Below are 72089 nucleotides of genomic sequence, written 5' to 3' on the forward strand. Positions count from 1 at the left end.
AGATGCCCTGAATAGAAATGCATGTATTTTGAAAAAAAGGGTGTGTACTCTCCACTGCTGTTTGGTGCATAAGCACAAACAACAGTCAGGACCCGTCCCTCTACCTGCAGGCGGAGGGAGGCTACCCTCTCATCCACTGGGGTAAACCCCAACGTACAGGCCCCGATCCGGGGGGCAATAGGTATACCTACACCTGCTCAGTGTCTCTCTCTGTGGGTAACTCCAGAGTGGAACAGAGTCCAACCCCTCTCAAGCGGTGCATACAGGCGGGTTCGACTATATATAGTTGGAACTCCTTCCCTGCCAAAGAGGTGACATTCCATGTCCCTAGGGCTAGTTTCTGTAGCCGGGGATCGGATCGCCAAGGTCCCCGCCTTTAGCCATGACCCAGGTCCCATTGCAGCCGACCTCTATGGCCGCTTTCACAGGTGGTGAGCCCATGGGAAGGGGGACCCATGTTACCCTTTTGGGCTGTGCCCACCCGAACCCCATGGGTGCTGGCCCAGCCACCAGGCGTTCGCCTTCGAACCCCACCTCCAGCCCTGGCTCCAGAGTGGGGCCCAGTGACCCGCGAAACCAAGATCCAAGTTTTGTAGTCATCATGGGGGTTTTGGAGTCCTACTTTGTCTGGACCCTCACCGAGGACCTTGTTGGCCATGGGTGACCCTACCCAGGTGCATGATGTCCCAGACAACTTAGCTCCTAGGATCATCAGGACACACAAACCCAAGTGACGGCTCGTGGAGGGGTATTTATTCATTATTATATTCAATAATTATATTAAAGTTGTGAAAATGCTTCCATTCCCTGACCATGATAAATTCATTGAAATCCTTGATGACCAGCTAGCAAGGAATCATCTCAACACTTTTACTGTCATTGACTTCAAGAATAATCAACATTTAATATTTACCATTAGAACCATTTGCATGCTCACCTTTTGGTGATGAAATGTGTCACACATCACGCTCTACTTTGTCATATTTTTTATGTGCTAAAATAAATTGACATTCATTACTTTATGTTGGGCATGTTAACATTACACCGAATTATTTTGTCCTCTACCACAATAACTGTCCCGGAGGCATCGAGAACACACGTGCAGCCTTAGCCTGAAGACATCCATGGCAGAGTACTCAGACCAAAAGTCCCAACTGAGTCACAGCAGCAAGGAGATTATCCTGAAAGGCCAACCAGCCTTTTGACAACCATGGCCGGACCTGGAATATCCATCCATTTTCTAAGCCACTTATCCTAACAATGGTCGTTGGTGTGCTGTATACTCTCCCAGCTGTCAATGGGCAAGAGGCGGGGTACGCCCTGAACTGGTTGCCAGCCAATCGTAGGGGACATACTGTAGAGACAAACAGCCACACTTACAATCACACCTAGGGGCAATTTAGAGTGTCCTGTTAATGTTGCATGTTCTTGGGATGTGGGAGGAAACCAGCTAACTCCATATGAGGAGGGCTGGGATTGAACCCCGGTCGTCAAAACTGTGAGGCCAACACTTTCCAGCTGCTCCACCGTGCTGCTTGGACCTGGAACAATTTTACCAAATGGTCGAATGACAAAAGAACTCCTTTCAAATTTCGTTTTCCTTTCGGCTTGTCTCATTAGGGGTCGCCACAGCGTGTCATCTTTTTCCATCCAACCCTATCTCCTGCATCTTCGTCTCAAACACCAACTGCCCTCATGTCTTTCCCTCACAACATCCATCAACCTTGTCTTTGGTCTTCCTCTCATTCTTTTGTCTTAATGTGATTGCATTGTGTGTGGCATTATGCTGAGAGGTAGTGAACAGACCCTGGCCAAAGCCATCTCAATCTGTCGCATCCTTGAAATGACTGAGGAAAACAGTAAAACACGAGCCACCCAGGTCACTCACGTAGATGCAGTAAAGCCATTTTACCTCAGAAAACAGCAGTCCAGGGCCCAGACACCCCGTCAGACCAGAACCAAATGCAACAATTGCAGGGGGAGCCATACTACTAAAAGAGAAAAATGTCCTGCTTTTGGACAGCAACGTCACAGGTGCAACAAAATGAATCATTACAAAAGCTGTTGCAAATCCAAGGTGTGGGACCAGGGCAAACGGCACAGAAAAGGCCATAAACAGTTAGTGAATGAAGTGTCAGTGGAACAGACATCAGCACAGGAAGATGCCCCGTTCTATTTGGATGGTGTTGATGTTGTCTTGCAAATCAATAGCGTTGATGCTCAGGATGAAGGATTTATTACTGTGCAACTGAATGGAAAATCTGTGGAACTTAATGTGGACACTGGAGCGAAATGTAATGTGCTTTCACAAAAGACTTTCATGTCGGTGTCTACAAGACAGGAACTACAAATGACTGATGCAAACCTCATCGCCTACAGAGGCAACAGGATTGAAGCAATGGTATGCTGTCATGCAGCCTGAAGGAAAAACATTACACATTACCCATTTTCATAATGGATGCGGATGTGCAGCCACTTCTCGGATATCGTGCGTGTGTGGACATGGGAATCTTCACCCCGATGTTCACCAGGTCACTATGGACAGCAACGCGGAGTTCAGAACACAGACTGTCAGACAATACAAGGATGTTTTTGATGATGAACTCTGAAAGCTTCCAGTCACGTACTTGATGACAATGGACCCCAACACACAACCCGTGGTCCCACCAGCTCACTGCATTCCTGTGGCAGTGCAAGAAAGAGTGAAAGCAGTGCTCGATTGCATGCAAAACATGAGAGTTATCACATCTGTCACAGAGCCCACAGACTGGGTTTCCTCTATGGTGGTAGCCCACAAAAAGGACGAGTGACATACAACCGGGCATCAGTCAAAAAGATCTCAGCACAGCACTCAAGAGACCTCATCATCTAATCCGCTCTATTGAGGAGGTGGCTATTCAGATGTCCGGGGTGGCTGTGTTCTCTGTCCTCGACGTCAAGAACTCCTTTTGAGTCTCGACAAGAAATCCTCCATGATGACAACATTCAGTACTCCATTCGGGAGGTACAGATTCTTGTGCATGCCTTTTTGTATCAACTCTGCCAGGGAGGTGTTTCAGCACACAATGGAGCAGTTGTTCACTGGCGACACATGCTCAGTAATCGTTGATGACATCATCATCGGAGGCCGCGACACGGCTGTCCGTGACCGTGTAAGGACAGTCAATCTCAAGCTCCATTGAGAAAAATGCAAGTTCCGTTTGGATCAAGTGTGGTATGTGGGCCACATCTTCACAAGTCAGTGCCTCAAAACCAACCCCGCCAAAACAGCAGCCATCACCAGCATGCCAGTCTCTACAGACATCACATCACTGCAGCGTTTCCTGGGGATGGGAAACTATCTGGCAAAATACATTCCCAACTTCAGTGACATCACAGCCCCTCTGAGGCAGCTGATACACAAGGACACAGAGTGGTGCTGGCTCCAATAGCACCAGCAGGCGTTTGATTGCTTGAAGTCATGCCTTTCAAATTCACCGGTGTTGGCATATTGCGACGTCAAGGCATAATTCACGCTCACTTGCGACGCCTCATGCTATGGACTCGGGGCAGCGTGCATGCAAAATGTCAGACCAGTTGCGTTCGCCTCACGCTCCCTCACTGACACAGAGACACGTTATGCTCAAATAGAATGTGAGCTCTTAGCCGTTGTGTTTTGCTGCACAAAGTTTAAACACTATGTATGACAAGTCTGTTGTCGTGTAAACCGACCGCCAGCCTTTAGTGACAAAACTAAAAAAGCCCCTTCACACTACCCCTGCCCGTCTTCAGTGGATGTTGCTTCGCCTGCAAAGCTATGACATCAGCCTCGTGTACAAAAAAGGGACGAACATGTACATGGCTAACACTCTCTCCAGAGGTCCATGCGCTCAAGCTTCTCACAGCCATCCAGAGGAGGAGGCTTATGAAGACTTGTCTGTGAGTTACATCTCCACAGCCCGCCTGGAAGAGCTCAGACAACACAGCGCAGAGGATGAGGAATTGCAAACCCTCTGTACAGTCATCAAGAGTGGTTGCCCCACCAAAGAGAGTTATCTCAAACCAGCAGTCGTTCCCTTCTTTCCCTTCAGGGACGAACTCAGTGTGGATGATGGTGTTGTTATGAAAGGCCACAAAGCAGTCATCCCTCGCTAATTACGCAAGGAGTATGCCACCATCATGCACAGAGGCCACCCAGGTATTGAAGCAACCAAGCGCAGAGCCAAAGGCATCATATTCTGGCCTGCAATGTCAAAAGACATTTCTGAAGAGGTGTACACCTGCTCGGTGTGTAACAGCACTAAGTCGCACCAACAAAAAGACCCTCTACAACTCCATCCATTTCCAGATCTCCAGTTGTCCACAGTAGCTACAGACATGTTTGAATGGCACGGCAAACACTATCAGGTACTAGTGGATTCATACTCTAGCTGGTTTCAAATTGACCTTCTCCACCAGTAAACATCAGCAGCTGTGATAACTAAACTAAAGAGACAGTTTTCTGTCTATGGTACACCACACGTCCTCATCTCTGATAATGCCAGACAGTTCACCAGTCAGCGCTTCAAAGATATCGCCAAACAATGGGATTTCATCCACATTACCAGCAGTCCTGAATTCCCACAATCCAACGGCCTTGCGGAGAGAGCAGTGGACGGCGCCAAAGCCATGATGGAAAAGTCTCACAAAGATGGATCAGATATCTTCTTCAGCACCTTGAATCTCAGGAACGTCCCTCAAGATCCAATATTGGGTTCACCTGCAGAACGCCTCATGTCGTGTCTAACACCCACAGCCATCCCTGTCTGCACCAAACTGCAAGAACCAACACCTAAATGCAGCCAGCAGGTCAGTGCCCAGCTCCTCAACAAAAGGCTCACTTTTAAACACCACCATGACAATTGAAGTCATCCACTGCAGCTTTTAACAGAACGACAGGTGGTTTGCATTCAAACACTGAGGGGATTTGATCAGCTGGGGGTTGTCAAGGAGAAAAGCAAGGAGCCCCGGTCCTACATCATCCAGTCAAACGGTACAACTTACAGGAGGAACTGCTAACAGTTCATCTTTGTCCTCTTCTGAAAGATCATCTTTTAAGGCAGTGGTTATCAGATCTCTATCTGACTGATTCATGCACAGGAAGAAACTTTCAAAGAGCTTATCATCTGACACATTATTCTCACCAAAAATAAGTGCCACCATGAAAACAGTGGCAATGCGACAAGGAAAGTATCCTTGGTCTTCATATCCTTTCTTTTCTTCTTCCTGCCATCTAGGAGACAGTGATGGAACTCTAATGTCCTCCCCCTCGGTCTGCTGTGTGGTTCATAAATGCTGTCCAAAATGCAGCATAGACATCCCTTGAAACACCATCTGCATCAGCCCCTTTTTCCATCAATGTAGGTGTAGTTCAAATTGGTGTTTGAGCAGTGCTACATCCTTAAACTGGTTAATCATCTTCTCCACAATATGGACTCTGTGAAGTTTTATGGTGATGATACATTGAAGATCGAATGTAGCTACAGAATCACTTGTTTGATCACCTGTGTCTAGAATGTTGAATGTTGCTGTACTTAAAGCGGTAACAGTGACTAATGAGATGGCCAGCTCATCTACTTCAAAATGCTAGATGGGATGATTTATCAAAGTATCTTCTAGTTGGCTTGCCAGATGTTCTCCAAGGAAAGGCCTGATCAACCCTTCAGATGTCTCAGAAGTTTCATCTGCATCTAACTCCTTCAAATTATCTGACTGAGTGACAATGGTTTGAAGATCATCATCATGTGGGTCTCTCACTTGTAGGCTATTTGTATCAGAGCTTTTGCCAACAGACTCCATCAGTCTATGAGTGCAAAGATAAAATCTCAACACTCCCATTCTCAGTACTTTACAAAAGTCTCCAATTGTGATGTCATCATCAAGTACAGCTTCCTCTTGATAGTCCAATATGTCACAACTCAATGCTTCACAGCTTCCAAATCTATTATTTCCATTTGGAAATAAAATGTCTTTTGCATACTGTAATATGTCAGCTTTTTTTGGACTCTTTGGACACATGAAGTGTCCTTGTTCGCCCTCCTTTGCGTTTCCTTATTTGTTCACCTTCATGAATCCACCCCAATTCAACTTTCCTGGTTGGCTTTTTAGCCGATTTGTTGTTTTTCGTGAGCGTTCTTTTCCGCTTTCCAGTTGTGGTCTCTCATGGTCACTTTCATTATTCTCATTCCCAACACTCATCTTTTTCTTTAGCTTTTCAAGCAGTGAATTTATATATGATTCTCTCGTTTTATTTGCATCTTTGTTTTCCAAAACAAAGCGTTTTGCTGCTATCCGATCTCCATATGTTGTAATGTAGTCAGCCAAACTTTTGTCATTCATGAAGTCAATGACTGTGGCATCAATCTATTAACACAGAAACAAATGTGAGCACAATTCATTGACAGTTAAATTATGTAGACTAATACCATTGTATAATGCAATTTTGTTGCAATCTGAAAATGTTACAAGTCAAATTAAACGCTGGGGGACACCTGGAGGGAGGATCAGCAGTTGCCCGACAGTACAATTCTGTGACGATACTAGAGTCACAATTTGATTATTTTGATTTTATATTTTGCCGTATATCATTTCCATTTTAATTTATCTAATTTGTTTTTCTTTACTTAACAGAGGAGTAACAGCAAGTCTATCTGTTAGTATATCATTTGTATATGTACAGATAGATATAGACTTACATGCTTTATATGCTGATATTATATAATAATATGACTGTTTAATTTATATAATACTGTCACATATCTGCTGGGTGTGATTCTGAATTGATTTGCCTCCCACAACTGACTTGTAAGTGGTCCCCCGTTTTTACCCAGAGTCCCACAGTTCCCCAATGTTGTAGTCTGGAATCCTACTTTTACAATATTCAATACTAAGAAAACGCTCGTTTAAAAATAGCCACCGATTACACGTTACATTTTTCAAACATTTCTTTCAAACTGTACTGTTCACATTCCCAAGACACTGTTTAAAATAAGTTTGCATCCCACCTAAAGCATATTTCAATCCACGACCTTCACTAACCAAAAGGTTGAACTGCCTTGTATTTGTTAAGGTTGTAATTTAGAGTGTTAGGATTGGTTTAGAGGGTCTGACAGATGCGCTTCTCGCCCCATACTTACAGTAGAATGTTCTGTCAGTCAGTATACACTTGTGATCAGTACAAAAAAAAATCACAATATAATTCCATTACCACAATACCATCAGTCAGAGCATTTCTGACGCATTCTTTATGTTTTCCAACCTGGGATGCGCATAAAATATGTTACTGTACTGTACAACTATGGTGACTTAACCTTAAACACTCACACCCAGTAAAAAAGGACTTACAGTAAATATTTTGACTAGAAACACTTCTGGTCATAAAAATCAAATTAAAAACAGCAGTGTTATTGTACCACGTCACGATGTAGTGTATTAATTTGCAAACTAATTCATTGAGCGTCGTTTGGCAATGTTGTAAACAGTGGACTCCAGTCGTAAAGTAATTACAGCAAATATTTTGACTAAAAACACTTCTAGTCATAAAAGACAAATGAAAAACAGCAGTGTTATTGTGCCATGTCACGACGTAGTTTATTCATATGCAAATGAATTCACTGAGAATCGTTTGGCACTGCTGTAAAGTTGCAGACTCCATTCATTGTAGCTGACTGCGAGTCCGCGACCCATTTTTGGTTCTTGGCCCACAGTTCGGAAACCATGGCCTCGACTCAAGGACTCTTAATACAGCAGACAACGCATGAATTTGCAAACATACTGCAAATAATTTCTCACTGGAGTTTCCCTGGGCTTACTTGTGCTAACACATGTTGGCTAGTTAGCATAAAAGAGCACAAAGCTATTGGATACCAAGAATAAACTTACATGTCCCTGCTCCATGCGTAAGAGGCAATCTTCGTGTACACCATGACTCCGTAAAAAGCTCACCAAATCCATGTTTGTTGTCACACTCAATGAAAGTCCACTTCCAGCTGTCTTTCTGTTTGCCACCTTGAAGGATGTGAGCGAAATGGAACGTTATAACATAAAATGAATTACATTATTTCTTGAAACGATTCACAATATAACGTGTAATTAAAGGTCAAGTGTCGTCAAACGGATGATTTTTGGTATATTGTTAATGAAAACCCCACAACCGATATGGTCCCATGTGTTTTTTCACCACAAAACATGATTTTGATGTATACATCTTTTTGTAACTCCCGCCATGAAAATCTTCTCAGGGATTTGTTTTCGAGAAGAAGCAGGAAGTGACGTCAAGGACAGCGGCACCCCCTCATGGACTTGTTTGTTTCCATTAGTTTTACCTTCGGGAAGGTAGCTTGTTGTTCCTTCGTGTTAGTCAAAATGCTGGCTCATTGCATTGCTGGACATTGCTTGAACACTCGGGAGAATGGAATTACCCTTCATAAGTTTGAAAGAGACCCTGTTCGTTGTGAAAAATGGACAGGTGCAGAGGACGAGAGCTTTGTGGGTTCCAAATAACAGGTTGGTGTGTAACTAATAGTTTGGGGCAGAACACGTAATCGGTCTCTCTCATAACGTAGCAAAAGATTCGCGTATGAAATGTGTTGATGTGCGCATACAGCTACTAAAAAAAATAATAGTTTGGGGCGGACCACGTAATAGGTCTCTCTCATAACGTAACAAAAGATCCGCGTATGAAATGTGTCGATCTGCGCGTCGCCCAGCCAACAATGTCTCGATAGTGTTCATCGCGTACTGCGGCGAGTTTGTACATACCCCCAAAAGCAACATAGCTCGGCTCCACCTCCTCCTTATATGCCACCACGGGCGCCGAAACTCAGCCACACCGGCTGAGGCGCCGCGTTTGGCGGTCACAGCTTCTGCGAAGGCTGCGCGTCGGGCTTTGCAACGGGGGCGGCTCTGAAGAACCTAGCCGAGAATGCGTTACTCAGTCGTGTGCGAGCATAAAGTGCCCCGGCTCGACTGCGAGCACCCCCCTAAAGCAGCACCGCTCGGCTCTGTCATAAGCCACACCGGCCGGCTGCAATGAGTCGCGATGGCTCATCTCCACCGCGGGAGTGGATCGGACGGGATGCGGTTTGGCCGTGATCGGATATTATCTGAATATGGCTCAAAACAATAGTGTAATATTGCCCTGACAGCTCGAAACAATAGTGTAATATTGCCCCACTCGGTTGCGTGGTGTTGTCCTTTTCGAAAAGACCTTCGGTGTCAGAAGGCGCATCGGAAAAATGCGAATATCTCTGTTGTTCTGTTTCCATAGTGGCAGGCACTGCATGTTTTCAACGGCGTAAGTGTCGATGACGTCAAGGACAGAGGACGCAACTAATATGGCGACCACTTGGATGTCGAGGGACACTCAATTGCGCAACTTTGTGCATGGATGAAACGCTCTCCCCTCACTTTTTTTTTCGTATAGACATTGAAGTGAATACTGATATATGTATTTTTTATTACAATATCTATTTTAGAATGTTTATAGGAATGTCAGTCCCACTTTAACAACATTATAAATGTAAAACATATGATGTTATAATGTGGTACCGACTTTTTTTCTTTTGGTGTGGCAGCAATACTCTTTCGTTGAAGTCAATATCAAATAAGTGACTAAGTGAAACACTGGAAAAAATCTGACTTTTGGTGTTAAAATGTATTTGTGATCCTAAATAAAATACAGTCAGGCTGACTCCATTTGCTTGTACATCAAATCCATTTTCACCATTACAAATTAAATGTATTTCAGAATTAGCTTTATTGGCCAAGTGTGTAGCAACACACAAGGAATTTGTCTCTGGTAGTCAGTGCCGCCCTGGTATGACATTCAGAACATTGAACAAACAAATTCACAAGAACAATGAACAAGAGACATTCAGTTACATATGTGCAAGATGCAGTCTCCTTCATGTAGTGTTAAGATTGGAGTTAACAGTTAAGAGTGCGTCAATGCCCCACATTATGTTAAGCTAATACAGAGTGCCCTTATCTGATCGGTGTTCCCGATATAGACCAGTGCAATGACAAGTGTGCAAAGGGAGTAGTTTAAAATGACGAGTTGTCGGATAGTCTACAGAATATATTACTAATACAGATTGGCGGCAACGAGGCTCAGATGGTAAAGCGTTGGTACTCCTGTTTCCACCCACATCCCCAAAACATGCAACATTAATTTGACACTCTAAATTGCCCATAGGTGTGATTGTGAGTGCAGCTGTTTGTCTCGATGTGCCCTGCGGTTGGCTGGCAACCAGTTCAGGGTGTTCCCCGCCTCCTACCTGTTGACAGCTGGGATAGGCTCCAGCACTCCCCGTGACCCTCGTGGGGATAAGTGGCAATAGAAAATGGATGGATGGATAAAACTGATTCACCAGCAGGATATGAGAGTGTGTCTCAACAACAGCACAACGCAGAAAACAGTAGTTCGCTGATCAATAATTTAAAGGGCTCCTGTCATGAAATGGATGACTTTTAGTATGTTATTAATGAAAAAACGTCAGCCAATATGGGCCCATGCGTTTTTTCACCACAAAACATGATTTTGACGTATACAGCTTTTTGTAACTCCCGCCATGAAAATCCTCTCAAGGGATTTCTTTTCGAGAATAAGCAGGAAGTGACATAAAGGACAGCGGCGCCCCCAAGTGGACTCGTTTGTTTCCATTAGTTTTACCTCCGGGAAGGTAGCTCATTGTTCCTTCGTGTTTGCCAAAAGGCTGCCCTCATTGCATTGATGGACATTGCTTGAACACTCGGGAGAATGGATTCAGCCTTCATAAGTTTGCAAGAGACCATGTTCATTGTGAAAAATGGATTGCACGGATGCAGAGGACCAGAGCTTTATGGGTTCCAAATAACAGGCAGTAATGCGCTCCGGGTCGACGGTGTTCAACAAGTACTGCGGCGGCTGTGAACATCCCCCTAAAAGCAGCACTGCTCGGCTCCATTATATGCCACCCTGGCGCCGAAAATCAGCCCCACCAGCTGAGGCGCTGCGTTCGGCGCTCACTACTTCTGCAAAGGCTGCGCGTCAGGCTTTGCGGACGGCGGTTGCTCTGAAGAACCCAGCCGAGAATGCCTCACTCAGCCGCATGCGCGCATAAAGCGCCCCAGCTTGACTGTGTTGCTCAGTTCTCCGGCGTCTGTGAACACCCCCCCTAAAGCAGGACGCCTCTGCTCTGTCATAAGCCACATCTGCTGGCTCATCTCCGGCGCGGAAGTGGATCGGACGGGGATACGGTTTGGCCGTGATCGGATATTATCTGAATATGGCTCGAAACAATAGTGTAATATTGCCCAGAGAGCTTGAAACAATTGTGTAATATTGCCCAAAGGGCTTGAAACAATATTGCCCCGGTAACTTCACTTGGTTGTGTGGTGTTTTCCTTTTCCAGAGCTTCCGTGTCAGAAGGGGCGCGTTTGTCTCCCATAGTTAGGGGGCACCGCATGTCTTCATTGGCGTATGTCCGGGTGATGTCACGGACGGAGGATGCAGCCAATATGGCGACCACTTGGATATCGTAGAATGACACTTTTGCAACTTTGCACATGGATGACGCGCTCTCTGCTCACATGTATTTTTTCGTATAGACATTGAAGTGATAATGTTAGATGTATTTTTCATGACAATATCTATTTTAGAATGTTTATAGGGTTGACACTTGGGCTTTAGTGACCTAATTGCCAGAAGGAAAAAAATAGTTTGAATGCCTGCTAGTTTTGACTTGCATTGATCGATCGCGCCTACCCGAAGGAAGGAGCTGGAAGAGCAGGTGGCCAGGATGTGGAGGGTTTGAAATGTTTGATGTTCATCTCCCACTTCAGGTCCTGTGAGACTGTAATTCCCAAGAACTTGAAGGCCTCGGTGGTTGACACACGACAGTTGGACAGCATCAGGGGCAGATGTGGTCAAGGATGTCTCCTGAAGTCTACAATCATTTCTACAGTCTTTAGAGCATTCAATGTCAGGTTGTGGTGGCCACACCAACGCTCCAGTCTCGCAACTTCCTGTCGATACGCAGACTCGTTGCCTCTTTGATGAGGCCGATGACTGTGGTGTCATTTGCAAACGTCAGGAGTATGACAGTTGGGTGCCACGAGGTGCAGTCGTTCGTGTAGAGCGAGAAAAGCAGAGGGGAGAGCAGGTCAGGGATGATGGTGTTAAACGCAGTGCTAAAGTCCATGAACAAGAAAGGTTCCCTTGCTTTCGAGATGTTTAAAGTGACACTGACACCAAAATAAACATTTTAAAATAGGTATTCTTTAATCAAAATGACACATAATATTAATCACTTTGATGAGAATAAGAGTCAGCAAAAGCTAGCTGGGAGCGTTTTATAAAAGTGCAAAGTTGCAAAAGTATGATTCGACACAATGCAGTGGCAGCCATATTTGTCTGTGACCATCATGTGCAGATATCACACTGGGGCAGTCACCATTGACTGTAAGAACTGGAGACTGTCGCCAAGATTTTGCAATGCAATGGTAGATGAACAAGAGCGTTGTCGGAATTTTCTGACACCCCTTTTGAGACTCAAGTGGTTTTTGAGGAAGAGAACATCTCAGAAGCGAGTGAAGTGACCGGGACCATTTTACCCTATTGTTTTGAGCCATATTTAGATGATATGCGTTCACTGACACCAGACTCCTCATCAAACAAGGAGGAAGACGAGGGACCCGATGAACCCTTCCCAAATTGCAGAACAAAGAATGGTACATTTAATCACTTTGGAGGGATGAGAAAAGCAAGTGAAAACCGAATATGTGAAAAAAAATCAAGATTAAGACCGATTCATTATAGAGTTTATAATATAGACGCTATTCTAGCAAAGCATTCAGAATTAAGTCAATACCGATGCAGAAAATAATCTATAGGATATTATTTATGACTTTAAGACAAACAACGCTGATGGAATTTAGCTGTTGGTTCATTGTATCATTCATTTAATCGTTCATTCATCCCCCCCCAACAATTCATTGCCATTTATTAGACATGCTTTCAAGTTTGGTGGTAGAAAGAATAAGATATAACCTCATACTTGATCTCTGCTTAACAAAGTATTGATCACAAAACGTCTCTTTATTAGCAGGCTAAACTCGGCCGAGAAGCTTCAAAGGGCACGAGACGCCCCCAAACGGCATGAAGACAGCACGAATGTTGTTTTAATGCACTCAAGTAGTTTCAGTGCAAATTCAGGAAGATTTGCTAAAGCACAATCATCCCTTCTCCAACATGGCCAGAGGGAAATATGTATTATCCATGATCCTTTACGGCAGAAATATTTAAACCGACAACATTCGCAAACGGGCTGGAGTAAGAGAGAAAAAAACCTGGGTCAACCCCCAGCATAGTGGTTACGCCATTCCCTGGAGGCTGAAGATTAGCTTTTATTTTGAAGGGACAAACGGTTTGATATCAGATGGCTCAAGTAGGTCATCTTTCGCTTTTAATGTTTCTGACGCAAGGGATAATAAGTTTTCCTTATCACCATATGGTACAAGGCTCGATCGGCTTGCGTAAATTTTCCTGAATTTGGGCCGAATGTTGTGAATCTTCGATGCGGAACCCCTCTGGTCACTACTTTGGATTACGTGGATTAAAACATCATTCGTACTGTCTTCGTGTCCGGTTAGTCGTCTCTTCCACGTTGAAGCTTCTCGGTCTATCTTAGCCTTGCTAACAAAGAGACACGTTTGCGATCAATACTTCAATCAGCAGAAAACAAGGCTGAAGTATAGTCTTTTTCTAGTATTACTAAGGTTTGAAAAAACTGACACTTAAGTGTGTTTCAAAAAAAAAAACTGACACACCAAAGACTAAATTCTGTAGGCTTTTTCCGCGGGTAAAATATTCTCGGTCATCATTTTGTTGTTATTATCATCGTAATCTGGTTTCTGAATCTGGCATCGCGGTGGACGACTAGTTAGCACGTCTGCCGCACAATTCTGAGGACTGGGGTTCAAATCCCTGTTCCGCTGGTGTCGCATTTGCACGTTCTCTTCATGGCTGTGTAGGTTTTTTCCCAAAAACTTGGCTTATCAAAATCGGAATTTTTGGGGCCGATTAGCAAGATAAAAACAAAAACGCATCCGATTACGAGATGAAACAGTGAAGATATGTAAATAACCTGTTCATTTATGACACATTTTACACTTTGGACTTAATGAATCAAAAAATACATATTTACAATAAATAATACATCTTTGTTCATATATTTATGTCAGCGAGGTTACCGACGGAACTAATTCACGGTCTCATATTTGATTGCAGTAAATTAATACAGCAATTAATGGAATTACTTTTTATGATGTTCTTGTGGGCACACGGTGGGTCAGCTGGTAAAGCGTAGGCCTCACAGTTCTGAAGACCTGGGTTCGATCCCGGCCCCACCTGTGTGGAGTTTGCATGTTCTCCCTGTGCCTGCGTGGGTTTTCACAGAGCACTAGCGATTTCCTCCCACATCCCAAAAACATCCAACATGAATTGGACACTCTAAATTGCAGAGGTGTTATTGTGAGTGTGGCTGTTTGTCTCCATGTGACCTGTGTTTGGCTGAAAACTTGTTCAGGGTGTACCCCGCCTGAAAACATTTCTCGGATATTAAACAGGTAATGTTTCAGTAGCTAACAATAACAAGTATGTGATTGTGATTTACTTTGACTTGATCTAAGTTTTAATGTTAGACTAGTCTGTCCATATATCTCAATGCGAACGGTCATTTTCTCCCATGGTACCATGTTATCTTGAAGTTGAAAAATTTTCCCTTCTAGATGCCAGTGCAATCTGTAGGCCGGTCCCAAGCCCGGATAAATGCAGAGGGTTGCGTCAGGAAGGGCATCCGGCATAAAAACTGTGCCAAACAAATATGAGCGTTCATCTAAAGAATCCCATACCGGATCGGTCATGGCCCGGGTTAACAACGCCCGTCCCCGACACTGCTAAGCTGCAGGGCGTCGGTGGAAATTCAACTACTGTGGGTCGAAGACAAAGAAGAGGAGGAAACCGGATCCATCGTCAGAAGAAAAAGAGGAATGCACAGAGCTTACAACTGAGTGTAGGGACTTTGAATCCTTTGACATGATGATTAGGAGAAAGGTTGATATTCTGTGCATCCAAGAGAGCAGGTGGAAAGGTAGTAAGGTTTGGGAGCGTGGTTTAAATTATTCTACCATGGAGTAGATGGGAAGAGAAATGGAGTAGGGGTTATTTTAAAGGAAGAGCTGGCTAAGAATGTCTTGGAGGTTAAAAGAGTATCAGATCGAGTGATGAGACTAAAATTTGAAATTGAGGGTGTTATGTATAATGTGGTTAGCGGCTATGCCCCACAGATAGGATGTGACCTAGAGTTGAAAGAGAAATTCTGGAAGGAACTAGATGAAGCAGTTCTGAGCATCCCAGACAGCGAGAGAGTTGTGATTGGTGCAGATTGTAATGGACATATTGGTAAAGGAAACAGGGGCGATGAAGAAGTGATGGGTAAGTACGGCATCCAGGAAAGGAACTTTGAGGGACAGATGGTGGTGGACTTTGCAAAAAGGATGGAGATGGCTGTAGTGAACACTTATTTCCAGAAGAGGGAGGAACATATAGTGACCTACAAGAGCGGAGGAAGAAAAACGCAGGTGGATTATATTTTGTGCAGACGTAATCTAAAGGAGGTTACTGACTGTAAAGTAGTGGTAGGGGAGAGTGTAGCTCGACAGCATAGGATGGTGGTGTGTACAATGACTGGTGGTGGGTAGGAAGATTAAGAAGACAAAGGTAGAGCAGAGAACCATGTGGTGGAAGCTGAGAAAGGAAGAATGTTGTGCGGCCTTTCGGAAAGAGATGAGACAGGCTCTCGATGGACACCAGAAACTACCGGAAGACTGGACTACGACAGCCAAGCTAATCAGAGAGACAGACAGGCAGGTAGGAGAGAACTTGGTGTGTCTTTTGGTAGGAAAGGGGAGAAGGAGACTTGGTGGTGGAACCCCAAAATACAGGGAGTCATACAAGGAAAGAGATTAGCGAAGAAGTGGGACACTGAGTGGACTGAGGAGAGGCGAAAGGAGTACATCGAGATCCGACGTAGGGCAAAGGTAGAGGTGGCAAAGGCTAAACAAGAGGCATATGAAGATATGTACACCAGGTTGGACACGAAAGAAGGAGAAAAGGATCTCTACAGGTTGGTCAGACAGAGGGATAGAGATGGGTAATTAAGGATAGAGATGGAAATGTGTTGACTGGTGCAAGTAGTATGCTAAATAGATGGAAAGAATACTTTGAGAATTTTATGAATGAAGAAAATGAGAGAGAAGGAAGAGTTGAAGAGGCAAGTGTGAAGGACCAGGAAGTGGCAATGATTAGTAAGGGGGGAGTCAAAAAGGCACTACAAAGGATGAAAAATGGAAAGGCAGTTGGTCCTGATGACATACCGGTAGAGGTATGGAAGCAATTTGGAGAGATGGCTGTGGAGTTTTTGGCCAACTTATTCAACAGAATACTAGCGGACGAAAAGATGCCTGAAGAATGGAAGAAAAGTGTTGTAGTTCCCATTTTTAAGAACAAAGGGGATGTTCAGAGCTGTGTGAATTATAGAGGAATAAAGTTGATGAGCCACACAATGAAGTTATGGTAAAGAGTAGTGGAGGCTGGACTCAGGACAGAAGTAAGTATCTAAAAGCAACAGTATGGTTTCATGCCAAGAAAGAGTACCACGGATGCATTATTTGCCTTGAGGATGCTCGTGGAAAAGTACAGAGAAGGTCAGAAGGAGCTACATTGTGTCTTTGTGGATCTAGAGAAAGCCTATGACAAAGTACCAAGAGAGGAACTGTGGTACTGCATGCGTAAGTCTGGTGTGGCAGAGAAGTATGTTAAAATAGAACGGGACATGTATGATGGCAGCAGAACAATGGTGAGGTGTGCCTTAGGTGTGACAGAAGAATTTAAGGTGGAGGTGGGACTGCATCAGGGTTCAGCTCTGAGCCCCTTCCTGTTTGCAGTGGTAATGGATAGGCTGACAGATGAGGTTAGACTGGAATCCCCTTGGACCATGATGTTCGCAGATGATATTGGGATATGCAGTGAAAGCAGGGAGAATGCAGAGGAACAATTAGAAAGATGGAGACATGCACTGGAAAGGAGAGGAATGAAGATTAGCCGGAGTAAAACAGAATATATGTGCGTAAATGAGAAAGGTGGAGGGGGAAGAGTGAAGCTACAGGGAGAAGTGATAGCGAGGGTGGAGGACTTCAAATATTTTGGGACAACAATCCAGAACAATGGTGAGTGTGGTAAGGAAGTGAAGAAACGGGTCCAAGCAGGTTGGAACACCAGGCGAAAGGTGTCTGGTGTGTTATGGGACAGAAGTGTATCTTCTAGGATGAAGGCCAAAGTTTACAAAACAGTGGTGAGGCCGGCCATGATGTACAGATTAGAGACGGTGGCACTGAAGAAACAACAGGAAGCAGAACTGGCGGTGGCAGAAATGAAGATGTTGAGGTTCTCGCTCGGAGTGAGCAGGTTGAATAGCATTAGAAATTAGCTCATTAGAGCGACAGCCAAAGTTGGATGTTTTGGAGACAAGATTCGAGAGAGCAGACTTCGATGGTTTGGACATGTTCAGAGGCGAGAGAGTGAGTATATTGGTAGAAGGGTGCTGAAGATGGAGCTGCCAGGCATAAGAGCGAGAGGAAGACCAAAGAGAAGGTTTATGGATGTGGTGAGGGAAGACATGAGGGGAGTTGGGGTTAGAAAGGAAGATGCAGGAGATAGGCTAAGATGGAAAAAGATGACACGATGTGGTGACCCCTAACGGGACAAGCCGAAAGGAAAAGAAGACATGCTTTAGGAAGATACAGTTAAAAAAATGAGTATTTGAACACCCTGCTATATTGCAGGTTCTTGGAAATCCTGGAGCGGTCTGAAATTTTCATCGTTGGTGCATGTCCACTGTGAAAGAGATAATCTAAAAAGAAACATCCAGAAATCACAATGTATGATTTTTTATAACGATTTATTTGTGTGATACAGCTGCAAATAAGTATTTGGACATCTGTCTATCAGCCAGAATTCTGACCCTCAAAGACCTGTTAGTCTGCCTTTAAACTCCACATCTACTCCATGTATTAGCCTGAATAAGATGCCCCTGTGTGAGGTCGTTAGCTGCATAAAGCCACCTGTCCACCCTATACAATCAGTAAGACTCAAACTTGTAACATGGCCAAGACCAAAGAGCTGTCCAAAGTCACCAGAGACAAAATTGGAAAACTCCACACGGCTAGAAAGGGCTACTGAGAAATTACCAAGCAGCTTGGTTAAAAAAAAGTCCACTATTGGAGCAATCATTAGAAAATGGAAGAAGCAAAACTTCTTTTCCTTTCGGCTTGTCCCGTTTAGGGGTCGCCACAGCGTGTCATCTTTTGCCATCTTAGCCTCTCTCCTGCATCTTCCTCTCTAACCCCAACTGCCCTCATGTCTTCCCTCACCACATCCATAAACCTTCTCTTTGGTCTTCCTCTCGCTCTTTTGCCTGGGAGCGCCATCCTCAGCATCCTTCTACCAATATACTCACTCTCTCGCCTCTGAACATGTCCAAACCATCGAAGTCTGCTCTCTCGAATCTTGTCTCCAAAACATCCAGCTTTGGCCGTCCCTCGAATGAGCTCATTTCTAATCCTATCCAACCTGGTCACTCCGAGCGAGAACCTCAACATCTTCATTTCTGCCACCTCCAGTTCAGCTTCCTGTTGTTTCTTCAGTGCCACCGTCTCTAATCCGTACATCATGGCCGGCCTCACCACTGTTTTGTAAACTTTGCCCTTCATCCTAGCAGACACTCTTCTGTCACATAACACACCAGACACCTTTCGCCAGCTGTTCCAACCTGCTTGGACCCGTTTCTTCACTTCCTGACCACACTCTCCATTGCTCTGTATTGTTGACCCCAAGTATTTGAAGTCGTCCACCCTCGCTATCTCTTCTCCCTGTAGCCTCACTCTTCCCCCTCTACTTTTCTCATTTACGCACATATATTCTGTTTTACTTCGGCTAATCTTCAGACAGTCAATCTCAATCGGAGTGGAGCCCTATGCAAGATATCACCTCGTGGGGTCTCAATGATACTTAGAAAGGTGAGGAATCAGCCCAGGACTACATGACTGGACTTGGTCAATGACCTGAAAAGAGCTGGGACCAGACAGAGAGCTGTTGTGTCTCACTTGTCGCTCCAAGCACCGGTCCACTCTACATCACCCCACGGGTTCCTGATGTGGACCAGCTTGGTCGTGTTTCTGCAGAAGACCATCTAAGGGACACGGTCGATCGTGGTCAGATCGACCATGGAGACACACTGCCATTGCCAGCGTGAAGCTCTCTCACCTCATCCAAGCCTGTGACAGACTGGGCATGGCCCTACACCAGCCAGACGTCCGTGTACTTGTGAACAAACAGTTATGGGCCAGTAAATTAGAATATTTCATCGAGTCCCTCGTCCCCCTCCTGTGCCCACTGATCTGTGTGTGTAGGGGAGTCTTGTGTCAGTGGACACATATTCTCTAAATATGGTTCTAAACGATTGTGCCAAATGCCCCCGGTCGGTTCACTCGCTTCTGAGATGTTTTCTTCCTCAAAAAGAGCTTCAGTCTCAGAAGGGGAGACAAATATGGCTGTCACTGGGATGTGGAGTCATACTTTCGCAACTTTGCGCTTTTATAAAACGCTGCCAGCTCACTTTTTTCGACTGGTATTATCATCAAAGTGATTAATATTATTTGTAGTTTTGTAAAAAGATACCTATTTTAAAATGTGATTTTGTGTCAGTGGCACGTTAAAGTGCCACAGTCATGAAATGCGTGATTTTTAGTATGTTATTAATGAAAAAAGACAGCCAGAATGAACCCATCAGTTTTTTCACCACACATGATTTTGACGTATATGGCTTTTTGTCATTCCCGCCATTAAAATCTTCTCTCTTCTCTTAGTGTTTGTGGAAATGTTTGAACAAGAATTGATGAGATTAAGTTAATTTGCTGGTTTTAGATTACAGACAGATCTGCGACATCCAATATAGCAACCGCATAGCTGTATTGCAGCACAACGCCAACCTGCACTGGACACCGTCCACAAACAAGTGGACCTTCTTACTTACGTCAATGGCGCAGCTGAACAGCGAGCCTCTCTTGATGGTGCAGCCCCTGATGCTGAAGAGGTCGGAGGGCGCCTTGTTCAACACCAACGTTTCCGTCACGCCGCCCGTGAAGTCCTCGAAGGCTTCCGATGTTCTTCCCCCTGACAAAGCCTCGTAGCAGCCGTTCAACCTGAGGCAGACGGAGTCCACGCGTGACTTTGGCAGAGCCCAGGTCGGACACGGAGGGCATCTCGACGCTCCTCTTACTTGGCGTAAGCCTTCTCAAACAGCGCACTCCAAAACTCGCCAACCTCCGCCGAGTGAACAAAGAACAGCTTGCCGTTCTTCACAGGTAGACGGTCGTCGATCACCACATTCACCCACTCGCCGAACTGCCAGAACTGGAGGGAGGGTCACCATGGCAACGCAAAATGAACAACAACCTCTGTCCTGCCTTCACCTGCTCCTGGCCTGCTTCTTCAGCTTTGGTTTTAGTTTTCATATCCAAAGCTGATTTTCCTTACAAGGGTTGCGGAAGTGCTGGAGACTTTCCTTACTAACATCGGGTGAAAGGCACACTACACCCTGAACTGGTTGCCTGCCAGTTGCAGGGAACATATCGACACCATTACTGAGTCAGGCGTGTGTACCATCAGTGACTAAGATTGGTTTTAAGCTTGACCTTATAATACAGCTTCTACTTTCGTGATAACAGAAAATAGTGCCAAAGTGATCCTTTAATAATTGGGTTTTGGCCTGAGCACAAAAATAGCAATTAACGGAACATTGTACTCTTTCCTAGCTTAGCTTTAGGCTAATTAAAAGCACTGCACCGAATGTCGCAAATTGGTCATCCCTGCATCAGTCACTTTACTTGCCAATCACTTGACTCACACCACTTACAATATACAGTAATTATTGTTTCTGATGATGGCTAATGATTAAAACACATGCACTTATTCACGAATACTTAGCTTGGAAATAGAAATAAATCCTATGGCATTTTGGGATACACATGGTACTCAAAATGAATTGTCATCAATGTCCTTGGGAAAAGTTTTCCAATGTTGCAGATCCAGACCCAAAAACCACTCGGACTGTTTTACCACACACACAAGAATCACCTGGAAGTGGAAGATTCCCGCGTATCCCTGCTCAAAGCTCTGTCCGTGCGGGACCACTCGGCGCAGGAGGGTGTCGTTTAAGGTCAGTGAGGCGATGGCCGCCAGCAGCCAGCAGTCCCCTGCACATGTGCACCATGTCACAAGACTGGCTCCGTGTGGAACAGCATTTACTGGACATGATATCCAGCTCAAGATCTATGAACTAGTTCTCACTCATAAGAAAATTCAGCACACTCGTACAACAACTTCCACACTCGTAGAATGACTGTCTCATACTACTAAGTTGTTTTTTCTCCCACAACAAGAACCACTTTTGTCCTACGAGCACAACTAAGGATAATTTTTAAATTCCGATTTTGCCTTTCTGGAGAGTCGTTTGAGCATTTATTCCAGATCCTTCAGACATAGCTTGAATTTCGTGTACTCATATCGTGTGTCGTCAATTCAGCACACTAGTAGAACAACTAGACAAAGGCAGTTTGGGAAAAGTGTTTATTCGTTCCAAGATCGGGGATCATGCAGACAGTCAAGTAGAGCAACGGTAACTACGTCAGGCGTGGAGAGAAGGTCCATGGGCAAGCAGGGGTCGGTACACGGGAGATCGATCGGAGATAGCAGGAGTATCAAAGACGTCAAGCTTACGGGGTTGGTCGGAGGACAGGCGGAGGTCAGTACACCAGGCTTCACGATCAAGAATATAGGAGTGCAGGAACGGGGCATGGGTGGCGACGATCTGGCCAAGCCAGACCGTCCACTGGGTCCTATATATACACAGGAGTTAATCACTGCCGATGATGTGTCCGGCTCCTAATCAGTGCAGCTGTGCGGGGATCCACACAGCCAGGCCTGGACCAGCAGGACCATGACAGTTGAGAACATTAAAAAAAAAAAAAGCTTTTAATGAGCTTTACAAGTGTCTCTTGTTTAAAAATCAGAAATACTATAATTCAAGTTAATTCTGCCTTTATATTTTAGTTTGGTTTCTGAAATTTGATCAATATCACCAGTTAAGGCTTTTATAAAATGAGGATGTTCTACCTGTAATTCAAGTGAATCCTGTCTGTTTAATTTTGTTTGGTTCAAAAAGGCGACCTTTTTCAACTACAAAGAATGAAGTCTGTATTTTTATTTACATCCTAAAAAGTGACTATTTCTTATTACGTATTTGTTATGTTTTTTCATCTTTCAAATATATGAACTATTTTCATGTTTTCAAGAGAGTCTACAGGCTTTTGTATTAGTGGAATATTTTTGTGTGTGTGCGTGCGTGCACGTGAGCATGTGTGTGTGTGTGTGTGTGTGTGTGTGTGTGTGTGGTAAATTTGGGTCATTATAGAACGACTAATTTAAGTTTTGGGTCCTGAGGCAAAACCAGATGGGAACCACTGAGTAGCTAAATATTTTAATTTGAAATTTTTATCTACAGTGGTGTATTCCCCCCGACATTTTTTAGGCTTGAAGTGGGGATTTGTTCACATCGTACAATTGTAAGTGATGCAAAGTGTAACAAAAGTGGCCTTTTTTCTATATGAGAGTATGCCTGAAAGTGAGTGGATACTCTGTGTGAGTGAGTTACTCTGGGATTATTGGAAAATTGTTGCAGTTTTGTTTCTGTGTACACTATGTTGTAAACATGGATCATAAACTCATTTTTACACACATACCTCATCTTCTGTGTGCTTCATATGTACATTGCAACATTTCGAGACTCAGATTGCAATTCACTGGTTGAGAAAGAAATTCATTGTCATCGTCTGTAGTTCCTTGAAATAGCCTTGCCCCCCTGGCTACCCCAAGGATAAAAGTCAAGCTCCACCATCCACATCCTGAAGTGGGCTGGCACTCAGGACGTGAGGTCAGATATTGATGCGCTGGTGAAAGCAAAGAGATGCCAGATATCAGGAGTCAAATCAACAATGTAACCCCACTCAAAGTCTTGCATGAGACACACTGACAAACTTCTGTGAATCTGTCAGGCATTGTGTGTTGTTTTCCCTTTGAATTTTCACTACATTTGAAGTGTTTAATAAGTAATAATAATGTTGCGCTTGTATTATTTTGGGTTGAATTAAAATGAAATGAATTGAAATAAAAGGAAAACAATCTGTTGTTTTTTTAAACTGATATACAGAACCATCAGTTTACCGGTCCGGCCCACTGAAGAATATTTTGTCCTCCATGTGGTCCCTGAGCCAAAATGGGTTTGACACTCTTGCTAAAGTGTGAAACAGGTGAAAGACTTAATACGATTTTGTATTTGAGCCAATAAAACTAACGATGACCTCAGAAGTGAACCATCTGTTGGGAATGAACATGACACTGGTCAACATTTTGAATCAGAATTGTTCCCATTTTCATTCCCACCAGATTGCTGATATGGGGCCTCATTTGAGTTGGTTCCATCTATTCATCTTCTAAGCCGCTTATCCTCACAATGTCATGAAATAGTTCATTTTTAAGATCATTGCACCTGCTTCTTCTTCTTTTCCTTTCGGCTTCTCCCTTTAGGGGTCGCCACAGCGTGTCATCTTTTTCCATCTAAGCCGATCTCGTGCATCTTCCTCTCTAATACCCATTGTCCTCATGTCCTCCCTCACAACATACATCAACCTTTTCTTTGGTCTTCCTCTCACTCTTTTGTCTGGCAGCTCCATCCTCAGCACCCTTCTACCAATATACTCACTCTCTCGCCTCTGAACATGTCTAAACCATCGAAGTCTGCTCTCTCAAATTTGGCTCTCCCTCTAATGAGCACATAACACACCAGACACCTTACGCCACCTGTTCCACCCCGCTTGGACCCGTTTCTTCACTTCCTTACCACACTCACCATTGCTCTGGATTGTTGACACCAAGTATTTGAAGTCATCCACCCTCACTATCTGTTCACCCTGGAGCTTCACTCTTCCTCCTCCGCCCCTCTCATTCATGCATATATTCTGTTTTACTTTGGCAATCTTCATTGCTCTCCTTTCCAGTGTGTGCCACCATCTTTCTAATTGTTCCTCTGCCTGCTCCTTGCTTTCACTGCAGATTACAATATCATGTACGAACATCATAGTCCATCATCTGGCAGTCTATGCATTACTACCGCAAACAAGAGGGGGCTCAGCGCAGATCCCTGATGCGTCCCACCTCCACCTTAAATTCTTCTGACACACCAACGGGACACCTCACCGCTGTTTTGCTGCCCTCATACATGTCCTGTACTATTCTAACATATTTCTCCGCCGCACCAAACTTGCGCATGCAGTACCACAATTCCTCTCTTGCTACTCTGTCATAGGCTTTCTCTTGGTCTACAAACACACAATGTAGCTCCTTCTGACCTTCTCTGTACTTTTCCACAAACATCGTCAAGGCAAATAATGAATCATTGGTACTCTTTCTCGGCATGAAACCATACTGTTGCTTGTGCATACTTACTTCTGTCCTGTGTCTAGCCTCCACTACTCTTTCCCATAACTTCATTGTGTGGGTCATCATCTTTATTCCTCTGTAGTTTCCACAGTTCTGAACAGCGCCTTTGTTCTTAAAAATGGGGACTGGCACAGCTTTCCTCCATTCTTCAGGCATCTTTTCACCCGCTAGTATTCTATTGAATAAGTTGGTCAAAAACTCCACAGCTAACTCACCAAGTTGCTTCCATTCCTCCAATGGCTGCGATCATCCTCTCCTGAAAACAGTGCAGTCATCCTGTCCCATGTGCAGAAAAACACCCCCAAAGCATGATACTACCACCCCCATGCTTCACAGTAGGCATCATCCAAATGGTCATTGGCAAACTTAATTGCAGTATCCAAATACTTATTTTCTTCACTGTAGAAAGTGATGATAAACAAAGGTACGTGGAAAAATTCGAGACACTTGACATAGAGGATCAATTTTTATTGGCGAAGTCTGTGTTTTCTCCAATTGACTGTTAATTCTCATCCCTGTCTTGGACAGCTGGATCTACACGTGTATCTGGTGAGTAAGTCGTCGAGATTTACACAGAATAGTTTGAAAGCGTATAAAAGTCTGGACGCATACAAATACTTCATTGCTGGATTGGTAATAGATGCCGTGTCCTGTAGAATCGAACGAAATAAGTCTAATCTTGTGATGGCAACATATGTGGCCTCACATCATGTCACGTGACTAAGAAAGCATAACTGGATTGGCTGTCTGTTGGGTTCTGACCGAAAGTAACCCTGTTTTCTTTACACTGAATTTAGACGTTGAATTTCAGACAGCAAATTGTAGCCAGTTGACTCTCGGGAGACTGAAAATAATGCGTTTGAATTTGAAAGGTTTAATTTTTTTTATATGGCTAATTTGTTAACATTGAAAAGTTAAACTGATAATACAGCTACTGAAAATGTGATCACTTTAAAATAATGTGAATTTTACAACATAAAATTAGCATTTTTAATTCAAATCCTGGTAGCACATATTTACTTCCATAAGCTTTGTTTGACTAGCAATATGGCATTGGAAACAGGGACGTCACGTGCACGATCTCTACACTCCTTTTGTATTTTCCAAAATGTCTCCTTTCTGTTGATGGTAGCATGTGCAACAAATTCAAATTCATTTTCTTCAGAGTCAGCTGTCCCACAGAAAAAGTAGGAAATGGTCAAATTCTGTCTTATCCTTCAGTTTCCCTGACATTGTTGTGATGTGTTTGGGCGACTTTATGACTTCGCAACCCACCTTTTCCCATTTTAGATGGGTTAATGAGTTTACTGCAAAGAGAACATTTCGCTGTATGAATGTCGCAAGGTACCACCCACCTCCGATACAACTAATTTTCCAACCACGTGTTGCTAAATCGGCACTTTCGTGGCATATCTGTAACTGGAAGACTTTGTTTCACTGAGCTGAGGTGCAGACAACCTCCACGCTTGGATGAACTGAAAAGAATGATGTTACTTTGAGAAATTTTGAGAAACTTATCAGTGTTCGCTTGACAGGTTTATTGTTTTAATTAAAACGCATGATAACCAATATTTAGTTTAATAGAGCTGCAACAACAAAATCCCATGAGATTCCCTGACCAAAGCCAAATTATTTTTTATTTGCCAGACATTCCAATACCTGCAAAATGAGTTTCATCCAATGATAATCCCAAAAATTCCCTGACCCGTACGAACCCTGAAAGACACAATGGAGCTCCTTCTGACCTTCTCTGTACTTTTCCACTAGCATCCTCAAGGCAAATAATGCGTCTGTGGTACTCTTTCTAGGCATGAAATCATACTGTTGCTCGCAGATACTTCTATCCTGAGTCTAGCCTCCACTACTCTTTCCCATAACTTTTTTGTGTGGCTCATCAACTTTATTCCTCTGTAGTTCTCACAGCTCTGCAAATCGCCTTTGTTCTTAAATTTGGGAAATAGCACACTTTTTCCCCCATTCTTCAGGTATCTTCTCACCCGCTACTACTCTGTTGAATAAGTTCGTCAAAAACTCCACAGCCACCTCTCCAAATTGCTTCCATACCTCCACAGGTATGTCATCAGGACCACCTCCCTTTCCATTTTTCATTTTCTTGAGTGTCTTTCTAACTTCCCCCTTACTCATCATTGCCACTTCCTGGTCCGTCACACTTGCCTCTTCTCCTCTTCCTTCTCTCTCATTTTCTTCATTCATCAACTTCTCAGTATTCTTTCCATTTATTTAGCACATTACTGGTACCAGTCAACACATATCCATCTCTATCACTCTGTCTGGCCAACCTGTAGGGATCCTTTTTGGCCTTACGTGTCCAACCTGGTATACATGTCATTATTTAACTCTTGTTTATTCTTTGCTGCCTCTAGATTTACCCTACGTCGCATCTCATTGTATTCCTTTTGGCTCTCCTCAGTCCTCTTAGTGTCCTACTTCTTCGCTAAACTATTTCCTTGTATAACGTTCTGTATTCTGGGCTTCCACCACCAAGTCTCCTTCTCTCCTTTCCTACCAGAAGACACACCAAGTACTCTCCTGCCTGTCTCTCTGATCACCTTGGCTGTAGTAGACCAGTGTTCTTGGAGCTCCTCCTGTCCATTGAGAGGCTGTCTCACCTCTTTCAGAAAGAAAATAATTTAAACCCTGCTCCTAAACTTCTAGCATTACCACCTTTCCACCGCCTCTCTTGGGTGCAAAATATATCAACCTTTCTTCTCATCAACATGTCAAAGAAAATCTTGAAGAGGTCTGACATTTTCACATAGGTACATGTCCACTGCGAGAGAGATAATCTAAAAAGAAAAACCCAGAAATCGCAATGTATGATTTTTTTTTAACGCTTGATTTGTATGATGCAGCCGCAAATAAGTATTTCAACACCTGTCTGTCAGCTAGAATTTTGACCCTCAAAGACCTATTAGTCCACCTTTAAAAGTCCACCTCCACTTCATGTATTATCCTGAATCAGATGGACCTGTGTGAGGTCGTTAGCTGCATAAAGACACCTGTCCACCCCATCCACTCAGTAAGACTCAAACTTGTAACATGGCCAAGACCAAACAGCTGTCCAAAGATACCAGAGACAAAATTGTACAACTCTACATGGACTATGGAGAAATTGCCAAGCAGCTGGGTGGGAAAAAAAAGTCCGCTGTTGGAGCAATTATTAGCAAATGGAAGAAGTTAAACATGACAGTCAACCTCAATCGGAGTGGAGCCCCATGCAAGATATCACCTCGTGGGGTGTCAATGATCCTTAGAAAGGTGAGGAATCAGCCCAGGACTACATGACAGGACTTGGTCAATGACCTGATAAGATCCGTTTCCAAGGTGACTGTTGGTAATACACTAAGACGTCATGGTTTGAAATCATGCATGGCACGGACAGTTCCCCTGCTTAAACCAGCACATGTCAAAGCCTGTCTTAAGTTTGCAAATAACCATTTGGATGATACAGAGGAGTCATGGGAGAAAGTTTTGTGGTCATATGAGACAAAAATGGAACTTTTGAATCCTAATTCCACTATCCGTGTTTGGAGGAGTTTTTTTTTTTTTTTTTTTTTAACGCATTGTCCTCAAATGAGCCAACTTGGCATTATAAATATTTGAGGCCACATATCTCAGTGGTCAGAGCATTGGTTTGGTAAGCCAAGGGTCGTGAGTTCGTATCTCACTGGAGACTCCACTCCCCAAGACGGGTTGTGTCTGGCATAAAAACTGTGTCAAACAAATATGGGCGTTCATCTGAGATGTCATGCTGTGGTGACTCCTAACAGGACAAGCTAAAAGAAACTTTCTTTTGGCATGATAAATACTTCCTGGGAATTTGAGATTGAGAAGGATAATTCCTACCTGAAGTGAAGTGATCGCTACACAGGAGTGTGTGTATTTTGCTCGGCCATCATCCATCATGTTTAATTACCGAAATCCATCGATATTTTCTGGTCTTTTCAGCTGGTATTCTATAGAATGACCTCTTTGAATATCAATCTTGTCTGCTGTAGCAATCAACAGCACAACAAGTCTCCGTCCGGCATTGTGTATATATTCTGCTCCAGTTCAAATGTCCCCCACACTGTCTAGCAGCTCTATTTGACTGGCAATATGGCGCCGTGAAAATGGTGACATCACGTGCTCGAGCTCGATATGTGGGGGTGCAAGGGCAGTAATTTATAGATAGATCATGAGTCACATGACTTTTGTTTACGACGCCTACTGGACGGCAAAACTACAATACAACTCGTGTTTTTTAGTGATCTTCTTGTTACTATTAGATTGCTTATAAGCGTTTTACGGGATTTTTCATCGTGGTATTTCATTGTGTTGTAGTGTGTCGTTTGAGTGGACTACTCAAATCACGTCATAACGTGGTGGAGTTAGCCGCTACCACAGGGGCTAAGTGCATGCATGGGACTTGGATTGGGTGCTAGCAACCAGCTAACGCTAGCTAGCAAGGCCTGTGTGTTGGACCACGAAGGATAGGACAACGGCGCTAGCCAGGCTGTGTTTGGACTTCAAGGAAGAAAAAAGGACGAGGACCGTGAGGACGGCAGACAGAGGAAAAACCAACTTCATCTTTCTTCACTCCTGCCTTGGGAAGCACCGCAGTGACATTGGGGTTTGAATTTCGTTTGCTTGGCCGGCTATATTCATATTTGTTTGGGCTCTTAGCTTAGAATGTGTGCATTGTGTACCTGTTACATTGACTTTGTTTATTTGACTGTTGTGTATACATGTTTGATTTTCCATCCTTTATTTTGTTATTAAATGTTCACACTTTTTGTTACATAACTAGGTTTATTATTTGACTGTCTGCAAGACAGTTAAAATAGTGGTGAGTTTATTTGGTAGCTTGATTATTTAAAGTTAAACATTGCTAAATATTGTATATATTTTTAAGACTGTAATATGTGTTATCACCAGTATTAATATATCCATCCTTGAGCCTTTATTTTAGTTGGTTGAGGGATTCTGTTCTGACAGGGACCAGGACAAATGTGTCCTTTGGCCTGTCCCGAGATTATATTACCGCTACATCACCACATGCACAATGGTTAATATTAATGATTGTTGTACGGACAATTTTTTGAAAAACAATACATAAACATACCTAACAAAAATATAAATATAGATCATTTCGAATATTCTGGGCAAGAAGGTAGCAGCAAATAAGTGTCATGATCCTGCCGCTCCAGCCCGGGCTGTGCGGGTGCCCGCGCGGATGCGCATATTGAGAGGCGCACACCTGCGCCTCATGCGGGCTGATTATCCTGTGTATTTATATGACCCCAATGACGACTGGTCAGCGCCAGATCGTTGAGCTTCATGTCCCGTTCGAGTACTTCCGTATCCCTGATCGTCAACCCGTGTGTACCGACCTTCGCCTGTTCTCCGACCAACCCCGTAAGCCTGACTCCTTTGACACTTCTGCCTGCTTTGATCGTTCTCCCGTGTACCGACTCCTGCCTGCCCGCTCACTTGCTCTCTTCGCCCGACGTCCCAACTACCGCTGCTGCACCTGACTGCCTGCCCGATCCCCGACCACGGAATAATAAACGTTTCTCCCCGAACTACCTTGCATCTTCCGAGCCTTGTATTTGGGTCCAACCTCCGTTCCGATGGGTCGTTACAATAAGTGGTGCGCATTGTACATTGATAGTAGGGTTTTCCCAATTTTTTTAGGTCAACTTAGGGGGTGCGCATTATACTTCAGGACGCATTATACTCGTGAAATTACAGTACTGTAAATAAGCCATTACATAGTCCTACGCCTAGATTTGATAGCCAAATAAAGACAACCTACATTTGTGGATCTAGAGAAAGCCCATGACAGAGTACCAAGAGAGGAACTGTGGTACTGCATGCGTAAGACAGGTGTGGCACAGAAATATGTTAGAAAAGTACAGGACATGAATGGGGCCAGCAGAACAGTGGTGAGGTTTGCCATAGGTGTGACAGAAGAATTTAAGGTAGTGATGGGACTGCATCAGGGATCAACTATGAGCCCCTTTCCTGTTTGCTATGATAAAGGTTTGGCTGACAGATGTGGTTAGACTGGAATCACCTTGAACCATGATGTTCGCAGATGATATTGTGATGAGCAGTGAAACCAGGGAGGAGGTGGAGGAACAATTAGAAAGATGGAGGCATGCACTGGAAAGGAGAGGAGTGAAGATTAGCTGAAATAAAACAAAATATGTCTGTGAATGAGACGGGTGGAGGGGGAGGAGTGAGGACAAGAGATAGTGAGGGTGGATGACTTCAAATACTTTGGGTCAACAATCCAGAGCAACAGTGAGTGTAGTAAGGAAGTGAAGAAATGGGTCCATGCAGGTTGGAACAGCTAGCGGAAGGTGTCTGGTGTGTTATGTGACAGAAAAGTCTCTGCTAGGATGAAGGGCAACGTTTATAAAACAGTGGTGAGGCCAGCCATGGTGTATGTATTAGAGACGGTGGCACGGAAAAGACAACAGGAAGGATAGGATTGGAAATGAGCTCATTAGAGGACAGCCAAAGTTGGATGTTTTGGAGACAAGGTTCAAACGAGCAGACTTCAATGGTTTGGACATGTCCAGAGGCGAGAGAGTTAGGATACTGTATTGGTAGTAGGGTGAAGAGGATGGAGCTTCTAGGCAAAAGAGCGAGAGGAAGACCAAAGAGAAAGTTGATGGATATTGTGAGGGACAACATGAGGACTGTTGGTGTAAGAGAAGATGCAGGAGAAAGGCTTTGATGGAAAAAGATGACACACTGACGCAACCTCTAACGGGACAAGCTGAAAGGAAATGAAGAACAACATGATTTTAAGAGACGTATTTCATTCAGGATCACAAATACACTACAATTTCAGCCAAATCTCCTGACAGACGTATTTCAATCAACGAGTTATTTGATGCCAACATCACTAAAACAGACAAAATGCATACATTGCTCAAAGGAAGTATTGTTCTTCATGGTCCATTTTTCACAAACAGGTACATTTTGTTTTTCTTCCCCCACCCCCCAAGATATCAGTACATGGAGCAATTGGGACAAAAATAATTACATTTCGAAGGCAACTCTTTCATCCTTAAAAGTGAAATTTTTTTAAAGTGCTGGCAGAGCTGGTTGGGGAAGATGTAGGTACTATCCTATAAAGTGTTGGTAATTGGGCATACTTTACATTTTGTAGGTGTCAAGTGTACCAAAATGCCTACCTTTCACTTAGAGGCCAGAAACACAAAAGGAAGTGATCTCGACTAGCCACCCGATAAGTGAGGCTTCAAAATAAAATGTGCAGCCTACTTCCTGTGTGTCTCAAATCTTCCACCAACACTTCAACTGCATTTTCCCCCTTCCCATGAACATTTTTAAACACCCAATTCCTTATATAAGTAATAGTGTTGAAAAGAAAAAAAAAAGAAGAAAAAATGCCAGAGCACGTGCTGCTTTTAAAAGTAAGAGTGTACTTCTATGCCCTGTCCCTATGGACCTTTCCAATGAAGATCTTAAGCTCTGCCCCTTAAGCCATGTCCCACAAGCTTCCAAAATGCCGATTAAACAGAACATGTGTGACGTCAAGTCTCTATCGTGAATTCCAGATAGTATTGCAGTATGTTTTTTGCCAAATGTGTCAGACTTGTCCAAGAGCGTTCTACAGAGGTCTCAACTATTTCACGCATGGACGGAGCAGGACACAATGTCAGAGTTACAGTGAAATGTTGGCGATCAATGCAAAAAAGTTTGACATCTCACAAACTTCATATGGATAGGTTTCTGATGATGTCACCACAGTCCCAGGAGTCCCTTGTCCACCATTTTGTGTGTCTGAAGCAAGGGAAGCATCTATGTCAACAAAGCAAGCAAGCCCCTTTCATCCGATAATATGGGCCAGACATGCATAGTTTGGGGCTGTACTAACCGTACTGAATCTGGGCAAACACAGAGGTAGTATTTTGATATACCAAAGGTCGTTGTCAACCAGGGAAGAAAAACAAAGTGACTGTCGACAGAAAGATTGAATCTATGGTTGTCAAGGATCAACCGAGCTGGATTTCTTCCTGATCAAGCAAAGAGACACTATAAAGTTTCCTCGGATAATTTCGGAACAGGTAACATTTTCAAATAAATTCTTGAGGCAACAAGGAATGCATAAATTATGTATTGTACACAAAGGTATGACAGAGAATTCTTTAAGAGAAAAAAATTGACTTACATTTTTAATTGCAGAGGGCGGTAACTAGTAAGACCTCTCTTCTATAACTGTCTTGCTATCCCATAATTTTACTGAAGCTTCGACTGCAAAAAGAAGGGCAGCCACGTGTGAACACACTTCTCCAAGACTGGCCACACAGGTACAATGACCGGAGAGAACGCAGCCATCTTTTTGGGATATGATCCAGGGATGGAGGAGTGGATCGGTAGACCTATTAGAATGTCTTACTCGAGCTGCCATTACACACTGATTACCGATCACCCGTTCCACCCACTTACAAAGTAATTGTAGGCTTGTAGAGACTTGTAAGCCTTTAGTTCATTAGGCGTATATGCGCTCACAGAATTCACGAGATAATTAACAGTATCAGATATGTAATGTCAGGGTAGCCTTCCACATCGTCACTCCAGTCGCTTGCTTGAAATTTATATGGAACTTTGCTGCCGATGTCCTTCAGTTTCTCCAAGTATCTGGCTCTGCTTAAAGCGTTAAACGTGTTTTTGTCCACTACGTTTGCATTTACTTTAAACGACTTCATAACTCTGACACCAAACGGAAAAATTAACGATGGAAAAAACTTCACGCTTCACCATTCACCTATGAACTCTAAGACACACAGTATGGCATCCGTCGCAAGCCATGATGGGTAATCGGAAACCTATCCATTGAAATCCAACAGGATAAAATTGTGGAATCGTACTGCGCATGTGAATCAGGGTGGGTACTTTTGACTTGGAAAGATCATGAGTAATATCATTGTAGTCTTTATAAATGAGTGGGTGTATTCATTTGACTTGGCTCGTAATCAAACCCAGTGCTCTATCTTAAAAGTCTGATGTGATACAAATAGGCAAATAGACATTACTACTGCATGACATCACGCAGTTACATATAACTAACCCGACTCTTCAGTATAAAACATTACATACTCATTCAGCAGGTCAGTGATACACTAACAAAGTGAAACTTGTTCTCCTGCAATGTATAAAGCACTGATAATAATTAAATCAAACTCATAGAAGATACTTCTCCCTCACTTTTAAGTCAGTAACATAATAATAACTTATTTAAATCTTCACATATGCATTAAAACCTTCTTGGTCACTGCTATTCTTACCAGCACACTTGTGTTTCTGAGCCTGATATTTATAAGAGAATGTTTGACCACAAGCTGAACAGGAAAAAGGTTCCTCACCAGTGTGGGTTCTTGAGTGTCTTTTTAAATCTCTCTTCTGAGTGAATCTTTGGCCACTCAAAGAGCAGGAAAAACGTTTCTCTATACTGTGGGTTCTTGTGTGTGATTTTAAGTTTCAGTTATGAGTAAATCTATGGGCACAAACTAAGCAGGAAAAAGGTTTCTCACCAGTGTGTGTTCTTGTGTGTATTTTTAAGGTTCCCTTGTGGGAGAATCTTTGACCACAAACTGCGCAGGAAAAAGGTTTCTGACCAGTATGGATTCTTGTGTGTATTTCTAAGCTTTCCTTTACAGAGAATTTTTTACCACAAACTGAGCAGGAAAAAGGTTTCTCACCAGTGTGTGTTCTTGTGTGTTTTTGTAAAGATCCCTTCTGTGAGAAGCTTTGACCACAAACTGAGCATGCAAAAGGCTTTTCACCTATGTGTATTCTCGTGTGTATTTTTAACACGAGAGAATCTTTGACCACAAATAGAGCAGGAAAACGGTTTCTCACCACTGAGTTTTGGCGTGCATTTTCAGGGTTTGCTTCCGAGAGAATCTTTGACCACAATCTAAGCAGGAAAAAGGTTTTTCACCAGTGTGTGTTCTTTTATGTGTTTTTAAGACTTCCTTCCGAGTGAATCTTCGACCACAAACTGAGCATGCAAAAGGCTTCTCTCCTGTGTGTATACTTATGTGTTGTTTCACTGCACAAACGTATTGATTTCTTGCTGGCTCGCAGCTGAAGCTTAACCAGACTGTGTTTGCACGAAGATATGCCCTAAATTTGATTTTTAATACACGTCTCGTATGAATGAATGAGACGTTCTCCGCTAGCATAACATTGCTACGTGTGAACGATTGAATGAAATCAGAAGCATGGCGTTTCTCTCAGTTAAGAATGTATTGTATTTAGAATCTATAATATATTGTTGATTTGAATGAAATCAGAAGCATGGAGTCTGTCTCAGTTCAGAATGTATTGAATTGTATTTGACATTTTTACTGTTTGTCTTACGTCGGCGCACGTGGCGTGACGTCATTTCAGGAGGCGTGGTTAAGTGCCTTGTACGGAGGTGTCAATTACAAACACCGTCCACCCACACAGTCTGGCCAACGTAGAGCAAAGAGTTCGACATGCTGCTTGTGTTTACTCTTGATAATAATGGTAAAAGTAAGAAAAAGAAGTGCTGTTGCTTGAATGAAAGTTTGGGTATGTGAATAATAGAAGAAAAACTGGTGAAACTGGACGAGATTTTTTCTTTTTTGAGTAAAAAAAAAAAAAAAAAATTCTCGTCTGAAGCCAAAGCAGAAAGTACAGGATAGGATGTATAATGTTAAAATTCCACCTTTTCATAGTGCATATATCTGATGTTGCTCACAGTGGTCAAAGGGGGTCCTCACGGGCTTAGTTTGTTTGCTGAGACATGTAAAAAATTAGACGGAACGTTGGTTTTGACATTAATCTACATATTTATTTCATAAACGTTAAAAAAACAAGCCTGCTCCTAAACAATCAGTATTCACGCGTAAATAGGAAATGCAAGTTAACCATACTGAGCATGTTCCGAAGTGATGCCAAAAGCACGTTACGAGCTGCTTCAAGTACTGTGAGGGCATTTACGTCGAAAGTCATCAACATCATGTCAAAGGAAATTCAGTTACACTGAAAACATTTCTGCGATCTAACACAGGTAATGTTTCAGTATCTAACTATAATACATATGCGATTGTGATTTACTTTGACTTGATCTAAGTTCTAACGTTAGACCGTCCATATATCTAAATGCGAACGGTCATTTTCCCCTGTGGTACCGCGTTATCTTAAAGTTGAAAACTTCTCCCAACTACATGCTTTAGGAAGATATACTGCAGATCATCTCCTGCTAGCTTTCATCATTGGGTTGACAATAGATAGCACTGTAAATTACGCTAGATTATAACAATACATCATGATGAAATAAAATTATTCAATTATATGAATACTTAGTTTTGAAATTGAATGTCTATTGACCTCTTTAAAAATATCGGTCTCAGTGAAATGTCAATAAATTATAATTATGGCATTAGGTAACAACGACATACTCGTGTATTACAACTCAATAAGTTATTTTAAGGTCTTGAGATTCCATCCCTAATCAAACCCGCACCTTTATCTGCGGGCATGACTGGTGGACCACACCCGTAACTATATCTGTGAGCATGACTGACCACACCCGTACATCTTTCAAATATGAGTGACTGCTACGTAGTTTGAGCTCACGCTGTTTTGAAAACGACCTGAAGCCATTGAGCTCTCGTTGTTTTGACTGCCGCACTGCTTCCGGGTTGCCCACATTAGCAATGACACATTTCTTGCAAAAGTGGCTACACAACTCGTCATTGAAGTTGGCATTGTTTGTCTTAGTTTAAGTTAAAACTAACTCACGAGGAGTTGTTCTGATCTTTAGTGCAGGAGCAACAAATATGCTACGCTAACGATGGTAAATTGCGAAGCTCCCCAAGGAGGTCATACAACTCAGGTTGGTGGTGCAGATTATCATAATATGTGTAACTACAGTGAACAAAATGAGTATTTGAACACCCTGCTATATTGCAAGTTCTCCCACTTACAAATCATGGAGGGGTCTGAAATTTTCATCGTAGGTGCATGTCCACTGTGAGAGAGATGGTCGAAAAAGAAAAAAACAAATCAGAATGAATGATTTTTTTAATGATTTATTTGTGCGGTACAGGTGCAAATAAGTATTTGAACACCTGAGAAAATCAATGTTAATATTTGGTACATTAGCCTTTGTTTGCAATTACAGAGGTCAAACACGGAGTTTCAGCTCCCTCAAAAGATTTTCTATTGGGTTTAGGTCTGGAGACTGGCTAGGCTACGACAGAACCTTGATATGCTTCTTACAGAGCCAGTCCTTGGTTTTCCTGGTTGTGTGCTTCGGGTCATTGTCATGTTGAAAGACCGAGCCACAATGCATCTTTAATGCTCTGACTGAGGAAAAGAGGTTGTTCGCCAAAATACACAATACATGCCCGCGGTCATCCTCTCCTTAATACAGTGCAGTTGTCCTGTCCTATGTGCAGAAAAACACCCCCAAAGCATGATGCTCCCAGGCCCTTGCTTCGCAGTAGGGATGGTGTTCTTGGGATGGAACACATCATTCGTCTTCCTCCAAACACAGTTAGTGGAATTATGACCAAAAAGTTCCATTTCGGTCTCATCTGACCAAAAAACCTTCTCCCATGACTCCTCCGTACCATCCAAATGGTCATTGGAAAACTTAAGACAGGCCTTGACATGTGTTGGTTTAAGCAGGGGAACCTTACGGACCATGCATGATTTCAAACAATGACATCTTAGCGTATTACCAACAGTCATCTTTGAAATGGTGGTTCCAGCTCTTTTCAGGTCATTGATCAAGTCCCGTTGTGTAGTTCTAGTCTGATTCCGCACCTTTCAAAGGATCATTTAGACCCCACGAGGTGATATCTTGCATGGGGCTCCACTCCAATTGAGATTGACCATCATGTTTAGCTTCTTCCATTTTCTAACGATTGCTCCAACAGTGGACCTTTTTTCACCAAGCTGCTAGGCAATTTCTCTGCAGCCCTTTCCAGCCATGTGGAGTTGGACAGCTCTTTGGTCTTGGCCATGTTACAAGTTTGAGTCTTACTGACTGTATGGGATGGACAGATGTCTTTATGCAGCTAATGACCTCACACAGATGCATCTGATTCAGGATAATACATGGAGTGGAGGTGGACTTTTAAAGGCAGACTAACAGGTCTTTGAGGGTCAGAATTCTAGCTGATAGACAGGTGTTCAAATACTTATTTGTTGCTGTATCACACAAATAGTTAAAAAAAATCCTTCATTGTGATTTCTATTTTTAGATTCTCTCTCACAGTGGACATGCACCTATGATGAAAATTTCGGACACCTCCATGATTTTCAAGTGGGAGAACTTGCAATACAGCAGGGTGTTCAAATACTGATTTTGTTCACTGTTCACACTAACACACATCCTGGCATGAATACTGATACTGTAACCAGTGTTTTTAAGTTTGCTTTATTATACCAGTCACACAAATTTACCAAATGTTGGAACTCTCTGTGGACAAAAAGTGCACCTCATTGTAGGGTGCCATTTCTAATGTGGTGCCTCATTTATTTGGAAGAAATTTTAAGACCTGTACGATTGTGAAATTATGCTATAATTAAAGTTACAAAAAAAATTGGAAGAGGAAAATCCAAAAATATGTGGGCCCGCATAGGGTGAACCGTAATTGGGCAAAGGCACACTGTGTGTGTCCATTTTCCAAGCCGCTTATCCTCACAAGGGTTGGTGGAATGCCAGAGCCTACCCCAGCTGACTGGGCGAATGGCGGACTCCAACCTGAAACGGTCGCCAGTCAGTCGCAGGGTGGGATGTGAATAATGTTCTGTAAAATGCATCAGGGCAGCATGCTGTGGCATCTGTAAAGCGTTGGCCTCATAGTTCTGAGGTCCAGGGTTCAATCCCGGCCCACCTGTGTAGAGTTTGCATGTTCTCCGTGTGCCTGCGTAGCTTTTCTCCAGGCACTCCAATTTCCTTCCACATCACAAAAACATGCAACATTAATTGGACAATCTAACTTGCCCTGAGATGTGATTGTGAGTGCGACTGTTGTCTGTCTCTATGTGCTGTGGGATTGGCTGGCAACCAGTGCAGGGTGTACCCTGCCGCCTGCCCGATGACACCTGGGATGGGGTCCAACACTCCAGCGACCCTTGTGAGGATAAGCGGCAAAAAATGGATGGATGGAAGGAAAATGCATCATCTAATGGGGCCTGTAAATAAGAATATCATTCAAATTAGAATGGATGCAACAAGTGAACCAACCTGCTCTGTGTAGGACAATTTGAGACTGCAGATTGAACACAGCGTCCAGTAGATGATGATGTGGCTCCTCCTCCTTTTTTGGTCCACGAACTTGTTCCTTGTACTCTCCTGATGTTCTTGCACACATTTTCACACAACGATCAAACTTTCGGTGCTACAGAGAGGGATGAGATAATCAAGTGAAAATCAGACGTTTTAATTATATCAAGATTCCAGTTTGGATATTGTGTGTTAAACGGTATATCCCCCTCCCAAATAAAAATTTTGTGGTTCCGATTTCCTTTCCTACATTTCAGATCTTTGGTCGGTATTTTTTTTTTTTTTTTACAAAATATCTGTGTACAAAAGATCCGGGTACGTAAGTAAAGGGTGCTCCGTCTACATTGCCATTTTCTTGTCAGTTCTTGTTAATTCATTCTCTTTTGCATAACGAGTTCAAAATTCATGATAGCGTCTTGCATTGTGAAAAACTTGAATATTAGCAGAGATGATAAATAAACTTGATTTTGTCACGAACTCGACGGAGGGTCGGACCCAGATGCAGGAAGCTGTGACGTTAGCGTGGATTTTAAGAAGGCTTATTGGCAGGCAGTGGTCGTACAGGGGAAGGCAGTTAGTTCAACAAGGCAACGGCACAAAAACAAAATCATCAGGAAAAAATGAGCTTTTCCAAAAAACATGAAACAATGCCAGAAATCAGACATGGCAAAACATGAAAACATAACTTGACTTGATAAGGCTCAGTAACGCTGTGACATGGGACAAGGCATTTACGCTCGCTGACGCTCATGAACACACATACATATTCAGTGAGTCCTCGGGTTAAAACGGTCTTGACCAAACAACATTTCGACTTTACAACCCCAGCGTGCCAATGTGTTCCCAGCACCATAGTGTTTCTGCTTGGCTCATGGATATTGCTTCTCTGTGTTTGTGTGCTGGAAGTATGTTTGTCTTCTCTGCCCAGCTTTTTACACATTATGGTCCAAAAGAAGAAACCAGTTATTTTTTAAGCAATGCATGTTCAGCTGGAACAAAAGCAATTACAATGGAAATTAAATTAAACAGCTTTAAAAAAAAAAATCAGAGAAAGGACTAACACTGACGAACATCGTTAAATAATTGGGCTTCAGTCGGATGACTGTGGCGATTATTATTCAGGGCAAAGTATGTATTTTAGTACATGTGAAGGGTTTTGATCATGAAGCAACTTTTTTTGTTAAAAAAAAAAAAGAAGCAATGTTCTTCGACAGTTTCCGAGTTGGAAAGATTACTTACGGTATGGACCGAGGCTCAGAATCAATGTAGGCTTAATATCAGCCTGCTGTTCATTGAAGGAAAATATATGGCGTATTTTCCTAACTTTGAAAGAGCAGAAAGGCAACGACGCTGAAGAGGAATTTAGCCCTAGGAAGGGCGACCTGCACATGCTTCCTTAGCATTAGCTAAACACAGCCTCGCCTCCTTCTTCATCATCCACCTCTCACAGTGAGGGTAAGGCATATTTGTTTTATTTTAAATGTATTTTAGTTGTTTTATATGACGTATCAACACCCATCAATTTACTGAGTTGCGTATCCCTACAAGAGTCGTAGGAATGCTGGAGCCAATCCCAGCTGTCATCGTAAATTTCAACAAACGGTGAAATGTGATTTATGCCGAAATTCAGGGGTATGTCACTAGTGTAGAAACTGTCCGTCTTAGACCGAGGACTCCCTGTACACACAACGATCTGGCAACAAGTGGCATGAAAAACAAGGCTTTTGGACAACATAATCACGATGCAACGGGGTGCAGCAGGGCGCACAAAGAAGTGGCACGGCCAAGCTGCTGCTGTCAAACAACCCACTTAACTTTGTGCTTCCGCAGTAGTGCGGGTGTGGCCATGAAGAACCACTCCCTTGACAAATTTATTACATGGTGTAAAAATGTTAGTGTCGGCGGGAATTTTTAGGGCTGGTAGGGAAAATGGAATCAGAGGGGTTTCTTTTTTTCTGCCTTCGTGAAAAAGGCAAAGCACCAATGTCAATAAAAGGAAAGAGTAAAACGTAATTGTGTACTGTAAAAAAGAGTGAAGTAAATGAACATGTCATTTAAATACAGTCATTGTATTTATCCGATCTTGTGATCGGATCATTAATTTTTTTTTTTTAAGATATCCCCTTGGACTATGATGTTCGCAGATGATACGACGGGAGAATGATCAAAGCAGGCAGAAGTGTCAAAGGAGTCAGGCTTACGGGGTCGGTTGGAGAACAGGCGGAGGTCGGTACACACGGGTTGTGTCATGATCCTGGATTCCAGCCAGGGCTGGGCGTGGCCGTCTAATCGGAAGGGTCACACCTGCGCCTCATGACCTCCGATTAGACCCAGTACATATAGGACCTGGGGGACGACAGAGACTCTGCTAGATCGTTGCCTCTCATGCCTCGTTCCCGCACTACCGTACTCCTGACGTCTACCTCCCGTGTACCGACCAACGCCTGTCTCCCGACCTACCCCGTAAGCCTGCCGTTACTGATCTTGCTGCTTGTTTGGACTGACTCCCTGGTAACCGACATTGGAATGAATAAAGGCTTATTCCGCACTGCTTACCTCTCATCTGAGTCGTGCATTTGGGTCCACCCCCGAGTCTCGTCCGTGACAGACTGCTGCCGCTCTGGATGAAGATATTCACTGATCTCTTCAAGACAAAGACAAAGAGGTTAAATCTAATTTTTTCACAATATTTAACTGCAACTGCACAATGTAGTAGAGGAAATGGCTGCTATTAGTCACTAACTCACAATTGTGGCAGATAACCACTCAATGAATGACTTTTGTTGTCACAGAGTACAAACGTTCACTGTGGAAGAAAGTCCAAGTTGGGTTGCTTTTAGCCACGTATATAAAAAAAAATCCATCACTAAAATGGGGAAATAATTTACATGGTCCATAATTCCCTAACAAATTATCTTAAGGTATTTTTAGGTCAATACAATGAAATTGTCACTCATTTACAACAGTATCAGTTTTAATACCATTTGAAAAGCTCTTTGTTGTCACAAAAATTGAGCCGTCTTGATGTAACATCAATGGTAGAAGTGGAGACCAAAATCACTGCATAGCTGGTTTGGAAAAAGGAATTTACGGGGCAGTTTCAACTCATTTTCTATAAAGTCACTCTCGGGTGGAATTTCACCACCTCCAATTTGTCCAGTTCTCTTGGAAATAAAAATCTTGAGTTTCTAAGCATCGCTTTGTTGGACTTGGTCTGATACTTTATATTCCTATGATATACCGTTGCACACGCACATGAACACACCAGTATCCCTAAATTATGTTACATTTGAAAAATAAAAAAAATAAGGTAGCAGCCTGGTTGAATTTCAGGTCCAGAATACTGATTGTCAAATCACCTTGAATATCTGTCATTCCTATGACCACCATAAGAACTTGTCTCCCTTCTCAACAGACACTTTAATAACAGTTCTTTCTTTCCTTCATCTTAATCATTAACCATTTTCTCTGTGTAGCCCTGTTTTAACTTTCGTCCCTTCACCATCACCCAAGAACACAATTTCTTGTACCGTCATGGAAATAAAAACACATCCGGCCTCAGGAACTTCAAAACAAAAGCACACAAACTCAGGAACAAGGCATCTCTTTTGTCCATTTAAGTCCATCCATCAATTTTCTGAGCTCACAAGAGTCATAGGTGTGCTGAACCTATCCCAGTTATTGTCAGGCAGGAGGTGGGGAACAGCCTGAACTGTTTGCTAGCCAATGACAGTGGCACAGAGAAACAAACAAACAACCATTGGCTCTCACAATCACACTTGAGGGCAAGTTGTGCCAGCGTGCCACCTCAGGGAAACCATATAGAAGTTTCAGCAGCAAATAATATTAGGGTATTACCATGACCCATCAAATTGAGGGATACTTTTGAAATCAGGAGAATAGTTTCTTCAAGTATTATTTTAAAGTGCCATTGACAACAAAATATACATTTTAAAAGAGGTATTATCAAAACTACACGACTGGGGCAGTCGCCATTGACAATACCAGTCACTCACATTTGACAAGCTCGCTCGCACCCGTGCGCCATCGCACTTGCAAATCTGCATAGTCGAGCACGAAAAATCAGGCGCGTAAAATTTGTTACGAGCAGAAATACATAGACATTCTCCACGCACATGAAAACCAACCTAGCGCAGTGAACCATAGCCTGACTTTTTTTTTTTTTAGCACAAAAGGACACTCTTTCCTGCTCGTTTACCTGACTCCGCCCCCTTTCAGCTCTTAAAGGGGTACACTCATAATTACAAACACCGTCCACCCATACAGTCTGGGCTACCTAGAACAAACTTTACTCTCGATAATGATGATAAAAGTAATGCTTTAATGAATGTCGGGGTATGTGAATAATAGTAGAAAAAGTGGTGAAACTGGATGAGATTATTCTCTTTTTTGAGTAAAATAGGTCTGGACTTAAGCCAAAGTAGAAAATACAGGATGAGATGGTGTATAATGTTAAAATTCCACCTTGGCACAGCCTGATCGAGGATTAAAGCAGACAATACAGTGCACAAAAAGCTAATTCTGTATTTTAAATATAGGAGGCAACATACCATTAACCTTAAAACTGTTTGGGAGCTTCATTCAGATTTCAAAATGCATTGCTTAAGATATTCTGCAAGCAATAATACAGTTTTACACCAAGAAAAACAGACAGGGATAAGAAGGAATAATTTCAGAAAGGTGTAGGAATGGTGGCAGACTGCTGTTATTGGTTGCTCAAACGAAAGTGGGCATTTGTAAAGCGTCTTTCTTTCGACTGCCAGCTGTGATCAAGAACCAGTGCAAGAAAACGGAGCCGTTATCAATCAAACGGCAACAACTGTGGCTGTCTCATATGAGCAGAGACAATCTAGCAGCCAAGTTATTCCCTTATGTCAGCATTTGCTCGGAGCATTTTGTTCTTGGTAAGTATTGGATACCTTTTAGAATTTCACACCTACTGAGCAATAACTAAATTCTGTGAAGGTGAAGTCCTCTTTAGGCCCAAGGGCCTACATAATACTCGTGTGTGAATGCAATGCATGTCTCCAAAATCTGTATTTTCTGTTTTATTATAATTTTCCAAAAATCAGTTACTGCACCGCTAGCTGTTTCGTGAGTTGAGTTAAAAATGTAGCCGTGGAAGTGGAAAAAGAGGTGTGGGCTCCACTTGGGACTCGTCCCAGTCGAACCTCTCTCTCTCTCCCTCTCGGTAACAAAAACTAAAATAATAATCTAAACCTCTTTCGTTGGTATAATAAACATAATTTAACATAACTCTGACTGTAATCACACGTTACATATTTAAATTGCACTGTACGGTACACCTTAGCAGTGTGGAGACACAGGTTGCTTACAATGGATACCGCCGCATGACGAACCCAGCCATTAATTGGTTGCAGGCCTCCAGACCTTTGTAATTCTTTAGTTAGTCCACGGTATAAGTGCTTGTTGAGAAGAGGAGATAGTTGACGATGTCTGGATAGACTATCGACCCTCACATTTGTGTGCTATATTTGTGTTTCTCCAAGGCATGATTCGATTATGTCGATCAAAGCACGCTTTTTGTCGTAACGATTTCTTGAAACAACATCTAATGAGCGTGGTCGAAAACAGTCTATAGAGACGTCACAATCAGTTGATTTATAGGCCTCGCCCCGTATTGGAAGACAAACAAGTGTAGCTATTGCTTGGAGGGTCGCATGCTCAATGACTATATGGCTCGTGTTGACAATACTATCATCAACCTCTGCCCGAAATGGGGACAGGGTTCTCACAACACGCAGCACATCTTCAGCTGCGCAGTGGCTCCCACTATGCTGACCGTAATGGACTTGTGGAAACACCCGAAGGAAGTGGCTGCCTTCCTGGAACTAGAAGTCGACTGAACAATGCAATTGCCTGGCTGCAACGACAACAAACAATTGTACCGGCGGCCGTATCTCCACGCACCAGTGATCCCATTATTTTTTTCAAACTTGCACGAACCAACCAGCCTCCAGGTATGTTTAACTTCTGTGCTGTGGTTGGCTGCTCAAACAGAGCTGGCAGCATTGTCCAGAGCAGATCTGTGCCAGTATTGTTTCTGCTCAAATCACTTTGTCACTGGTAAGTGTTTTTTGTCAGTTGAGTGATACAATTAAGTAAAAAGGTGACCGAAAGCTGCAAGCCCAGACAATGGTGGGTCATGTATGGCTGCATGGTGTGTTGGGACTTGGAACATGTAAACATTGAAACTGATACTAAACAGGAAAACATGCTTCCACTTATAATCATGTTAAATGAATACTGTTCTGAAATGTTTTTTTTTTTTTCTGATGTGCTCTGAATAATATGGTTATTGTGTGATACTGTACTGAGTTACATAAATTAAATTATGAAATATTTTAGGACTGGGGACTTGTTTTAACATCAGCATCCTTTCAACAACTTATTGAAATTTGAATATGTGTTGTTTTATTCAGTACGTTAGCCAAACAAAAAAAAATATTAACATTTCGTTATTTATGAATATTGTTCCTGGCAAGGCGGCACAGCTGCATGATTCCAGTAATCCGGACTGGGCTCCAACCAAAAATCATATGGAAATCAGTGGAACATTTGCTCTGTGCAGCAAATTGAAATAAAATGTGTCCCTTTATTCATAAACTGATGTGAAGAGCATTCTTAAGTGCATGTCTTTGTGGAATTATATTGGCATGACTGTACTTACAAAAGCATGCTTTATAAGCCAAGATAATGGAGATTTTTCCTTAAACATTGGGAGTGACACTTTGTTATTCAAGGATAGTATCAACAGCTCTAAATTGAAGAAATAAATCTTACATTTGGAAGGCATTTATTGCAATTCATGTAAATTTGTACACACACACACGCATATATATATATATATATATATATATAGGCGGCATGGTGAATCAGCTGATAAAGCGTTGGCCTCACAGTTCTGATGTCCCAGGTTCAATCACCGAACCGCCTGTGTAGAGTTTGCATGTTCTCCCCGTGCCTGCGTGGGTTTTCTCTGGGCAGCCCGGTTTCCTCCCACATCCCAAAAACATGCACATTGGAGACTCTAAATTGCCCATAGGTGTGATTGTGAGTGTGGCTGTTTGTCTCTATGTGCCCTGGGATTGGCTGGCAACCAGTTCAGGGTGTACCCTGCCTCCTGCCTGTTGACTCCCCGTGACCCTTGTGAGGATAAGCTGCTAATAAAATGGATATATATATATATATATATATATATATATATAGAGAGAGAGAGAGAGAAGAGAGAGAGAGAGAGAGAGAGAGAGAGAGAGAGAGAGAGAGAGAAGAGAGAGAGAGAGAGAGAGAGAGAGAGAGAGAGAGAGAGAGATTGTACACAGGGTTTTGTTTCAAATACAGTGGGTAACTATTACAAGTAGAACTAAACACACTTTTCAGGGTACAAAACAGCCTGACATGTTTGATGGCGAATGAGCCAATAAAATTTTGAAGTACAATTGGTTTGTTTGAATTCACACTTACATAACATTGGGTACAGGTCAAAACATTGTTATAAGCCCAAACAAAAATAATGTGTTTCCGGTAAAATAGACTAAGAAAACTAGTGTCAGGAGGTGGGGATTTTTTTTTTAATTTGGAATTTTTTGTATTGACTACTTTTGATGAGGACTATGGATTGGTGAGACATAGGATGCTATTATTGCCTAGAAAATTGATCTGAGTCTGAAAATGGCAAATGGCATCCACATTGGCACCAGCTTCAAGGACAGCATGCAGTTGGTGTCTTTTTGTCTTTGCTTAAAGTAACGTCAATTTCACCAATTGGACGGTACTCCACCTCCTTTAAAGGTGTTGGCAGCTTCTAGAATGCTTTCTCCTGTGTCCAGTCTTTGAGTCACACATCCTGATGTTGGCTTCAATGCAAAACAGCAGTGCAGCAAGATATGAGCAAGCTTCTCCCAGACCAGCCTTGCAGTTGCAATGTGCAGCAACAATTTTCCCACTTTGTTCAGCAATAACCGAAGCCCAAAGGCGCTTTTCTCGCAATGCTTGGGAATGGAGACCCTGTAAAGATAATATTGGAGTTATTAACATAGATCCCTGTATACATGTATTAAGTATCATGCACATTTAATTAATATTACTGAATATTTTCACCCATCATTATTGTACCAAATGAAATTTTCACAAAAGAATGTAGGCTAGAAAAAAAATTCTCTATTTCAAATATAATTTTGAAAATATATGTCGTACAAAGAGACGGAAACATAAAAATAAATTAATTATACTCTTTTCTGCATACTTAACTGTCAAACTATAAGTTGCAAATAATCATTAATAGTTGACACAATGAAGTTATGGGAAAGAGTAGTGGAGGCTAGACTCAGGACAGAAGTAAGTATCTAAAAGCAACAGTATGGTTTCATGCCAAGAATGAGTACCACAGATGCATTATTTGCCTTGAGGATGCTAGTGAAAAAGTACAGAGAAGGTCAGAAGGAGCTACATTGTGTCTTTGTGGATCTAGAGAAAGCCTATGACAGAGTACCAAGAGAGGAACTGTCATACTGCATGCGTAAGTCTGGTGTGGCAGAGAAGTATGTTAAAATAGTACAGGACATGTATGATGGCAGCAGAACAATGGTGAGGAGTGCCTTAGGTGTGACAGAAGAATTCAAGGTGGAGGTGGGACTGCATCAGGGACCAGCTCTGAGTCCCTTCCTGTTTGCAGTGGTAATGGATAGGCTGACAGATGAGGTTAGACTGGAATCCCCTTGGACCGTGATGTTCACAGATGATATTGTGATATGCAGTGAAAGCAGGGAGCATGCAGAGGAACAATTAGAAAGATGGAGACATGCGCTGGAAAGGAGAGGAATGAAGATTAGCCGAAGTAAAACAGAATATATGTGCGTGAATGAGAAAAGTAGAGGGGGAAGAGTGAGGCTACAGGGAGAAGAGATAGCGAGGGTGGATGACTTCAAATACTTGGGGTCAACAATACAGAGCAATGGAGAGTGTGGTCAGGAAGTGAAGAAACGGGTCCAAGCAGGTTGGAACAGCTGGCGAAAGGTGTCTGGTGTGTTATGTGACAGAAGAGTCTCTGCTAGGATGAAGGGCAAAGTTTACAAAACAGTGGTGAGGCTGGCCATGATGTACGGATTAGAGACGGTGGCACTGAAGAAACAACAGGAAGAACTGGAGGTAGCAGAAATGAAGATGTTGAGGTTCTCACTCGGAGTGAGCAGGTTGGATAGGATTAGAAATTATCTCATTAGAGGGACAGCCAAAGTTGGATGTTTTGGAGACAAGATTCGAGAGAGCAGAATTCAATGGTTTGGACATGTTCAGAGGCGAAAAAGTGAGTATATTGGTGGAAGAGTGCTAAGGATGGAGCTGCCAGGCAAAAGAGCGAGAGGAAGACCAAAGATAAGGTTTATGCATGTGGTGAGGGAAGACATGAAGACAGTTGGCGTTAGAGAGGAAGATGCAGAAGATAGGCAAAGATGGCAAAAGATGACATGCTGTGGCGACCCCTAACAGGACAAGCCGAAAGGAAAAGAAGAAGAAGAAATGATCATTAAATTACTGCTGGCCTCACAAACATTACATAGATTTAAATGTACAAGAATTAAATAATTGGATTTGCTAAAAAGCTGTAGTGGGAACGTCTACGTTGAACTGAGAAAAGTCACGGTGTAATGAAATATAGATCATATGCAATGTAAACATTGACCTTTCCACTGACTTCTTGGTATCCATTTCTGACAACAGCTCCCACATCGCAAACCCAGCCACACACAAACTGATTGTATGCATCCATGCTGTTTTATTGAAAGGATCGGTGCTGGTCGGCGCTCAGCAGACAAAGACGACACTCAACAAAAGACCAACGTTCCCAAATGCTATTTAGCCTAATAACTGGCATATTTGTTTCGACCAAATGCAAGTTCTCAAAACACAGTTGACATTGCGTGAAATCAATCATATGAGCCCCTTACCTATGCCGAGAAGGTGGAGAGCCGTTCACCCAGGTAGAGGTCCGCTTGTCAACCAGCTGGGTGTCCGTACGAAACCCGCAGCAGACTCTACCTGTTTGTACTCTGCATCTCTCTATTATACTTTTCAGTTGCGTGCGAGAGAAAGGACGGGTGGCTTACCCGTCCCACCTGGCGCTGCAACAATTGTTTCCTGATTTACTATTGACACCTAAGTGTGTCCTTCAGGCTCTGACAAACATCTTACGCAGCCATAACTGTCAAGACATCCCACAACAATGTTCGTCTTTGGTATGCATGTGAACAAGATAGTGAAACGGTCCAGACATTTTGACCAGAAAAACAAGTGATGCGAAAAACAAGCGAGTGATAAACAACTTATATAACCATGGTTGCACAATACATTCGGGTATTCAACGGTTATGGGAAGCATCACTAATTAACATTCCTTTCATTCCACTCTTGAGGCTTCACATATTAGTTGATATACCCGTCAAACGTCGATGGTAACACTATTCCATTTCCAGTGTGATTCATGATGTCATGAAAGAACATGGACCATAATTCCCGCAACTTTAGGTTTCTGTGAATATATTGATGTGATAAACATCCTTGCCATCTAGCATAAATGTATATATGAGTGGGGTGAGGCACCAACTTAACAGTGTAGTTCTCGACACCGAAGTGTCCATTACTTTTCTCAAGGCGTAAAATCATTTCATGCGTTGCATAATCACCCACGCCACTTCAGCTCGGATACGTCTTACGTAGATACACGTTAGCAGATTACATAGTGATAGCAATACTATTACAATAACCAACAGAATCAGAGGGGGCACCAAAGTCCTCCTAGCAGTGACTGACATCCCTGAAAAGATGTCCCACCAGTGATGGGCTGAGGACTGTTGTACTATTTTAGCATCATGTTGTACCCGTCCGCTGGCTACTAATGTGGACACCATGAGCTTGGAGATGTTAGACGTATGTAATCACCGGTAATACTTGATACTTACATATCGTTTTAACAGTAGACACATTGTACTGAGTCCAATACCCAGCACAATATGTACTGTTGCATTTTGTTGTGTACAGGTATCTAATACTGGTGCTATGTGTGTTCTTGTCGAATTAGGTTTCCCAGGTAACACCCATATTATATACAAAAATGTGTTCCGTCCCGAGATTTCAGTGCTGTTAAAAAAAAAAACTGGGTTTCTTTTACGGTAATCGTCCACCTCGTCCAGATGTGCTCATTGCAGGTCTTGGTCGTCCTGTTGTAGTGGCACATGGGGACTACTGAAGTGACGGTTAAGTTGCATCCTTGTTCCACCACCTGGATGTCCTTTCCTCCAAGGCACCTTTTGCACTTCCACATCTGACAATTGCTGGTGACGTTTACCACGCCGCAAGCTTGGTAAGCTGGACAGGTGTAGTCTCCTTGAGTACGGTCCTGGATACTGCTTTTCCATCTTATGTGGAGCCGCTGGACCTGCGCCAATTTGTCACCCTCCGTCATTGCGCAGCAGAGTTGGACCATGGCACCAAGGACAAGGATACACGTGACCCAGCAGACGACACTGCCACCTCTTGGGCCCTCGGTCTTCCCTGGTCTGGCCATGGCGCCTCTCCGATGATGGTCTTCCAATCAGCAAATACCACCACGGCATCTGTATTACGACAAATAGTGCATACTACAAACATGTGATTAGTTCTCTCTTTTATAACATTTTGACACCGGTACATATACCCATTTTTCCTCTCCAGGATATAAGATGCTCACAGTAGCATCTTGCCCTTGAGCTATAATTTCTGCTGCTCGGGGAGGACCGTCTGGCTGTTTTACCCAAACTTTTGCCCCTGCCAAATCAGTGGAGCCAAATCCTCCCTCCCCTCTGGTAGTTATCACCACAGGTTTAGGTATTTCTTTTACCTTGGTTACAAGGCAAGGCTTCACTATCAATTGAGCAATTTTGTCCCCTCTTTCCAATGTAAGGGGCTGTTCTGCTAATAATTTGCATACCACTCCAATTTCTCCTTGATAGTCCGCATCAATTACTCCGGCTTGTTTTGTTTCGAGATAGCTTTTTCAATGTTTCCTTAAGAATACCATTCATTCGCTCTATTAACCCAGCAGCCTGCGGATAATAGGGAATGTGATAGATCCATTCTACATGGTGAGTCTTTGCCCACTCTTTAGACTCCTTTTTCCCCTTTTTTAATTCGCTCAGACACATACCATTTCCATTTGATAATACTAGCTTCCTGTGCGATTCCTATTCTATGTGTCGTCGGGTTACCTTTAACCCATGTCAAAATCAGTATATGTGTTCTCATTAACACCTCATGGCCCACCGTTTGAGCCTCAGTTTCAACCAATGCCCAATAGCATGCTAATAGCTGCTTTTCAAAAGGTGTGTACCTTGGGCCTGCTTCTGGGAGCTTTCTCGACCAGAATCCCAAGGGTTTACGAATCCTATCTTGCTTTTGCCACAAACTCCAGTTAGCGTATTCATTTAACGCCGACACCTGCAATTCTACCCGTCCCGATTTCATTTTTCCCAGTGACACTGCTTGCTGTATCGCTTCCTTCGCCATATCAAATGATTGCTGTTGTTCTTCTCCCCAACTAAAGTATCATTATTTCTGTAGGAACTTTTAGCTTTTACAGGTGCTCTGCTACCACCCGGTGGCAGATTGTGGGACTATGTAAATAACCCTGTGGGAGTCTGGTAAACGTGTAGTGGCGCCCTTCCCAGGTAAACGCAAATTGATTCATCCTATCCTCAGGAATGGGAATAGTGAAAAATGCGTTAGCCAAATCTATGACCCCATACCACGTTCCGGGATGATGTTGCACTCGTTCTATAATTGTCACTGCGTCGGGCACCGCGGAAGTCAATGCAGGTGTGTGTTTATTCAATCCTCTGTAGTCGACTGTCATCCTCCCAGAGTTATCTGATTTCCTGACTGGCCACAACGGATTGTTCCAGTTTGTCATCACTGTTTTCAATACACCAGCTTCTAAATATTCTTAAATGGTCGCCGAAATTTCTTCCTGTCCTCCAGGTATCCGGTATTGCTTTTGATTAACTACCTGTGTAGCTTGTGGTATCAGAAAAGGTGGCATTTTTACATTACCCACCAATATTGCATGTATTTTCAGTGGATTTGCTCCGAATTCAAATCTCCCGGTTGTCAAATAAAGTGTCATGCCGGCTAATACATGTTTTCTATAAATCACTTTTCCTCCTAGTCCTGTGAATGGTACTAGGGGTCCTTTCATTTTCTCTGGATTTCCATAAATTATTGAGGCCTCCGCCCCGGTATCTACCAACGTTGTTAGTGTTTGAACTGATTTATCCCAATAAATTTCCATATCATATACTTCAAAAGACACAGTCGTAGTTAACAAAAAGGAACCGGTGCATCCTTTGTAAAACTGTACATGCAAACATAGTGCACATTATTCAGAAGATATGACAAGCATACAATATAGTATTTGGATAGCTTTTTCGGTAAACAAAGATCTGTGGAACGTTAAGTCTATTGAAACACTTGTAGAAAGGCAACAGCCGCGCGCGCACACACGCGTACAAACGCGTACACGCACGGTAGAAAGGCAACACCCGCGCTCGCACACACGAGTACAAACACCTACACCTACGATAGAAAGGCAACACCCGCGCGCGCACACACGCGTACAAACACGTACACGCACGATAGAAAGGCAACACCTGCGCGCGCACACATGCGTACAAACACATACACGCACGATAAGAGTATGGTTGTAAGCAGTATTATGTGCAAAAGTGAACGTTCATTCATTTCCTATACTGCGTTATCCTCACTGTTTAATGCACTGATCTAAACAAAAACAAACAAAAAAGACTGGATGGCTCATTGGCCACCAAAACTGTAGTCGCCATCCGCCATCTTGATACTCCCAAAACAACCATGCCGACCTGTGTATAATCTTCTCTAGTCATGAACAATTCTGGCTCTGGCTGCGCTTGTGGGACCGGCCCTCGCACTCGCTCGCCATTTTCGTCCAGAGTTGGTTGATTGTCCGCCCCCATCAGATCCTGGATTTGATCTGGTATCACGCGTCACTGCTCTTTTCGTCGCGTGAAAGGGTGTATCTGCAACCCCTTTAACGAGGGATACAACCCAGTCTGTGGTGGCGGGTCCGGTCTTATCCCCCCACATATCCCCGTTCCACTCCTCCGGATTCCACTGCGCTGACAGCCCAGTGGTGAATGAACGGATTTGCGCTTGTTCTATTTTACGAGGTTTCTTCTTTCGCCCCCTTCGAGCCACTCGGGAGATATGCATTACAGCTCTTTCCGTTATACTCTGCATTTTTGCCAAATGCTCCTTTAATTCTTTCACTAACCTCTAGCTGGATAAACTCTTGCGCCTTTTGATTTTCTGTGCTTCTAACCTTATCCAACTCCAACACGCAATTTTTCCAAGCTTCCGCACACATCCACAACATCTGCTGCGTGCCTCCCAGCGGAGCACGAGCATTCACATCCACCCGCCTCAACATATCACATAATGCCAGCGGCGTGGCAGCGCGATTCACTCCTGTCCACAGTCCGGGGCGTCCCCCACGCTCCCGTAAGACAGCTTCTATTTCTCGGAAAGTGATGCCTTCCCACCCGGGCACCACCTCCTCCTCTGGTGCCTCTTGCGCACCCTTAGTTTTCCTTCTAAAACAACGCATCCTATTTTTATCTCCTGCGCGTAGCCTGCACGATCCTGCCGACAACGCCAAAAATGTTTTATTGAAAGGATCGGTGCTGGTCGGCGCTCAGGAGACAAAGACGACACTCAACAAAAGACCAACGTTCCCAAATGCTATTTAGCCTAATAACTGGCATATTTATTTCGACCAAATGCAAGTTCTCAAAACACAGTTGACATTGCGTGAAATCAATCATATGAGCCCCTTACCTATGCCGAGAAGGTGGAGAGCCGTTCACCCAGGTAGAGGTCCGCTTGTCAACCAGCTGGGCGTCCGTACGAAACCCGCAGCAGACTCTACCTGTTTGTACTCTACATCTCTCTATTATACTTTTCAGTTGTGTACGAGAGAAAGGACGGGTGGCCTACCCGTCCCACCTGGCGCCGCAACAATTGTTTCCTGATTTACTATTGACACCTAAGTGTGTCCTTCAGGCTCTGAGAAACATCTTACGCAGCCATAACTGTCAAGACATCCCACAACAACGTTCGTCTTTGGTATCCATGTGAAAAAGATAGTGAAACGGTCCAGACGTCTTGACCAGAAAAAAAAGTGATGCGAAAAACCAGTGAGTGATAAACAACTTATATAACCATGGTTGCACAATACATTCGGGTATTCAACGGTTATGGGAAGCATCACTAATTGACACTCCTTTCACATGCTCTTGTCAGCTTTCAGGTCATCCATGGTGTAAACACTTGGAGTGAAGATAAAATAGTTAACAATGTTGAGGTAAGTTACAACAGAATAGTATGTCACATCTGTTTTCCATTCCTGTTTGGGTAACTCGCAAGGGTCAACTCCATCAACCAGAGAAAGTTTCTTCTTGTAATGATTGCTTTCAACAGTTGGCAGGGTGTCAACAGGTTTATACTTGGCAGAAGGGACTGCCATACCTTGCTAGATCATGTAGATCAAATTCCAAGTGAAGAAACAGTAACAAAACTATATAAAAACAGATTGATTACACCTACACGCACTCGAACTTCCCCGGGGTTTGTCTTCCAATATGGTGGACAAATAATGCACATGCTCGGCAGTGATGTAATTCGGCGGCGACAGTCGTCAGTAAAGTCAGATCTGGTGGGTAAGTCATCGAGATTTACATGGAAAAGTTTGAAAGCATATAAAAGTCTGGATGCATATGAATACTTTGTTGCTGGATCTGTTCTCATCAGGAATAAATCCCACATAGTGATGGTTTTGGCAGCTCGTGAACGAGGTAGTGTGTTCAGCAAGAAGTTAACCTTTGCTGGAATCCAGCAATCTTTTTAGCTGGTATTCAATACAAATACCAATATTTAAATAAATGACCCATGGTTTTACACAAACTCTCATTCATTGACTATGATTGAAAAAAAAAATGGAGGACAGGGTTGTCTCCACAGAACGTACATGGAAGCGATTGTGGCCACACTTGACCTCCGTAAACCTCTGCGACAGACATGTTTGTTTTTTTTAACACGCATTGTTCTCAAATGAGCCAACTTGACATTAAAACTACTTTTTGGTAATTCGAGATTGAGAAGAATAATTCCTACCTGAAATGAAGCGATCGCTACACAGATGTGTGGATTTTGGTTGGACACCATCCATCACGTTTAATGGACCTTTCTGACCTGTCAATCACTCAAACAATAATAGCCAATCAGATAGCCACATTGTCTTAACCCCTGGCTTGACATGCCCCTCTTGTCATCATGTCCCACTCGCAATGCTGGTTATCAGTCACGTGCGCTTTAAAAAGTTAATATTTTGAACAAAATGGTCCTCAGATGCGCTTGGGGAATGTGCAATTCTTATGAAAGATATCCTGCTAGGTTACAAGGGGCCCGGTTGATTCATTCTCCAAAGCCTAAAATACAGTTGACGAAGTGTCTACGATGGATTAAGGCTTGCGGAAGATCACACGTACAATATCAACAAACACAAGGCTCTGTGTTCGAAAGTAAGTGAGGGAGTAGTATCTTCTCGGAGTTTAATTCAATTCTTATCTGTGCTTTATAAATTGCAGGAGAACAACTTTCACTTTGTTATTGTGTCACTGACCTGCTGAATGAAGTGTGTCATGTTTTATGCCAAAGAGTCGGGTTAGTGATACGTAAATGCGCGATGTCATGCAAGAGAAATGTCTATTTGCCTATTTGCATGACATCAGACCTTTAAGATAGAGCACTGTATTCGATTACAAGCCAAGTCAAATGAAGATACTGTCATGAGTCACATGACTTTTGTTTACGACGCCCACTGGACAGCAAAACTACAATACAACTGGCGTTTTTTAATTATCCTTTTGTGAATATTGCGTTGCTTATAAGGGTCTTACGGCATTATTGTCATGGTATTTCATTGTGTGGCTTATGGTTGTAAGAACAAACAGAAAAAGGGGTCTGACACTTCAGACATTGTTTACCTTTTGCTGGGCATTCGGCTACTTAACTGTGGTATCCTCCACACTTTTTACATATCTTTAAGGAGGTCTTTGGGCTATCAAAATGCCTACTGGCCCCACAGTGAAACTTTGCTTTCCATGTTTGTGGTGGATAACGTGAACCTTGTGGCTGTTGCTAGCCATAGCCTTTAGCTGTACTTTTGCTAACTCGTGGGAGCGGAATATGCCGATCACTTTTTGCGAGCATGCGCCCCGGCCCCTGGCTGGGTAACTTTTTGCGCACACTCACACAGTTGGTAGCGAAAACTATGCAGTCTCTGACCATCTCATCGCTGTTTGTGTAGTTACAGTCTTTAACCAACAGCTTGAGCTCTGTCACAAAGTGCTCACATGACTCACAGCTAACTTGCACCTTCTCGTGAAACATGGGGTTTGTTTTCGGAGTGAGATAATCAGAGAATTTCTCATATTAAATTTTTAGCAACTTATATTCATCTCCGGTCAGTGTCCATGTATTCCTGAAATTCCGTCCTTTTTCGCCGATTCACAGCGGGAAGAAACTGCACATTTCCCGTGCACATGAGTTTGGAGTGTTGCTTGAATCTCCACCATGCATCTGGTAAATTGGATGAGTTGGAACACCAAACGCCTCCTCGTTGTCTTTGTTTTTTTTCCCCTGAGTTCGATACTACCATCACTCTGACACCATGTTATAATCTTGCTGTCGTGTTATTGAATAATGTAGACGTGAGTCCAACTGGGCTTTTTAACGTGGGTGATATTTATTTTGCCCCCCCACCAACCTCTCTAGCTCACTTCCTTATTGTCTTGTCTCGTAGCTCCCCACTGACGTCGACGCAATCATAGTTATACCACACTTGCTATATACGAGAATTACCATTGCTCAATTCATCTAATAACTACGAGACGATACTTGCTCTTGACTTTCACATGTGGATTCTTTCTTTATTCCTCACTACAACACAAGTGCTTCAATCATCTCTGGTTACAGTGTTGGTTTGTCAAAGGAGTTTCAAGAACAAAAGATCAAACGATAGCCGTAACCAAAACATTACAGTAAACACTTATTGGTTCCTAGCCATGATACATAGATACGATCTTGGTGTGTAAACAGCCGTTGTAAACAAAAAACAATTGGTTGGTGTGACGTCTTCTTTTCCTTTCGGCTTGTCCCGTTAGGGGTCGCCACAGCGTGTCATCTTTTGCCATCTTAGCCTATCTCCTGCATCTTCCTCTCTAACCCCAACTGCCCTCATGTCTTCCCTCACCACATCCATAAACCTTCTCTTTGGTCTTCCTCTCGCTCTTTTGCCTGGGAGCTCCATCCTCAGCATCCTTCTACCAATATACTCACTCTCTCGCCTCTGAACATGTCCAAACCATCGAAGTCTGCTCTCTCGAATCTTGTCTCCAAAACATCCAGCTTTGGCTGTCCCTCGAATGAGCTCATTTCTAATCCTATCCAACCTGCTCACTCCGAGCGAGAACCTCAACATCTTCATTTCTGCCACCTCCAGTTCAGCTTCCTGTTGTTTCTTCAGTGCCACCGTCTCTAATCCGTACATCATGGCCGGCCTCACCACTGTTTTGTAAACTTTGCCCTTCATCCTAGCAGACACTCTTCTGTCACATAACACACCAGACACCTTCCGCCAACTGTTCCATCCCGCTTGGACCCGTTTCTTCACTTCCTTACCACACTCTCCATTGCTCTGTATTGTTGACCCCAAGTATTTGAAGTCGTCCACCCTCGCTATCTCTTCTCCCTGTAGCCTCACTCTTCCCCCTCTACTTTTCTCATTCACACACATATATTCTGTTTTACTTCGGCTAATCTTCATTCCTCTCCTTTCCAGCGCATGTCTCCATCTTTCTAATTGTTCCTCTGCATGCTCCCTGCTTTCACTGCATATCACAATATCATCTGTGAACATCACGGTCCAAGGGGATTCCAGTCTAACCTCATCTGTCAGCCTATCCATTACCACTGCAAACAGGAAGGGACTCAGAGCTGGTCCCTGATGCAGTCCCACCTCCACCTTGAATTCTTCTGTCACACCTAAGGCACTCCTCACCATTGTTCTGCTGCCATCATACATGTCCTGTACTATTTTAACGTACTTCTCTGCCACACCAGACTTACGCATGCAGTACGACAGTTCCTCTCTTGGTACTCTGTTATGGGCTTTCTCTAGATCCACAAAGACACAATGTAGCTCCTTCTGACCTTCTCTGTACTTTTCCACTAGCATCCTCAATGCAAATAATGCATCTGTGGTACTCTTTCTAGGCATGAAACCATACTGTTGCTTGCAGATACTTACTTCTGTCCTGAGTCTAGCCTCCACTACTCTTTCCCATAACTTCATTGTGTGGCTCATCAACTTTATTCCTCTATAGTTCCCACAGCTCTGAACATCCCCTTTGTTCTTAAAAATGGGAACTTGAACACTTTTCCTCCATTCTTCAGGCATCTTTTCGCCCGCTAGTATTCTGTTGAATAAGTTGGTCAAAAACTCCACAGCCATCTCTCCAAATTGCTTCCATACCTCTACCGGTATGTCATCAGGACCAACTGCCTTTCCATTTTTCATCCTTTGTAGTGCCTTTCTGACTTCCCCCTTAGTAATCATTTCCACTTCCTGGTCCTTCACTCTTGCCTCTTCAACTCTTCCTTCTCTCTCATTTTCTTCATTCATCAACTTCTCAAAGTATTCTTTCCATCTATTTAGCACACTACCGGCACCAGTCAACACATTTCCATCTCTATCCTTAATCACCCTAACCTTCTGCACATCCTTCCCATCTCTATCCCTCTGTCTGGCCAACCTGTAGAGATCCTTTTCTCCTTCTTTCGTGTCCAACCTGGTGTACATGTCTTCATATGCCTCTTGTTTAGCCTTTGCCACCTCTACCTTTGCCCTACGTCGCATCTCGATGTACTCCTTTCGCCTCTCCTCAGTCCTCTCAGTATCCCACTTCTTCTTCGCTAATCTCTTTCCTTGTATGACTCCCTGTATTATGGGGTTCCACCACCAAGTCTCCTTCTCCCCTTTCCTACCAGATGACACACCAAGTACTCTCCTGCCTGTCTCTCTGATCACCTTGGCTGTCGTCGTCCAGTCTTCCGGGAGCTTCGGTTGTCCATCGAGAGCCTGTCTCACCTCTTTCCGGAAGGCCGCACAACATTCTTCCTTTCTCAGCTTCCACCACATGGTTCTCTGCTCTACCTTTGTCTTCTTAATCTTCCTACCCACCACCAGAATCATCCTACATACTGCCATCCTATGCTGTCGAGCTACACTCTCCCCTACCACTACTTTACAGTCAGTAACCTCCTTCAGATTACATCGTCTGCACAAAATATAATCTACCTGCGTGGTTCTACCTCCGCTCTTGTAGGTCACTATATGTTCCTCCCTCTTCTGGAAATAAGTGTTCACTACAGCCATCTCCATCCTTTTTGCAAAGTCCACCACCATCTGCCCTTCAAAGTTCCTTTCCTGGATGCCGTACTTACCCATCACTTCTTCATCGCCCCTGTTTCCTTTACCAATATGTCCATTACAATCTGCACCAATCACAACTCTCTCGCTGTCTGGGATGCTCAGAACTACTTCATCTAGTTCCTTCCAGAATTTCTCTTTCAACTCTAGGTCACATCCTACCTGTGGTGCATAGCCGCTAACCACATTATACATAACACCCTCAATTTCAAATTTTAGTCTCATCACTCGATCTGATACTCTTTTCACCTCCAAGACATTCTTAGCCAGCTCTTCCTTTAAAATAACCCCTACTCCATTTCTCTTCCCATCTACTCCGTGGTAGAATAATTTAAACCCTGCTCCCAAACTTCTAGCCTTACTACCTTTCCACCTGCTCTCTTGGATGAACAGAATATCAACCTTTCTCCTAATCATCATGTCAACCAACTCCTGAGCTTTTCCTGTCATAGTCCCAACATTCAAAGTCCCTACACTCAGTTGTAGGCTCTGTGCATTCCTCTTTTTCTTCTGACGCTGGATCCGGTTTCCTCCTCTTCTTTGTCTTCGACCCACAGTAGCTGAATTTCCACCGACGCCCTGCAGGTTAGCAGTGCCGGGGGCGGGCGTTGTTAACCCGGGCCACGACCGATCCGGTATGGGATTCTTTAGATGAACGCTCATATTTGTTTGGCACAGTTTTTACGCCGGATGCCCTTCCTGACGCAACCCTCTGCATTTATCCGGGCTTGGGACCGGCCTACAGATTGCACTGGTTTGTGCCCCCATAGGGCTGCATTTGTGCCCCCATAGGGCATACAGTCAATGAAAAGTATTGATTATCCTATTCTCTTTGCTGTGGTGTGATAATTTTAGTTTTTATGTGACACTGTGAGTGTGTATAACATCGTCAGTCATGACCTGCCTACACAGACAGTGTCGGGCAATGCAAGCTTCTTCTGCTTACAGATGTGAAATGTAATTGTTCCCCACTGCCTCAAGAGGGCCATCATACGGTACCTTACATACACGCTAAAACACGTTCTGGCATGCACGCTGATAGTGTAACCAGTGTTTTTGAGTTTGCTTTGTTTGACAAGTCACAAAATTATAAAACTTAAAAAAAAAAAAAAAAAACGGGAGGGCAAAATCTGCAAAAATGAGGGCCCAGGAACGGTGAACCATACATGTGCATGGGGACAATGTGTATGTCTATTTTCCAAACCACTGATCCTCATAAGGGTCGCGGGAGTGCCGAAACCTATTGGACAACACCCTGAACTGGTCACCGGTCAGTTGCAGGGCAGGATGTGAATAATGTTACGTAAAATGCATCATTAAATATCATTCAAATTAGAATGCGTGCAACAAACGAACCATTCTGCTCTGTGTAGGACAATTCGAGGCTGCAGATTTAACACAGCGTCCAGTAGTTGACATTTTGGCTCCTCCTTTTTCGGTCCGTAAACTTCTATCTTGTACTCTACCCTTCTTCTTGCATACATTTGCACACGACGATCACAAAATTTTCTGGTCGACGTTGGAGTCACGAGAAAAAGCAAGCGCAAACCGAACACTTAAAAAAGAAAAAGGATTAGGAATCCAGATAATGATACAGAAAATAATTTGTTGCAGGATATTATTTCAGAATCATAGACAAACAACACTGATAGAATGTAGCTGTTGGTATTTTGTTTTTGTATTCATTTTTTCCTTAAACATATTTCTGTATGGCGGCACGGTGGATCAGCTGGTAAAGCATCAGGGCGGCATGCTGTGGCATCTGTAAAGCGTTGGCCTCACAGTTCTGAGGTCCCGGGTTTGTGGGTTTCCTCCGGGCACTCCGGTTTCCTCCCACATTCCAAAAACATGCAACATTAATTGGACACTCTAAATTGCCCCTAGGTGCGATCGTGAGTCTGGCTGTTTGTCTCAATGTGCCCTGCGATTGGCTGGCAACCAGTTCAGGGTGTACTCTGCCTCTTGCCCGTTGACAGCTGGGATAGGCTCCAGCACTCCCTGTGACCATCGTGAGGATTAGCGGCAAAGAAAATGGATGGATAGATGGATATTTCTGTATTTTTTTACTAGACATTCCTTCTAGTTGGTGGTGGAAAGAAGAATACCTCAATCCTTTTCTCTGTAACTTAGCGAAGTGTTGATCACAAACGTGTCTCTTTGTTAGCAAGCTAAAATAAGATGAAATAGGCCAGGTCAAGAAGTTTTAACATGTGCGAAAGGACACCAACGGGACACGAAGACTGCACGAACGATGTTGTAGTCCACTAAAGTAGTGATCAGGTATGTCCTGTGTCTAACAATCAGCCCAAATTCAGGAAGATTTGCTGAAGCACGATCATCCCTCTTCCCACATGGTGAAAAGTGGAAAGATACGTATAAGAGAGGCCAGTTGTTTATGGAAGTGATGTCACGAATCACATAATTTTTGTCACTGCTAGGCAAAAGCAACAATGGCAAGTATCAACAAAGCGAATTACTGTAGCATGAAATCTCAACAATGTTTCGATTATGTACAAACGCTACTGTTTAAAGTCCAAAAGTGGTACTTGGAGAAGCTGGGATATCGTGGCGGCACGTGTATCTTGCCGGATCCTTACTATTTGAAGAATGGATGGGTTGATGATCAGTCTTTGTGGCCCGACATTACTTTCACCGATATATATTTTTACCTCGTTGATACGCCCGGACAGTTCACTCACGATAGTCTGAAGGCATACAAGTCCCTCAAAGCCTGTGAATACGTAGAAAGTGGACACATGCATCCCGTGTTTTATTGCAACGAAGAGCAGTCGCCGTATTGTTTTTTGAAGACAAAGGTCATCCCTTCAGCGACTTCAGGGCAAACCTCATCGACCATGGAGGTGCTTAAACAAATCTGAGGGGACTGTACATGTTGGCAGGGTAACATGGTTCATTTAAATTGATTTTTGACTGAAAACATTTAGTCGACAAAAATCCAAAATATCTTAGAAATGTGAATTGATGATGTTGTTATTTCAGGATACCATCTGCAATACCCCTCCTCTGACAGGGATACACAAATTTTATGACGTGAAAAATTATTTATTCAAAATATTGGATTCATACCTAATTGTATCTTTGACAAGGTCTTGTATTTTTATGTTTTGTTAATTTTTATTATTTTTTGACAAGAATAAATTTGAATATCCCTTTTTTCCCCATGTGTGATTTAACACCGTTGACTTTTTCCTTTTATCATTCCAGTCTAGGTGAGGTATGCAGTCATGCTGCAGCCCTCTTGTTCAAGGTTGATGCAGCTGTCTGTCCTGGTCTTACATCAACAGCATGCACAAGTGAAGTTTGCAAGTAGAATGCATCATACAGAAATGGGGTATCAATTTCAACTTAATGTATTTCAATATAACAGGAAATATTTCCAAATTATGTCATTGTATGAATGCTGTGTTATCTGAACCTGTTAACGGTGTTTTACAATGATTTGCTTTTATTTCAGCTCAATCCAATACCAATCAGTGACGTTGATATCTCAGGAAGTCGAAAGACTGACATTTCAACGACATCAGCAACAAGGAAAGCTCCGCTACCAGACAGGAATACCCTCCAATCACTGCGAGATGTTTGCCCTAATGCAGTTTTCTTCAAAACCATTCCTTCACTGGATGAGGAAGACACAGACAGCACAGGAAGAATTTACCCATTTTATCATTAATGTATATCATTGAATCTGTTATGTACAGACATATCAAATGGATCTGTTAACCATTAAAATATTAGGATAGCAATGATGTATAACTCCTTTGTATGTCATTTCTCATGTTTTTGCCAAAATGAATGCACTTTTTATGGAAGTTGTGTAAATCATAAACACAAATGTCAGCAATTACTATGAAACATCAAACAATGACGGCTGCAAAGTTCGATTTGGTTGGGTAATATGAACAATGCATTATTTCTCCTCAACTTTAAGTGTATGTCATAAAGTTTGCTCAAAACTTAATTGTGAGAAAGTTTGAAAGGGAAGTCAGATTAATACATGCCCTGTCATTTTGCGGTAAGTCATTAAAGCAACTTAGGATGTAAATTTGAAAGAGCACAGCATATTTTCATAATATTGTCAAACTGAGACCCAAGGTTAATTCTCATAGTTGTACTCTGAATGTTAAAATTTCCAACACGCTCAATGCCTCTCTCCACATGAATCCTCACACGAGCAAGCCTCCTCCCGATCTGGATTTCCTTCGGGCTGAGCTGTAACTTCCCTCTTGTAAAAGCCGGAATGGCCAGAGAGGCACCTTGAGCAGCAAGCTCATCATCAATCCAAAAAAAACACTATCTACCAAAACAAGATGCCCATGTTCGAACAGTTGCGGCAATCCAGGCCTCTGAGTGATGACCTTGTCTGAAACTCTTCCTCCGAAGGCTTTTGAAACAAAAGTAACAGCCCCAACTGGTGAAATGGCAATCAAAACTTTCACAGTGTTATGACTCTTATTGTTAGATCAAGTCAATCCTCGAACAGTGAAATTTCCTGGTCTTTCTATGAACACCTCACAGCAGTCAGTTATTACCCTATGAAGTAAGAATAATTTTATTGTGTTGTTTTTCCATAATTAAAAGATGTTTCGCAATAGCTTCGTATATGTTTCGCAATAGCTTTGTATAACCTAAAAGACGATCGCAATAGCTTTGAATAACCAGCAATGTCATAAAAGGATGTTTGGATAACCAGCAATGTCATAAAAAGATGTGCTTGTGTTATATGATGTCGTGCAACGCCATCTGTTGGTAACAAAGAATAGTGTGGCGTCAGGCGGGATGAATTGGCCACTCACCCCTCCTTCCGCACACGCTTAGAGTATAAAAGGAGAACTTTGGATACTCTCGGTAGAGTCTGCTGCGGGTTGCGTACGGACGCCCAGCCGGTATTGAAGCTGCTCTACCTGGAGTGTTGGCTCTCCCTCCTATTGGCGCACGGTAAGAGCTGTATATTCTTCTAAGAGCTGGTTGGATATTACTTAGCTTCATACCACGTGATTTGTGCTTGTGCTTGTGTTACCATTTCTGTGTGGGACCAATAAAGTGCCAATTGTTGGTAGCCAGAAGTGTGTCTTGTCTTCATTTCTGAGTGCCTATCTCCGACGAACCTATTAAAATTTGATACCGAACTCCTGAGCGAGGTATCAGAAATGTTTTAAAACATTTTTGGCGTTGTCGGCAGGATCGCGGAGAATACATTCAGAAATGGCTTGTTGCTTTAAGAGCAAAACTGTGAAGGAGGCGGAAGTGGCCTCAAGTTTTAAGTGTAAAACTGTGAAGGGAGCGGAGGTGGCTCCCAATGAGGATGGCGTCTCCGACTGGGAGAGCCTTGGATTTGAAGAAATAGGGAAACTCCTTAGACGGTACGGGGGACGTCCTAAGCCGTGGATAGGAGAAATTCCCTTGGCAACTCCACCGCTGCTACAGCGCATGTTAAGCAGGGTGGATGTGAGGGACAAAGCCCCGCTGGGTGGCGTCCGAGAGATGTTGTGGATTTTTGCCGAAGCCTGGAAGGAAAGAACAAAGGCTTTGGATAAAGTATGCGCTTCTGAAATGCAAAAAGATAAAAAGATAGCGCAACTTGAAGAGAATATTAAAGCGCTCGAATCTGACCAAGCTAAAGCGCAGAAAATCTTGGAGAAATCAGTGGCTTTTATTTCTTCAATGGCGCGCGAGAAATAATAAAAGACCGCGTCGCATCGACCCAAAACAGGTCCGCTCTTTCGCTGTGGCACTCCAGGAAGACTGGGAGCCAGAGGGATGGAATGGCGACATATGGGGAGATGGCGACATGCAATATGGCGGGGAAATGAAACCTCAACCGCTGTATCCACAACTTGGACATCTCCAAGTTAAACCGATCTCGCGGAGACGGGAGGAACAGCATGTTGTCTTGCCCGTCTTTGAAGAACAGCGAGATGAGAATAATGTGCCTATAGTTGATAGGGAAGGAAACCCTATAATGAGGCAAATAGAACAGCCTCAGCTGCCGCCCAGAATGACGATAACAAAAGAGGACTTCTCTCAGGAAGAGATAGCCCATTTAACATCAAAGTATCGACAAAAGCAGGGAGAACCAGCTGATTCTTGGCTCAGCCGGATGTATGAGGAAGGAGCTGATGCCATAGAGCTTGACTCAGAGGACTTTTCGCGATTTGGAGGCTTGAGTTCAGATTCTCGAATGAATGCCGAGTTTCGTGCAAACGGGAGAGCAATGGCGGTAGGTGATTCTTTTTCGCTATTTGCCTTGTATGCTATGACAGCGCAATCTGTGTATCCAACGTGGCATGATTGGCCCGAGATCAAAGGGCCTTGGGTAACCATCCGCGACGCAATTCACAGAATGGGGAGATTGTGTACACGCGAGTCGATATCGCGAGCGGGTCATGCTTTTATTGATGAAACAGCAGTGCCAAAGGTGGTGCGTGATGCAATGATTCGAGACGCACCCCCCCACTACAGGTCTGCGATACTTACTATTTTGTTAGGAGCCGTCGATAACAGCTTCAGTGACGTAAAAACGCGCTTGTTGGAGTTGGCGACTTTGGGAGATTGGGGAGACACAGTACATCAGCCTTGCCCTGAGAATTACAGGTCCGAAACAGATGGCAAACGACCGCGCGCGAAACCGCCCGAAGCCGGGAGTAGTAGGCGGGAAATGTGGAAAGCACTCATTGTAGCGGGAGCACCGGCAGAAGAAATTGACGGGCTACCCACAAGTGCCTTGGCTGCGAGATGCAAACAAAGGGGATTGAAGGTAAATTGCTTGAGCAGGGGATCAAAGGGAAAATCAGAAATTGCTCAGCTGGCCACCATCATAAAGGGAATGATGACGCCGGCAGCTCAACCAACAGCCCCTCCCTTGGATGCATTTGAGGATGAAGAAGAGGAAGAGGAAGATACAGACTGAAGCGACGACATGCTAGTAGACACAAGAGGCCCCAGCTATGTGGCTGCTGTGAGAAAGGGCCGAGCGAAACCCAAGAGTAAGGGGAAAAATAAGGACAAGAGGTCACGTACCTTTGACCTCCTCAGCTAGGATGGAGGACAAACTCAGTCAACCAGCCAGAACAAAATTATCAATCGATGGTCAGTTGGGGACATCAGACCCCCATGTTCAATTGGACACGGAAACCCTGATAAAATGAAGGGTGAAAATGTTCCACTGCGAGGATTGGGGGGACAAATTGTAAATGGAAAAGCAGTAATTCTTCCATTGAAAATTGGGAAAATGCCAATACGGAAATTTGAAGTGGTCGTCACCCCCATCCCAGAGTGGATAATTGGAATGGACATCCTGGCTGGAATGACTTTGTATTTGAAAAAGGTAAATTTCAATTTGGAACAGGAATTGATGTGCGGACAATATTGATGGGAAAGGTAAAAATGACACCGTTTCCCATATCTTTGGGGAAAATGCAATCAGGACCTCCTCGAGCTGCAGAAATTATAGCTCAGGGGTCTGATGCCACAGTCAGTGTTTTATATCAAGGAGAGGAAAAATGGGTGAACTTACCCGTGAACAAATGTTACATGCGAGAATACTAATCATGTTTTCTTTTGTCAATAGTGGTAACCATATTTGTTGCAGCTTGGTGGGTGCTTGTTGAAGTGGGAGCTGTTGATTGGACGCTTAGAGTATAAAAGGAGAACTTTGGATACTCTCGGTAGAGTCTGCTGCGGGTTGCGTACGGACGCCCAGCCGGTATTGAAGCTGCTCTACCTGGAGTGTTGGCTCTCCCTCCTATTGGCGCACGGTAAGAGCTGTATATTCTTCTAAGAGCTGGTTGGATATTACTGAGCTTCATACCACGTGATTTGTGCTTGTGCTTGTGTTACCATTTCTGTGTGGGACCAATAAAGTGCCAATTGTTGGTAGTGTGTCTTGTCTTCATTTCTGAGTGCCTATCTCCGACGAACCTATTAAAATTTGATACCGAACTCCTGAGCGAGGTATCAGAAATGTTTTAAAACATCCTACAATGCTTATAGGTATCCTTAATTATTTTTGGCATATTCATGATAATTTTACCCTTTTCTGCTGAGTGCACCAAAAATGCCAATTTATTAGCTAATCCAGGAAGTGATTTGCTAACCATTACAGTAACAGTTTGTCTTGACAAATTAAACCTATAACCTAGGTCTTGATCCGCCAAATTAAGCCTGAGTTTCATCAGTACCGTCAAGAGCACACTTGCAGGAGTAAGTGTCATAGATACTGGTAGTATGTTTACACACAAATTCATTAACCACAAGAAAGTTAAATGGTTGTGAACTCCAGTGAAAAACACTTTCCTTGCATCCTTGTTTCCTTCACTATGAAAAGTGTCCCAAATTTGCAAGATCTAAGTCAGGGGGCACCATCGAGGTCCCCATGGGCGAATGGTAGCCTGTGAGGACCATATAAGGCGCCCGCGATGTATGTTCTAAAAATACCATAGGCCACAAATTGTTACTATTATTTGTGCTTTAAATTCTGAATCTGACTTGCTTACATGAATTCTAATTTCAATATACCTGTAATGTCATCTACTACAATAAATTAAAACAAAAATATTTTATGTACGTGTAATGAACCGAGTCTGAAATTTGTCTCAAACAGGTCACGTAGCCCATCATACGATCACTGCTCACGAAGTCACCCTCAGCCTAAAAAAGGTTGCTGACCCCTGATCTAAGTTGACGTCGACACTCTCTCAGGTCATCTTGTAGTTTGGTCATCTCACTAAGCAACTTCTTCTCACTCTGCAGTTTTGTGATGACACTTAGGCAAGGGTTATGAATGCCTGAGAGTAATAGAAAAATATGGAATCACTTTTTTTTTATCCCAAGGGAATTAAAGTTAATGTAATAGCACTATATATACACACACACACACACACACACACACACACACACACACACACACACACATATATATAAGATCCATTCTAAATACAGTGATCTTGTGGTTGTTTATCTTTAAGAAATGGGATTTCTGTTTAAAATGGGGTTTGAAATATTCAGTTGCAGCAGGTTGGTTTTCTTCTTCTTCATTATCCCCAAGTTCCCCTTCTTCTTGAGCAATGTTCCAGGAAAATGGATGCAGCGTTGCTTGTTTCTTGCTAAAGATGCTTGTCATCTTCCCGGCGTTATACTCGCTAATACCTTTTCTTTGAATCATCAGTAATCTCCACAAATTCGATCCCCGCCATGTTCTGGTGCCCATTTCTTTCGATTAATGGCGTGACGCGGTAGCTGTTTTCGTCCATCTGCGATCGGTGTTCAGTGAAATTTTAAGACGGATTCTTTCAGAAAACGGTTTGTACAGCCAACTACTACACACGTTATAACCATTGTACTGAGATGCAAAGACTTTCATTCATCAAAACCGAAAATTAAATGTATAATCTTACAACTCAATGTTCGCACTCGCTGACAACTACCGGAAGTTCTCGACCGATCAGTAATGATAAAAAATGACGACACGCTGGGATCTCCCATACCCATGATCCTTTCCGGCAGAAATATTTAAAGGGACAAGCGGCATCAAGAGAGAGCCAAAGCTTGTTTATATGTCAATGAGCTGTCGTTTTTTTTTACATTTTATTTTTTTGTAATAGCGACTTGATCGTGAACTTTTACTGGCCCACAGGTCTGGGCTTGTCTTGCAATACCAATAGGATTTTATTTTTAAATAGTTTTTTTGTTTAAAATAGCTATACGTGCAGTATGTGTATTGATTGAAAATAAACGTAATTTTTTTTAATGCATATTAAGATTCGAATGAACTTTGCTTATTTATCAATCCTGGCATAGTTTAACTAACTCTCAGCAGTTAACTGATTAGGTTATAAGAGATGTCTTATTTATTCGAATGATTTTAAATCCGGAGCATTGACGCCCCTGTAGGCCGAAGATGTATTTCATTTTGAAAGGACGCCAAGCTCGAGTCGATGGTCCGTCGTTTTAACATTTCCGGTCTTTTCCTTCTGGTTCGGTGGAAGGAGGCTCCATGGACTTCATAAGTTTTCCTGAATTTGGACCGAATGTTGTCGACATGGACTATATCTGATCACTAATTTACTGGACTAAAACATCATCCGTGGAATCCTTGTGTTCGGTTTGGGATCATTTCGTGCACATTGAATTTTTTCGGTCTAGTTTAGTTTGACTTGTGTAACAAAGAGCGACGATCAACATTACGCGAACCAGAGATCAAGGGTGAGGTAAAGTCTTTGACATTTAAAGTACGGTTTAAAACTCACTCACTAACAACTAAATGCTGTAGTGTTTGCATCGTTGTTATTATCATCGTAATCTGGATTCTGAATACGGTCCCACGGTTGACGACAATGGTTAGCTCCTCTGCCACACAACGGCTCAAATCCCGGCCCTGCCAGTGCTTGCTTGTTCTCCCCGTGGCTGTGTGGGTTTTCTGCGGGCACTCCAATTTCCTCTAAAAAACTTTTGGGGCTCCAGTTTCCTCTTAAAAACTGACCACCGAGTTAAAATATCTAATCTATTTGATGGCAGTAAGTACATAGAGCAATTAATTCAGATAATTTTCTCGACATTCTTGTTTATTGGTGTGTCGTAAGATTTTTAATCGTAAAGTGTTTACCTTTGCTCCCAAAAATTTTGAATTTACTGCTCTGTATTCTTCAGGTCAAATCAACATTATGAGACAGAACTGGATGGTAATTTACTCTAAATAAATTACTTTATTGTAATTCAGTCACTTCTCCTCACTGAAACTTGAGAGCATGACCCGACAGAACGGCATGTATGTTTACATACAACCGCTAAAAAGAGCGGTATAGTTAGTGTTAATGTTTTGTGGCCTGCTTCCAAGCTGAATCGTATCGAAGTGCGTGAACATACCTAGGGCAAGTCTTACACCAGTGCTTCTCAATTTTTTGTCACGCCCCAACTTTCAAGAAAAAAAACATTGTGCCACCCCACTCTCCACTGCAACCATAAATATTATCAGCTGTTTATAAAATTATATGTACAGCTAGACAGAACATAGTATCCTTATTAACATTTGAAAGGGGTGTTAATTAGTGATGCTTCCCATAACCGTTGAATACCCAAATGTATTATGCAACCATGGTTATATAAGTTGTTTTTCACTTACCTGTTTTTCACTCACTTGTTTTTCTGGTCAAGACGTCTTGACCGTTTCACTATCGTGTTCGCATGCATACACTCACTTGTTTTTTCGCATATAGGTTGTTTTTCACTCACTTGTTTTTCTGGTCAAGACATCGTGACCGTTTCACTATCTTGTTCCCATGCATACCAAAGACGAACATTGTTGTGGGATGTCTTGACAGTTATGGCTGCGTAAGATGTTTCTCAGAGCCTGAAGGACACACTTAGGTGTCAATAGTAAATCAGGAAACAATTGTTGCGGCGCCAGGTGGGACGGGTAGGCCACCTGTCCTTTCTCTCGCACGCAACTGAAAAGTATAATAGAGAGATGCAGAGTACAAACAGGTAGAGTCTGCTGCGGGTTTCGTACGGACGTCCAGCTGGTTGACAAGCGGACCTCTACCAGGGTGAACGGCTCTCCACCTTCTCGGCATAGGTAAGGGGCTCATATGATTGATTTCACGCAATGTCAACTGTGTTTTGAGAACTTGCATTTGGTCGAAATAAATATGCCAGTTATTAGGCTAAATAGCATTTGGGAACGTTGGTCTTTTGTTGAGTGTCGTCTTTGTCTCCTGAGTGCCGACCAGCACCGATCCTTTCAATAAAACAACATTAAACAAAAATATATTGTTTGTCTTACAACAAATAACTATTAACATTGTTTTGTAATGAAAAAAGTGCATCAATTTGCCTTAAAAATCCATGTTTAAACCGCAAACATTTTTGACTAACATATGGTGCAATTTGATAGTGAAAAATTTTAACAAAATCAATAAATAACTTCAATTCAGTTCAGAAACATTAAAGCAGGAGCACAATGTATAAAACACCTTAACTTACAAAACAAAAATGAAAAAAATCTGCTACGATGTGTTTTTTATTTTTGTTTGCACTGAGCAATTTGGTACGCTACCTTGTATGATGCTAACAGTTTACTGAAGTAGATTTCACAAAATGGGATAATTGTTGACAATATTCAGCACATTTTTGCTGAAAATAATTCGTCTTATCAGCATGACAAGGGTTTAATGTGTTTAAGTAGTGCATTAATTTATTTGGCTTCATGCTGTCTGCTGCCAACATTTTTAGACACACTAAACACAACCATCTTTCCTTGTCTCCCACTGTAGTCACATACACATACGCGCTGCATACACTTGCTAATAATGAGAGTGCCACTGCCAACTACTGTTGTGGATGTGCAATAACACTTTATTCTCGTATGGCAAAAAAAGAAGAAAAAAAAACCATGTTCCAGAAGCTGCCCCACTATTTGAGAAGCGATGCCTTACACCA

General features: G+C 42.9%; 1 protein-coding gene and 2 long non-coding RNA genes across 5 annotated transcripts in view; 1 reads left to right on the forward strand and 2 right to left on the reverse strand.

Annotated features, from left to right (window-relative positions):
• Positions 1-20042: 20042 nt before the first annotated feature.
• LOC133493945 (calpain-1 catalytic subunit-like) lies at positions 20043-21826 on the reverse strand. Its single transcript, XM_061807951.1, has 4 exons — positions 21803-21826; positions 21254-21448; positions 20397-20530; positions 20043-20319 (listed from the first exon to the last, which is right to left on the reverse strand). The coding sequence occupies exons 1-4, from the start codon at positions 21824-21826 to the stop codon at positions 20043-20045; spliced, it is 630 nt and encodes a 209-aa protein (XP_061663935.1).
• A 762-nt stretch (positions 21827-22588) lies between these two features.
• Positions 22589-41261, reverse strand: LOC133493662 (uncharacterized). The gene is made up of 3 exons (XR_009793092.1): positions 41186-41261; positions 38946-39099; positions 22589-23124 (listed from the first exon to the last, which is right to left on the reverse strand). It is a non-coding gene; the product is annotated as an uncharacterized LOC133493662 (long non-coding RNA).
• Positions 41262-69383: 28122 nt separating this feature from the next.
• Positions 69384-72089, forward strand: part of LOC133493213 (uncharacterized) — a 15419-nt gene continuing 12713 nt past the window's right edge. For 2 of the 3 annotated variants that reach the window (XR_009792891.1, XR_009792892.1), the window contains exon 1: positions 69384-71226. This is a non-coding gene — a long non-coding RNA (uncharacterized LOC133493213). The remainder of the gene's footprint in view (positions 71227-72089) is intronic. The other variant, XR_009792890.1, reaches the window with a different exon arrangement.

This window comes from Syngnathoides biaculeatus, chromosome 20 (assembly GCF_019802595.1).
Source record: "Syngnathoides biaculeatus isolate LvHL_M chromosome 20, ASM1980259v1, whole genome shotgun sequence".
Classification (NCBI taxonomy): Eukaryota; Metazoa; Chordata; class Actinopteri; order Syngnathiformes; family Syngnathidae; genus Syngnathoides; species Syngnathoides biaculeatus.

Coding starts and splice junctions, on each gene's coding strand:
- LOC133493945 (XM_061807951.1), bottom strand. CDS start 21,826: ATGGACCTTCTCTCCACGCCTGAC. Junction 20,531..21,253: donor CGGGAATCTTCCACTTCCAG/GTGATTCTTGTG, acceptor CCCTCCCTCCAG/TTCTGGCAGTTCGGCGAGTG. Junction 20,320..20,396: donor TTTGAGAAGGCTTACGCCAA/GTAAGAGGAGCG, acceptor CGTCTGCCTCAG/GTTGAACGGCTGCTACGAGG.